Source organism: Coffea arabica, chromosome 8c (genome assembly GCF_036785885.1).
Source record: "Coffea arabica cultivar ET-39 chromosome 8c, Coffea Arabica ET-39 HiFi, whole genome shotgun sequence".
In the NCBI taxonomy this organism is placed as follows: domain Eukaryota; kingdom Viridiplantae; phylum Streptophyta; class Magnoliopsida; order Gentianales; family Rubiaceae; genus Coffea; species Coffea arabica.
Genome location: NC_092325.1, coordinates 4,677,239 through 4,745,386, shown reverse-complemented (window position 1 = coordinate 4,745,386; position 68,148 = coordinate 4,677,239). Strand labels below are relative to the sequence as shown.

At 33.2% G+C, this 68,148-nt stretch overlaps 2 protein-coding genes, 1 long non-coding RNA gene and 1 pseudogene across 3 annotated transcripts; 1 reads left to right on the top strand and 3 right to left on the bottom strand.

The window, feature by feature from the left end:
* The first annotated feature begins 11,774 nt into the window (after positions 1 to 11,774).
* Positions 11,775 to 20,814, top strand: LOC113707090 (DEAD-box ATP-dependent RNA helicase 5-like). Its single transcript, XM_027229252.2, has 13 exons — positions 11,775 to 12,580; positions 12,665 to 12,789; positions 14,075 to 14,182; positions 15,277 to 15,357; positions 16,888 to 16,966; positions 17,474 to 17,559; positions 17,638 to 17,694; positions 17,798 to 17,865; positions 18,370 to 18,438; positions 18,709 to 18,802; positions 19,578 to 19,742; positions 19,849 to 19,941; positions 20,314 to 20,814. The coding sequence occupies exons 1-13, from the start codon at positions 11,908 to 11,910 to the stop codon at positions 20,407 to 20,409; spliced, it is 1,794 nt and encodes a 597-aa protein (XP_027085053.1). The 5' UTR covers positions 11,775 to 11,907; the 3' UTR covers positions 20,410 to 20,814.
* Positions 20,815 to 28,549: 7,735 nt separating this feature from the next.
* On the bottom strand, positions 28,550 to 30,727 carry LOC113707130 (uncharacterized protein At4g15970-like; annotated as a pseudogene).
* Positions 30,728 to 44,357: 13,630 nt separating this feature from the next.
* On the bottom strand, positions 44,358 to 52,560 carry LOC140013336 (uncharacterized protein At4g15970-like). The gene is made up of 3 exons (XM_072062589.1): positions 52,381 to 52,560; positions 49,445 to 49,819; positions 44,358 to 44,840 (listed from the first exon to the last, which is right to left on the bottom strand). Exons 1-3 carry the CDS (start codon positions 52,558 to 52,560, stop codon positions 44,358 to 44,360), a joined length of 1,038 nt encoding a protein of 345 aa, XP_071918690.1.
* A 6,834-nt stretch (positions 52,561 to 59,394) lies between these two features.
* LOC113712996 (uncharacterized) lies at positions 59,395 to 62,372 on the bottom strand. The gene is made up of 2 exons (XR_003453409.2): positions 61,768 to 62,372; positions 59,395 to 60,300 (listed from the first exon to the last, which is right to left on the bottom strand). It is a non-coding gene; the product is annotated as an uncharacterized lncRNA (long non-coding RNA).
* Positions 62,373 to 68,148: the final 5,776 nt, after the last annotated feature.

Below are 68,148 nucleotides of genomic sequence, written 5' to 3'. Positions count from 1 at the left end.
ATCTGTTATTTTGGGAATTGAACAATTTTGAAAAGTTGTTAAACGAGCACAACTCCCATAGGAGGGAGATTTCTCTCTCTAGAACAGAGAGAAGGGGCTCTCATAGTGAGAGAATGGCTACCATTTGTCCTTCACAACTGATTAGGTGAAGAAATTATTATGAGTTTTGACAGATTGAACAACAATAGCCTTCGACGCAATTTCCAAGTTCGTTGGAATCCTTCACATCTAAGTGTGGTCCTTCACATTTATGCTAAGAAGTCTCGCTGGTTGTTAGGTTGAGCATTAAATTATTTCATTTTCCATGTAAGCAACTAGAACAAAAATCTTGTTTCACGTTAAGAGGGTATTGTAGCCATCATAGAAATGATTTGTTCCATTTCTATAGTTTTCCCTTAGTCGACCATCACATTCATCAAATGGAGTTCGTTAGTTCCTAGGGCACAATTAATTCAAGAAACCTCAAAGTTCAATGATTTGATCCAAACACCTACGATTGTTGTCTAGACAAAGCATCCTTCAATCTTCTACTATACTACTACCGTCAATCATAATTTTGGTTTAGAATTTGTTGCTAGGGGCGGGGGTCCCACCCCCGCCCCGTTGACTATTAATTCCCCCCGTCCCCATCCTGTCCCCCGCCCCTCGCTGGCCTTGTCCCGCCCCGTTTCCCCCGCTGGGCACCCTTGGGGTTAAAAAAATTTATTATATAATTTTATTATAATTAAATTTGAGCAAATAATCAAGTACTAAAATATTAACATATCACCAAATTATTATTCATTGTAACTTCACAATTGAAACTCATAAAAATAATTAAACAAAAGTTATTTGCATACAATCTAATATGATAAAACAAATATAACTAAAATAATCAAGTTTTTACTTTTGATACAAATACAATCACTAAATTATTATTGTATTTTTTTAGAAAAAGTATTATTGTGTTAAGTGTAGTTAGGAATTTAATATAAATATATTAATAAATTTAGTATAAATAATTAATAATTTTTATTAATAGACATGTATAATTAGTAGTATAATTAACAATATCATTATATATATAATAATGCACATATATATATCTTTTTTTTCAAACAGGTGGCGGGATCCCCGCCCTTGCCCCAATAGACCCCCGCGAGCACGCGCACCCGATGCCATCCCTATTTGTTGCAAGTGTGTGTAGAAATCCATTTTTAGTTCCACAGCGTCCAACCGGCATTTGTTCATTAGAAATTGCATCAAACATTTTAATTCCTCGCGACCAAAAAGGCATTTCATTGCGCTGCCCTCTTTCCACCTTCATTGTAGCTAAGTCCTGTGCTAATATTTGTATCAGGCTTAAGGAACTAGCCAGCTAGGAACTTTGTTGGGACTGCCTTAGGAATTTATGCTGTGTAATTTACTTTGCCTGGATATAAATCTCATCTTGATTCCAAAAGGAAAAACAAAAGAAAAAGAAATAGGAACTACAAGGTAAAAGCGTTGATCCTTGATTGTTAAACATTTAAGACTTCACAAGTGATGGCCAAGTGTGGCAGATCTTAAGCATAACTCTCATTTGAAAACTATTTCTCAACAAATTTGTTAAGTAAGTTGAGGTTTCATTTTAAAAACAATTGCCATTAAATTGAGAGGTTCAAGATCTAAACATCTCTTCTCAAGTGTGACTCGAGCTGAACAAACCAAGTAGACTGGATTGGAAAAGAGAGCCTAGAAAAGTCGAGTTAGCTTTGTTATGGCAAAATTTAAATAGGTCAACTGAGTTGGAGCATTGTCATGGTCACAATTTATGAAGCCAATTAGTTCAATGCATTAGAACAATGATGCAGGACTAAAATTCATACCATGTTAAAGAACTTTGAGATTCTATCATAAAACTAATAATTGGCATTAAGCGGAGAGACCCAAGATTTTAATTAAATTCTTTGGTCAACCGCGTGGGATTAGTTTGTTTAACCCACAGAAAAATATTCAAGAACAACGAAAGAGAGGCAAAGAGAAATTTTTCTCAACTATTCACACGGCGTGGCTGTGTGGCTTTTATTTTTTCACACCCTAACGGAAGCTTCTGGCTCACCTTTTACAACTGCCGCAGAGGCTATATCTAATACATTCCTTGTGCCTTACCTATTTGCACAATTACTAGTGCTATACCTTAATGGAAGTAATCCCGCTTGAGTCCGTCTATAAAACTAACAATGCCACTAACATTATTAACTAATAGGCTAATGTCATATGGCCAACAAATAAGTCAAACCAATAAACTTGGTTTAATATTCCACATAGCCTCTCTTAAACCAAGCTTCTCTAATGTGGACAAAGACTCCGTCTTCAATGTCTTGGTGAAAATGTCATCCACTTGATCTTCAGTTCTGTAATAATTAACTTCAATCTCCCTCTCTCGAACCAACTCACGTATAATATTTAATGTCAATATGCTTGCTACGCCCATGAAGCACTGGATTCTTGGATAATTCAATTGCTGACTTATCTTCGTAGGATCAACCTGCTTGTGTTGTAGAACACCAAGTATGCGACGTAACCACAAAGCTTGAGTAGCACTGTTAGCTGTTGCAATATATTCCGCCTCCATTGTAGACAATGCAATCACCTGTTGTTTCTTCGAACTCTAGGAAAACATGCCAGAACCAATAAAAAATGCATAACCTGAAGTACTCTTCCTCTCTATTGCATCACTTGCCCAATCACTATCTGTATAGCCAAATAATTCAACTGGATCACTTTTTGAATAAAAAATGCCATCACTATGAGTACCTCCAATATACCTCAAAATCCTCTTGGCTACCTGTTAGTGTGACTGACGTGAATTTTCTATAAACCTGCTAATAAGACCAACAACAAAATTGATATCTGGTCTTGTAGATGTTAAATATCTCAAACTCCCTACCAAACTTTTAAAGTAGGTGGGATTCGCATATCCATCACTGCCTTCCTTGGTTAATCTCAATATTTCTTCAACTGGTGTCACAACTGGCTTTATTGCATCCATCTTGAATTTCTTTAAAATGTCACCTACATATTTCTTTTGAGACATAAAAATCCCATTGTCAGACTGAAAGACTTTATTTCCCAAAAAATATGACATGAATCTCATATTTGTCATCTCAAACTGCTTAATCATAGTCTCCCTAAACTTTGCAACAATCTCCGAATTATTTCCTGTAAAAATTAAATCATCTACGTACAAGCACACAATAAAAATATCATCACGAATAGAAGATTTAATATATAAAGTGTGGTCATATGGACACCTCTGAAAATCACGAGTCAGAAAATAGGAATCAATTCTTGTATACCACACTCTTGGGGCTTATTTCAATCCATATAAAGTTTTCTTCAATCTATGCACTTTATTTTCCTGATCTCTTCTGACAAATCCTGCTAACTGCTCTATATTCGCTTCTTCATTAAGAACTCCATTCAGGAAAGCTGACTTGACATCCATTTGATAAATTCTTCAGTTATTTTGAGCAACTAGAGAAATTATCATACAAACTGTATCAAGTTTGACAATTGGTGCAAACACTTCAAAATAGTCAATCCCGGGTTTCTGCTTATATCCTTTCACCACTAGTCTCGCCTTATATCTATCAATTTTTTCATTGGGTTTAAATTTTGTCTTGTACATCCACTTCACTCCAATGATTTTTTTACCAATTGGAAGAGAAGTAAATTCCCAGGTGGCATTCTTCTCTATTGCATGAATTTCTTCCTCAATTTCTTTCACCCAACGATTATTACAAGCTGCATCCTCATACACAACTGGGTCACAATCTGCAAACAAAGTAAAATTAACAATAGCTTGGTCAGAAGGAATATCATCTGGCGTAATGACATAATTTTGCAGACGAGCTGGCATTTGTCGCTAATGTTGGGGACGCCCAGTTAACCCAATTTGTGGACCCTGAGCAACTGGTGATGGCTGAATATCATAATTATCCTTCTCTTGCTGATAATTTAGAATCACCTCTGCTGACCCAAGATCTCCAGTAGACCAATCTCAAATACTTCTTTCGTCAAAATTCATATCTCTACTTACTATCATCCGATTATACAACTTGTAAGCCCGAGAGACTTCACTATAACCAATAAATACATACTTCTCCCCCGTATCATCAAGTGTTTTTCTTAATTGATCAGGAATATAGGAATAAGCAATACATTCAAAAACTCTGAGATGACCAAGAAATGGTTTTCTACCACTCCAAACTTCTTCAGGAGTTTTTTCAGGAACACTTCTAGTAGAACACCTGTTTAACAGATAAATTGCACAAGAAATTGTCTCTGCCCAAAAAGATTTTGACATATTTTTCACCTTCAATATACACCTCGCCATATCCATAACTATCATATTTTTCCTCTCTGCTACTTCATTTTGTTGGGGAGTGTACCTGGTAGCCAACTGATGCTGTATCCCATTTTTCTCAAGAAAACCATCACACACCAAATATTCCTGACCCTTGTCTGTTCTCAAAATTTTAATCTGACACCCACCTTGCCTCTCAACAAAAGTTTTAAAAATCACAGGTATCAGATTTTTGTTTCAAAAAATATACCTAAGCTTTTCTACTAAAATCATCAATAAAGGTAATAAAATACCTGCAACCACCATTAGAAGGAATCTCCACAGTGCATAAATCTAAATGAATAATTTCTAATGGTCTTCTGGTCCACCATGATTCACCAATCTAAAAAGTATCCCTATGTTGTTTTCCCAAAATGCACATATCACAGACTTTATCAAGATTTCTAATATTAGGCAATACACCAACCATTCTTTTATTTGTAAAAAATTTCAAACTATCAAAATTCAAATGACCAAATCGCATATACCACAACCAATTACTGTCATCTATCACTGTACTCAAACAAGAAAAGTTGGCACTACTCAAATTTAGTGGAAATAAGTGATTTGAAGTCATTGGTACACTGGCAATCATTCCAATATTTTTATCAAAAATTGTACATATACCATTCCTAATACAAATATTTTTTCTCAATCAACTGGTCCATACTCAACAAATTTTGATGCAACCTAGGAACATAGAAAACATCAGAAATAAAATCAGTGGATCCATTTTTCAGGCTAATAGGAATTTTTCCCTTGCCAATCATTAGTAGGTTTGTTGGAACAGTAGATTATTGGGCCAAATATATTTGTTTACATCATCATTACAATTTTCAATACATCTTTTTATCTCATATACATCACATCACAAAAAGTGATACAGTAAAAATATCTCAAATAATTTACAATCCAAACAAACCTGAAGGCCCAAATTTAATTTCACCACAAACAGATTTGTCAAGTTCAACAAATAATTCCTTCTTGCCAGACATATGATTACTACAACCTATATCCAAGTACCATTTATTTTTATCAACTACATCAACAGTATTACAGGCTAATATTAAAGTTTCAGATTTTTTTATTATTATCCTGCACCTGATTGTCAACAACATTAACCTGAAAATTTCTGTCTATATTTTCTCCCATTCTACTTCAAATTGTCTATGACCCAATTTTTCATAATTATAACATTGAACTCTCTGTCCAAAATTATTGTGAAAATTATTCTGATTAAAATTATTTCCTCTGCCAAAATTACCACCTCTATTTCTACCAGGACCACCTCTAAAATTGAAATTATTACCTCTACAGCGTCCAGAATTTGATGTACTTCCTCAGCCTCTATTATTATTGTCACGACCACTTCTGTTATTATAACCATCTCTGCTCCTTTGATTGAATTCGCCATGCTTCTTGACATTATTATTGCCTCTCAAATTTAACTGCACCTGTAATGCCTTCTCTATTGTATCCTTCTCCAGGGTATCCTCCAATTCTTAATTAATTCTTTGTTCATGCAGAATTAATGATCTATGCAAATCTTCAATATTCAAATCCTCCAAAACTTTCGTTTCCTGAATTACAACTACCACATTATCAAATTTCATGGGTAGGGTATTGAGAACTTTCTCAACAAATGCTCTGTTAGGAAGATTATACTAATTGAGTTTCATCTCATTTCTAATATCTGACAAACGAGAGAAATAGGACTCAATAGATTCGGACTTCTCCGTCGTCACAAGTTCAAATTTTCTCTTCAACATCATCCAATTATTTTGTTGGACCCTGTCAATCCCTTTGTATGTTTTCTCCAATATATCCCAAGTCTCCTTTGCCGTATCAGCCGTAGCAAATTTTCCAAAAAATGACATATTAATTGCCTGATGAATTTGTGAAAAAGCCAAGCTGTCTTTTGTCGTATCATCCTCACTAGCATCTTGGGCAAGTGCAGATTCAATATATCGATCTAATTTACATGCCTTGAGATGGATTACTATTTGTTTCTATCAAAAATTAAACTCTGCCTTTGTTTTGAGTTTTTGGACCGAACAAATAATATTGGGGTTAGGGTTTGCCATACTTCAATCTACCGTAGCTCTGGTACCACTCAGATGGATCCTAATTAATAACAAATTATAAACCTACAGAAAAATATTCAAGAACAACGAAAGAGAGGCAAAGAGAAATTTTTCTCAACTATTCACACGGCACGGCTGCGTGGCTTTTCTTTTTTCATACCTTAGCAGAAGCTTTTGACACACCTTTTACAATTGACGTAGAGGCTATATCTAATACACTCCTTGTGCCTTACGCACTTGCACAATGACTAGTGTTATACCTTAATGGAAGTAATCCCGTGTGACTCCGTCTATAAAACTAATAATGCTACCAACATTATTAACTAATAAGCTAATGCCATATGGCCAACAAATAAGTCTAACCAATAAACTTGGGGCCTGTTTGGAAGGTAAGTTTTTTGAGTGTTTGTCTAAAATTTTATTGTAGATTACTGTAGAAGTTGTAAGAAAAATTTTTAAGATGAAAAACTTTCTTCTTTCTTTTTCTTTTTCTCTTTCTCTTTCTTTCTTTCTTTCTTTCCTCTCCCTTTCCCCTCCCCCGGCACCTCTGCCTCTGACCAGAAAAAACCAGCAGCCATGGAAATTTTTTCCCTCTTTTCTCTCCCCCTCTTCTCTCTCTCCCTCTCTCCCTTTCCTCCCCCATCCCCGTCGCCGTCAGCAGCCATGAGAACTTGTAGCAATGGATTTTTTCTTTTGCTTTTTCTCTCCCCACTCTCCTCCCCCCTTCCCGCCACCCTGCCCAAATCTGGTTACCCGACTCATGCCATGGGAAAATTTTCTGGCCCTTTCTCTTCCCCTCCTCCCTCTCCCTCTCCCTCTCCCTCTCTCCCTCTCCTCTCCCCTCCTCCTCGCACTCCGACGCCAGAGGAAGATGATCACAATGGATTTTTATTTTTTTCTGACCCCTTCCCTCACCCCCTTTCCTCCCTTCCCCTCTCCCTCCCCCGACAGCTTCAGTCAACTTTAATGGAATGTTTAAGTGGACAGAGCGTACATGTGCAAATGCAAGAGGGATATTGTGACCAGGGAATTGCGGAATTGGACTTTTGTAAAATTTGCTGGGCTTCTGAGATGTTGTTGGCTCCAGAGAATAGTAAAAGGCAATGGGGCCAGCATCTTGCGGGAGACGGCGAGCAAATGCAATTACAAATAGCTAATAAAAAATATGAGAGCCAGCGGGCAAAAGACTGGATAGTCGATAGGCAATCAAAAGAGACCCATTCCTACAAGCTGCGATCTGCGACCAGAGTCACCAGACCGCAAAGGGCGAGGGGGGGGTGGCGGGGGAGGCAGAGGGGAAGAGGGGAGGGGAGGAGAGGAGGTGAGGGAAAGGGTCAGAAAAATGTTTTTTTTGAGGTGATCGGCGCTGGGAGAGGTGGTGGAGGTGGTGGGTTGGTTAAAATTTTTTTGTGTATTAGATTTTTTGTTCAAAAAATTTTTTAGGTATTAGATTTTTGAGGTGTGTAGGTTAAAAACTTTGATAATTTTTTTTGGATTCCTGTAACAAAAAATTGTTAAAAAACTAGTATTATACAAACTTTCTAAAAACTTGGGGTTTCAAAAAAGCCCTTGGTTTAATATTCTACAGTTACTAAGGTAGTGAAAGAGCTCATTATCTCACAAGACATGTAGAGATTAGTCTCAAAATGTATGGGAGTTTTCATGCTCCAACTTTTCTTCAGCCAAATCTTAGGGCTGATTTATAACTAGTATATCTGAATAAAATTTCATTTTTTCATAAAAAGGGCTTTGACAGAAAGATTCAAGTGTGTGTTCCTTAGCTTAGTGAGGGACAAAGGGCAATATAGTTTTACAAGGTAGATGAATCCCTTGTTGAAAATACAAATGCAATATAGTTTTACAATGTAACTAGCTTATGTATGATGGGGTAACAAACACATAGGATCAGTGTGGTAAGAAAAATTTGCTATAAAGATGGACTTGATAAAAGTTTATGACACTGTTAGATGTGATTTTCTGTCTAAGGTGTTGGAATTTTATAAGGGATAATTTCATAAACCTTCCTTGAGGTTTTTAACAATTTCATTTAGCTTTTTTGAAGTTTTAAAAATTATACATATCTCTTTTGTCATTTAAAATGACAATACTACCCTTAAATATTTTAATGAAATTTCCTTGTTTGGTATGCTTATACTTAGAATGACTTTTAAAATTATTTTTTCATTCTTTTTCCTTCTTATTCATTTTTTTAAAATTTTTTGCCAATAAAACTATAGAATTACCATTATTACCTCTAGTTTCCATTGTAATAAAATGTCGAACTAGTTTTTTGATGAGTTAACTTTATATGCAATCCAAGGTTTTGATGATCTTTGTTTTCTATTTTTTTGGTATTAAAATTAACAATAAATAAAAAAGAAGTGACCCAAAATCACTACTAAATTATGATAATCTCACTACTTAAAAAATTCATAAACTTTAAATGAATTATTTCAATATTTTCTTTTCTATCTTATAAATCTAAATTCATAATAAAATACTATCAAAAGTATCATATCATAGTGATAAAATTATTATTATTATAGTAGTTTATGAAATAGTAGTTATGGAATGAAAAATTTGGCACATTTTTCTTATAATTATACTAGATAGTCTTATAATTGTATAGGGGAAATAAATTAAAACTCATTACATAAGGGCATTTTGGGTATTCACTTAAAAATTTGATCAAGTCAATATTATTCAAAAGTTTTGTTACTAAAACTGTCAAATCAAGGGAAGTATGTGTAACTTTTTAAACTTTAGGGGAGCTTAGTGTAATTATCAGAAATCTTAGGGGAGATTTCTGAAATTATCCCTTTTTAAAAACACTTTCCTCTGAAATTTATCACCTGGTTGTACGACGGGGTTTTACTACTCACATTTCGTTGCATCTCCCCAGCATGGGTTCCTTCATACTAAGGAAGTTTTTCACATATGTTTGAAACTAGACCTATCAATTGGGGCTAAAGAGTCGGACTTTCATATGTTCGAGTTCAATTCATTTGTAATATCTTCGAGTTTCAGACTATGAGTTTTGGATTAATAAATATAAAGTTCATACTCAACTTACATAGTATTCGAGTTGTGAGTCTTATTTGGACTTAACTCAAATTCACTTATTACTCTTTAATTTTCTTAATATAATTACTATAACTATTAAATTGTAAAACTAATTTAATATTTACAAGACTACAACATTAAAACTAAACATGAGCAAGTAATAGTACTTAAAAAGTATATGCACCAAAAATTTTTTAACAATTTTTATATCTAATTTGTTCAAAATACATGAAAAATAGTAATACAATATGCAGTCATAAGCCGATACATCTTCAAAAGTTGGAACTTTTTTATAGTCTTGTGATTTGAATCCAAACATGCTTGATGATTTGTATTTATAGACAAAAAAAATCAACCAATATTATGCTAACACAAAAATTTACTCAACCAATAAAAAAAGTTAGAGATTTAGTTATGCATTACTAATATTATCTTTCAAGAAAACTCGTAGAAGAGTCTTCATATGTATTTTTGTATTTTATAATTTGTATATATTTAGTATTAATAATAATATATTTGGATATATAGTTATACATAATATCAAAATATGAATATTATATATAGGGCCGAACCTATATTGGATTTGAGTCTAATGAGGCCCAAACTCGTCTTATATTTAATTCAGACCTAATTTTTAGATTTAAATTCAAACTGACTCACTAAAATGTAGGGTTCATCAAACTTTTTCTTGGGTCGAACGAGCCAAACTCAGGTTAGTCCGGTCCACATTGACAATCCTATTTGAAACTCTAATACAGGAAACAAGTTTTGATTTTCATACTAAATGCCGAAAATTAGCCTTGTACATGTAATATCTGTTGTTAATCTTATGTTTTTTTTCTTTTAGCTTTGTTCATAATAAATTTAGAGATTTTCATACTAGACAAGTTTTTATATTTAACTATTTAACTTTTATTAAATACATTAAATGTGTATAACTATTTGGCTTAAAAAAATTAGAGTTAATCTTATATATATGGATGGTATATTCAATATCATGTTTAGATGCATGCCATATCTATATGTATATATGTATATATATATATATATATATATATATATAATTTGAATTTCAAATTTAAATTTAAATTTGTTGCTAAATAGTGACCGTGTCTACAATATCAGTGTATAAAAGATTAATTCGAATATATATAATTGTTGTGAGAATGGAAAGCAAAACAAAATTTAAAATATTAACGTGAAGTGAAAAAGGGTGATATGAGACAAAATTTGTCATTGCGATTTAAGACATCAAGACAGACACCAATATAAGCATTTCCTATTACATGATAATTATGGCTAATAACAAACTTATACAAGACTTAAATTTGATAATGTACTACTTGTAAATAGCCAAAATACTAGTTATGTGGCTTCAACTAGTTGAAACATATCTGAGTACAGAATTAGTACTATATATGCCATCGTCAATGTCAAAGAGGGCTTCAAAGATGGGAAACTATATATATGCCATCGTAAATGACCAAATTTCTAGTAGCTAATCTTTTTTGCAATCATTGTATAGTTTCAATCATTTAATGCACGAAACCTTTTTTCCCTATCACATGCATACACGTGGTATTTTTGTTTGGTACAAGTTAATTTTTTTTTTTAAATTCACTGCAAATTTATGCTTTAAGAATAACATTGTCCTGTCTAAAAATCGATAATTCTTGGACATTGGCGTTATCACATTATACTTCAATTGTTTATACACGATTAATGTATAAATTTTTTTATATTAACAAGTTTAGATTATTCCACATAACATAAATTCAAATTTTAAATTTAAGTTATAATCATATGTTATACATCCATAATTGCTAATATAAAAAATTACTATACTACCCATGCATAAAAAGTCATTTCTTAATAAAAGGGTAAATTGTATATGTTTAAATTTTTTAGGGCAAAAGTGCATTTATTTTAAAGAACAAGGGACAAAATGTAATTGCTAGTTGAGCATAATTTGATATTTTCTTGAAGTTAAAGGATAAAAAGATATTATCAACGGAAAGTTCTAAAACTTTATAAGGATTGAGGCACGTAAGGTTGGATTAAAGTAATTTGACTAGATGGTAAAATGGAGCGATCATAAGTCTTAGATTCAAATCCTCTTAATTAGCTATTGGAGTCTTAATCTTTTGTAAAAAAAACTCAAATTAAGGTAACCCAATATTCGGGGACTCAAACGTAATTTAACATATCCGTAATTTGCGAAAAATGAAGGGGTATTTGTCCTATCCTCAAAACCCTAGAAAACTCCCATTTGGTTAGCTTTCCATACTCCGGGGGTTTCTGGGGTTTTGCTTCTGCTTCAGCAATTTTGGGTCAAAAATCAAAATCGCGAAGGAATTGCTGTCATTGGTAAAACCCAAGCCCCCAAAAGCCATGGAAATCCCGGAAAAGGTAGCTCATAAGAAGCAAAAGAATAAGCACAAGAGAAAACATGAACAAGCTGAAGAAGAAGCTGAAGCAGAGGCGGTGATTATTGCGCCAGAGTCAAAAAAAGACAAGAAAAAGAAGAAGAAACTGAGGCAAGATGAGATTTTGAATAATGGGTTGTTCCCAGAATTTGATGAAAAGGCTGAAAACTTTGATGGGTCAGCTGTGGAATCCAAGAAAAAGAAGAAGAAACAGAGACAAGAAGACTTTTTGAATAATGGGTTGTCGCCAAATTTTGATGAAAAGGCTGAAATAGCTAATGGGTCAGTTAAGGAATCCGAGAAAAAGAAGAGAAAGAAGAAGAAAAATGAAGAAGGAGAAGAGGGTGTGAAAGACAGCTTGAGTAATGGGCTTGTGGAGAAAAGTAAAGAGGGCAAGAAGATTGGCGGGGATGAGGGAAATGTGGAGGTGAGTGATAGTAATGATGGTGTGATTGTATCTGGGAAAAATGTCAATGATAAAAATTACAAGGCTTTGAAATCATTTGGGGATTCAGGGCTTCCTGATAATGTGCTGGAATACTGCAGAAAGTTTGATAAGCCGTCTCCAATCCAGTCCCATTCTTGGCCTTTCCTGTTGGATGGACGCGATTTTATTGGCATTGCAGCAACTGGATCAGGTAATTGTTGGATATGTATAGTTGATTTGTATATATAATTTCTTATGATGCTTAGTTTATGTTTTGGTTTATTTGTCTGATCAGGTAAGACGTTGGCATTTGGAATTCCAGCTATTATGCATGTATTAAGCGAGCGAAAAAGTAAGACATCGAAGAAGGTTAATCCACTTTGCCTTGTACTTTCGCCTACAAGAGAGTTAGCTCAACAGGTATGTATTCTTTCATCCTTTTAGTGCTAGAAATTGTCTGCTATGGTCTCAGTGTTTGCCTCACTACCGACATTATGTGTTTGATTTAGTTAATTTTCTAGGATGAGTTTTCTGTTTTCATATATGAAACTATGGCCCAAGTAAGCTTCAAGGCAATTGATTTTGGTTTGATGTGAAATCATTCAAGGGTACGTGTCATACTTCAAATTTTTTGTTGATTAGCTGTTAGATTGGTATCAGAATAAATTGTTTAATAACATCCTTTTTCTAAAGCAAATGTGCTGGTCAGTTTTATCCCTGACCTGAATTCAACCACAGGAGGTATGTCAGTGTGGCACTAAACTGAAAGCTGTTATTGGTAGTAGGATGCTGCTTGATTCCATTACCTGCATCTGCCACCTTTATATCAATTTAGCTGTCATTATGTGGGCATTGGTTTCTGTGCTCATACATAATCACAAATTACAAATTGATTGCATTCCTACAACTATATTAGGCTGCAGAATAATATGTGGGTGTAGAGAGTTGACTGCTTCTGTATAGGTTCCAGATTCTCAGCTTTCAATTGACCGGACCCTAAAAGATGCTACTATAGTTGGACAGAGGATTATTACTAATGTCTTGGTTTTTCTATTTCCAGTTGAAGTTCCAATTTACCTTCTTTTCTCTGAGAATTTCTTATGGCATTAGGGTCAATTGTGAGATGAAGAGTTCACTTGGCAAATAAAAGGTCTTCCACTGTCCTTAGAATTACAGGCTCTAATCATTTCTTGATCTGCTTGCTAATTCTCTGGTAAAGGGAAAAAATTAAGAGGCTCAATGCTTTAGTTGTTTGAAATTCCTGTGGTGAGAAATATTGCACCTTAATGAGTCAACCGTTTGCTGAACTGTAATTTCAATTGGCTGATATAATTGATATACAAGAGATACTAATTTGTCAGTTTTTAAATATTATTTGGATTATGGTGGTATAATAAACTATTCTCAAATGCATATGTTTATATTGCTGTTTTATGTCACAACTGATGCATGGAAGGGGAAAAAAAAAGGTGTGTCTGGTATATCATCGGCCAAGTATCTAGATAAAGGTTAAAGAGGGAAGGGACTTTGGATGGTTGTAGATTAAAAAATATCTCTAAAGGACTGTATAAGCATGCCTTTTGTTTTTTTCTTTTAATTCTTAAATCTGGGTAAGCAATTCATGGTTTTATAACTTTCATCCTTTCCTAAGTTTCCCTAGCATCTCAATACAGCCAATTGCCAAATAAAATACGTTAATGTGCAGATTGCAGATGTACTTTCTGATGCTGGACAGCCTAGTGGAGTGAAGTCTGTTTGTCTATATGGAGGAACTTCAAAAGCACCTCAGATATCTTCTCTAAAGTCGGGCGTGGTATGGATCTTTTCATTTTGATGTTTAAGCACATTCACATGTTAAAAAAAGGATATGTAGAATGCTAAAAGTTTTAACTGCGTGTTGGCACTTGAAAAGTACTGCTAATCTCAACTCTTTTGTATTAGGTTGTTTTGTTGACTCTGGAGGCATAAAATGTGTTATAATAATGGACATCCCTAACTGTATGATTGCTGAAGAGAAGACATGTTTAATTGTTGTTGTGAGAGTGGCTTCTTTATTTTCAGTAACTGAAACATAAACTGAAATAAAGTCAAGGCAGCACCAATACAACTTTCTCTGAGGGGATTTACTTGCCTATATTCTGCGAAGTTCCTACCTTTTTCTTCCCATTTTTTGAGTTAGAAACCTTGTAGTCCTGGGATCTTCATTTGAACTTAGTGTTTCTAGGAGGTAATATGATTAATTAGTAATCTTTCATCCCAATTATGTTTTGCTCCCTTCACTGCAGAAAAACTTCAGACTTTTCATCGAAAGTTTATCTCGTTGTATCAAACTATGAATCTTTTATGTTATTCTTGCTTTTAAAGCAATATTGTATGCGTGGAAGGTGAATAGCAATCATACATCAAAGGTTATAGAGCTGCTTTTCTGAAGAGCTTTACATTTTTGTAATTTTATGTTAGCATAAATGGTCCTAGTTGAGATGTAAGCAGATGATTTTGTTGCAATATTCCTTGAGTTGAATCTATGCATTTTTATGGGGTTGGTATTCTGGACAATTGGATCATGAATTGGAGATAACTTTTGTTACGGAGCAATGTGTGTGATCCTACTGTTAGTAACTAAAATAACCTAAAGAGTTGCAGGCTTAATTTGTGGCAGTATCATGAGGTTAATTTGTGACTGCTAATGACTGGCTGGTAATTTGTGTTTCCAAATTTTTCTCTCATTATGGACTCTTAAACTCATTTTATCTGGTAAACTATCCTATTTCTTGTTTATGCACATGACTTTCTTCTTTTTAAGATTTAGTTTTAATTTCTAAGGATATGCCCAATCTGTCCTCTTAATATATTGTTCTCTTGATCTGGCTGGAGTATGTTAACATTATATCTTCTTTTTTCTGCCAGGATATTGTTATTGGAACACCAGGTCGTTTGAAGGATCTAATCGAAATGGGAGTTTGCCGGCTCAATGAGGTTTCTTTTGTGGTAAGTTAGATATTGCCTTTCCACAAAAGTTGGCAGCCAGTTGGTTATATTTTTTTGTCATTGTATATCTTGTGTTTCAAGTTTACTGATGAAAGAAGCATCAGAATGTCTTTTCATTGTTGGTTGGGGCATCATAATGTCAGGTATCTCCCCTTTGCACTACTGGTGCTACTCATGTAGATGTGCTTTGCTCATTCTGGAGGCAGGCTATTGAGAACAGTCTTTTTAGGAACCTTGATGGTTAGACATATGGTGACAACCCAATTTAAGATGCACAGTGATTTTGACTAGCCTAAGTCCACTTGTTAAGATGGGTTTATGAATTGGGTTTGCTAGGCTGGTCTTTTTATTTTAACAGGAAGACATGACCTTGACTAACGATCTCACTATGAATCAGGATCCTGATGCATATAGATACAAAGGGTATATATACACACACACACACACAGAGATATATATGTGTATATAGATATATACACATATATATATCTATGTGTACACACGCACACATATATGTTTATATATATATAGAGGTTTAAAGTTTGTCAAAAGGATGAGGAGTGGTAGGATAAGATTTACTGGATGAGGCCCTTTCATCGAGATTTCAGACAAATACTGGATAATGTTTTTGGCACTTAGTACAGGCCCTATTTGAAACCTACATCTATGATCGTGCACTAATAGAGAATTCGTGTGAAATAGGTTGGAGGTTCTGGTGCCTGGTGGATTTTGAGTGTTACCTTCGCTTTGTATCCTTGTTGGATTTTTCATTTCTTCCTTCTGTGTTAGGGTGTTGTGGTTTTCTATGATAGTTTCATTTTGCATGCCTTACAGTATATGTCAATGTATGTGGTTGGTCTTCTGATCTCCTGTGGCATGTCATTTTCTTCTTTCATGCTGATTATGATGCTTATGAGTTGAAAGGGCAGCCCATATATCTTTATTTTATGTTTCTTTGCGTTAAGGCACAAAGAAATACTGATCTTGCAAGAAAGTGTTCAGACTTTCCTGAATTAAGCTGTAGTTTGTTGCTAGCTGTTGCAGTTAATGATGGGCATTGCTGAGTAGCGTTTTAATTTGCATGACATAATAATTTCCTTTATTTTCTCATATAGTTCCAACTTTTTCAGGACTTCTCATTCCTCGTGTGTATAGTTTCCATACCTTTCTTTTTTTTTTTTGAGTGGAAGGGGGGGGGGGGGGGGGGGCGGAGCACTAGGAGAAGTATACATTCCTTTTTCTTTTCTTTTCTTTTAAGAACTTCGGTAAGTTGGGTGCTCTTACACGTCACTGTACAAAAGTTGTTCTAGCTGGTTTCTTGGTCTGACCTCCTTGAACGAGATTGCAACTGTTACTCTCAACTCAAGTTATGAATTTGTTTGTGTATATATTTCTTAGCTTTTCATGCTGCATAGGCTAATATGCAAATACTTGTTGATAAATGAATGTGAGATTCATGTGAATTAGACTTTCTTTGTTGCCGTTTAAGTCTAATAAAAATAACTATGTACTCCTACTTTTCGAAATTAGGTGTTAGATGAAGCTGATCGGATGCTTGACTTGGGTTTCGAACCAGAAGTTCGTGCTATATTGAGCCAGACATGCTCTGGTATGAAATTCATTTTCCTACTATCATTGCGCTTTGATTGAATAAAAGTATGAGGTAAAAATCAATTCAATTTCAATTAAGCATGATTGAATGTATGAATAATGATCCATAGCTTTGTTGACGTACCTTGTATGGTTTGAGCTTCTTTGTTTGAGCATTCTTCTTTTGCTCCTTTACTTCTTTGCTAAAGTTATTTCATAATAGTATTGGTTAAGGTTATGCAATAGTATTTTTATTTATCTTTATTTTAACTTGACTTCTACCACTTGCATTCTCTTTATGATATTGGAAGTATGTTATTCTAGTGGTGCCCTTAGATTTTGTATGGTGTCCTGATTCTTGCCCATGTATTTCCTTATCTGTGAAAGATTATGCCTGAACCCCAGGGCAACTTCTCTCCTATTCTTTGAAATTTTCATTTTCACTTTTATGGCCATCAGATGTGAATTTATTAAGTTAATTTCTAACTTAGTCTGTACTGGTATTTGAATCATGGCAATCTTGCAGCTCGTCAAATGCTAATGTTTAGTGCAACATGGCCTCTGCCAGTTCACAAGTTAGCTCAAGAATTCATGGATCCAAATCCTGTTAAGGTATGAAAATTTGATTGGAGTTCTTTGTCGTTATTGTGCACTCCACTCTTGTAATATGAATCGTGAACCTTGTTCCAGGTAGTTGTTGGGTCTGAAGATTTGGCTGCCAACCATGATGTCATGCAAATTGTAGAGGTATAGATTAGTCCTTGCTTAAAGACTTGGATTGACATTATAACAGCAATGTTGAGTGAAAATTGAAATGCTTAGATGTTGTCAATGCGTTCACTTTTTGAAGGTCTTGGATGATAGAGCACGTGATGAACGTTTGACAAATTTGTTGGAGAAATACCATAAATCTAGAAGGTATATATTTTCCAGTTGTATACTAAGTGCAGTTTTTCTTCTTAACACTAACTTCAAATATACTCATAAATCTTTTGTCCTCTTCGACGTGTAAAATCCACCAACAGAAGCTCTTGGTAAATATGTTGCAGAAACCTTTTGGTAATCTAGCATCATGAATTCATGATCAGATTGATTTTGTCATTCTGGACAGAATATGTTGGCTTTTGACCTTGAGTTTGACAAATTGCTAGTTTGACCAACCTTTACCTCATTTTGTGCTCTCTGTTGTTTGAAGCATTTCTGTGTTCAATTACAGTCTTGATCCTTGGGAATGACTTTTCTTTGGTTGGGGGTGTTGATGGTTGTTATGCATCATTCTGTTTATGCATTTGTATAATGGCTTCTAAAGCTTTCTATTTTATCAAGTGTTTAAAGAATGGAGTAGAGCTTCATCTTTTCCTTTTTCTCATTTATATGTTCAATGATATTTTTGATGTCTCTTTTCATTTCTCGTGTCACCAGGAACAGAGTGCTAGTTTTTGTTCTGTACAAGAAAGAAGCATCTCGAGTTGAGAATATGCTACAGAGAAGGTAGAATTTAATTCTTTCCTCTTGTTGAATACTTATTGAAGTTGGAAAGGAATTGTTCTTTTAGCAAAAGTGGTAGCTGCAATTACTAGTTTCTAATCTTGTGTTGAATATATCACAAGAGAATGATAACTATGCTTATAACATTGGATCAGCCTACATAGCATGTATAGTTTGATGTACTTTCCCCTTTACAGTCTTTACCAGTGTCTGAGATTTTTGTTTTGGTTCTAATAATTTTGTTTAACATGCATTTCTTTTTGCTTGTTCCAGGGGATGGAAAGTTGTTTCTATAAGTGGTGATAAAGCACAAAATGCCCGTAATCAGGCCCTCTCCCTGTTTAAGGAGGGAAGCTCTCCTCTAATGGTATGAAATAATTGTGGAATTTGTATTGTGCACCTCTCTTTAGCCTCCTGTTTTCTAACGTTTTTTTCGCGATACTTACTGAGTGTATGTGTTTCTTGGGATGCTTTTACTACATTTGCTTCTGATATATGAAGACCATGTTGTTCTAGGTCAAGTTTCTTCACCTCGTACCTGCTTTTAGCTTTTAGTGCTGTTTTGACATGGTTTACGAGTACACCTCTTTTCTTTGTTTCTCCTCATCTGTCACCTTATAGTCTATCTTTCACATCTTAATATTTGTATAACATATAACATGCTGCTGTACTGCACACGTGCTCTTCTCACATTCAGCTTTAGTAAAAGAGGAAGGGTGCACAAGAGTCACATCTCTGTTTGACACTCCCACCCTACTCCCCTGTCGAAAGCGGAAAATAAAGTTCCTGTAGATGAATGCATGGAGAGAAGATGGCTAATTTTGTTTAGATAGGAGAATGGTTGAGTCGAAATAAGGACCGGTGGTGGAGATTTAAATATGCCACCTGACTTGTAAAGATTGAGAGGGAAAACAAGCAATATTGTGGTACTATTTTCTTATTTTTAATGTCAGAACATGGTGAACTTATCAAAATAGATTTAAAAAAAAAAAAAAGAAGAAACTGGTAGCTCACAATGCCTTTGTGCTGACTGTGTCGTTGTGGTGCTGCTGATGATATTTGTTTTTTCCCTTCCGAGATATACTGGGTATTGCTGTTTGGAAGCTTGTTCTCATAGTTTTCTGGTAATGCTTTTTTTGCAGATAGCCACCGATGTGGCTGCTCGAGGATTAGACATTCCTGACGTTGAGGTTGTAATCAACTACAGCTTTCCGCTAACAACAGAGGATTATGTACACAGAATTGGAAGGACTGGACGAGCTGGTAAGAAGGGTGTGGCTCACACATTCTTCACAAAAGAGAATAAGGTAATTTTATAAACTGTGACAACCAATTTTTACCCTTATTTCACACTTTCATTTGTCTACTAAGGTACTGTTAGATTTCTACTTACGGCACTTGAATTTGCTGTAGGGACTTGCAGGGGAGTTGATAAACGTCCTCAGGGAAGCTGGGCAGGTTGTTCCTGCTGCCCTCTTGAACTTTGGGACACATGTCAAAAAGAAGGTGAGCTTTGTCTTTATACTATGAGTTGTCACTTGTGTCGTGACGGTTGCAAAAGAGTCCGTGTGGGCTTGAAAACAAATAAATGGTTCATCGGGTCTGAAAAGAATATCCATAATCTGGAAAAAGGGGAAAAAGAAACTTCATTCAAGTATCTTCCAGCTTTGACATCATTCCAGGGTAGTAGTAAACTGGTAAAGAATGAATGCATATGTCTTGATTGGAAGGCATTCTTGTTTAGATGAGCAGCATTCAAACATGCATGAAGCACAGCATGTATGGATTCCTAGAATCAGAAGGTTGAGAGTTAGGTCTATGCAATTTTATGCAAGGTTGCATTCTCACTTTTCAGACACTAAACATTACTCTTTTCAGGAATCCAAGCTGTATGGTGCACATTTTAGAGAGATTGATGTAAATGCTCCGAAAGCTACGAAAGTCAAATTTGGCGACTCTGATGATGAGAGTTGAAGATGAAACGAGATGATGTCTGCCTGCAGTGGACAGCAGTGATTGTTGGCATCTTCAGGCTTCAGCTGGTGTGCAGAGGCAAATACAAATCACAGGCAGAGTAGCAAGCAAAAGTATCTCAATTTTGACTATTCATATAGGACACACTTTATTATTATTTTTTAACTCATTGTAAGTGTTAACACCACATCGGGGTAGGAATTTTTTGTCTTTGGGGAAAAGAAACTGAACAGCTGCTTTCTAGAATCAGGTGGGAAAGAGTGTTTTTTTTTAAATCAATGTAGTGTCAAACAAGCTGTTGAAGAGGAGTATGCACTTGAGGGGAATTTTTGAGGCTAGTTATCTTCAATTGAACATGAACAAAACTTTTGTATCTTTACATTAAAGTAAGATTGCTATTTTTAAGAGTTATGGTTAAAATGATGCCTGTGGATTAGGGTTAAAAACAAAAAAGCTCCCTGTGGTATCTCTAATACACAGAAAAGCCCTCTGTGATTTCAAAATGTTTTGAATTAAATTGTAAACTAACAGAATTCGTTAAACCTAACGAAAATGACGGTTTCAGCCATTAAACTTATCGGATTCCGTTAAATTTTTCATTAAGTTTATCAAATTTCGTTAAGTTTAACGAATTTTGTTAATTTATAATTTAGTTCAGAACATGAGGTGTCGTTTTGTATGTTTTGAAATCACGGGGGACTTTTCTTTATATTACATATACCACAGGAGACTTTTTTATTTTTAATCCTAAATTAAATCATAAACATTGGTCTTACGGTATTGTTAAGATTGCTGCTGTCTCATAGATAGAGGTTGCAATTGGTTCCTTGTCACAGGAATTGTTAAAATTTTGAACTGGAAGGGCAGCCACTGGCGAAAGGATTTAGTTGTTGCTCAATGTTAATTACGTAAATATTTCGAATAATTTTAGGAAGGTACTTAAAGGTTTAGTTATGCGCAATTGAATTTGTAGGGATACTTGACCATATTGTACGTTGAAACTAGCGGTGTTAAGATGTCTTTTAATGGGATGGCTATCGTTTCAATGATAGGTTCAAAAACCTTTTTAGCTATACCTTCAATGTAATACTTGATTTTCAGCCTTAAATAAGAGCATGTTTAGTGATGTTTTATCTCTAACAATTTTTGACATGTTTGTTAAAAAAGACTTCAGGATTTATTGTTTGTTAAAAATTGTCAATAAAACTTTCCCATCAGAGGAGAATAAATAAAACCAAGGGCAAATCTAATGTATCCAACAAACCAAAACCTACCAAAATTAAAAAGCATACATAAATTTTGATAACATAACAAAGATAACTTTTATGAAACAATTGCAGCACTCATGTAAAACTAAGATGAGCATCCTAGATTACGGTGAAAATTTACCACAAAAAAAAAATATTAATGGCTTTAAAATTAAAGTACAAATTGCAGCAAACAAAAACATGAAACAAAGAAAGTAACAACAATTACATCTTTGATAATGAATGAATTTGTGATTGTTCACAACGAGATTGAATAATTTTGATGATGAATATACGACGATATGAGTGAGATGAGCCAACTTAACTTTGTTTTGTAAATTGGATGTGACGTGTAAGAAAAGAATGCATCATGGTATCTATTTTCTTCCTTTATAATTAGACATGACACAATTTGAAAAGCATCTTTTAGTTTTTGAGAATGCATATACTAATCAAGGGTAAAAAATAGAAATCTAAATAATGCCATGGAGAGAAATATATTTAATGCCCATGGTAGTTAAAGTTGAAGTGTACAATTAAACGACCAGCTATACAAACATCACTTTCCATTCAAATTATTGGTCAGGGTAGAGGATAAATGCTATGAATTAGGCTTCAATTAATTATATGCTTTTACATATTTTGTTTAGTATAACACACTTTTCTTAGTAAACTTTATTTAATATGGCTTGATATGTAAAAGTTTTTTATTAATCTTTTATACATTGATAGTGGACACACTCTTATCATTATTAAATGCATGACACATAACCTAAATTTGAAATTCAAAATCCAAAATTTGCATATATGTCATATATCTAACCACAATAGTGTATACACTCTCAATTTCTATCTCTTGCAACCATTATCACCCTCCTTTTGTGCTGTGTCTCCGGGGCCAAAGGTCGGCCTATCAAACCCCATGCCGCAGGAAGACATTTGCCATTTTTATAGAATTCTACTGCAGCTGTAACTCTATCAGGATCATTTCTTATAAAGTTAAGCTCAATCCTTTCAAGATAGAGTACATCCTTGTAGCTTTTCTATAGATAGCAACTGAGGGGAACACATGTCCAACAAAAATGTCAGGATTTTTCTTTTCTTTCTCTTCATTAAATTTAGGAAGCTAAATTTCTTCTTCCTCATTAGAAGAATTTGCCACAACTTCTAAAACTTTATTGTCACTAATATAATGATCTTCTAAAACTTTTTTTTTCTTTCGTAGCAGCCATACAACTCCTATATTCATCACTAATCAACTCAGCATATGCAGCATACTCTCCTAGATTAATAGTAGAAAAATTAACATAATCTTCATCCTCACATGTATCTCCACATCCATCACTAAAAGTGTCACCATCTAAGAAATACTCGAGGTTAGAGCCATAATCAGTAGATTTTTCACTCTCAGCAATATATGTGCTATCAGAGTCACTACTAGAATGCCCATCATCAACATCATCATTTTGAAGATTATCAATTTCTAGATTATCAATTTCAATATTATGTACTTCAACATTACCACAATCACTGCCATTGGGTCGTCATTAGCATCTAGCCACATACCAAGAGTAAAAGGAGCCATGGCTATATCGCCAACAAATATAACAATTCGAGACTAATCCCTATACATACCAAACATTTCAAGCACTATGTTATTACTATCAATGAGCCTAAGTGTGTCATTTGGGAGTTTATAATATAGCTACATGTTAATGGAAAGTTTAAACCTTTTCAGAACATCCCCAATCACTGACATTAATGTATAGTCTACATCAACTTTGCTAATATAATCAACAAAAAAAATATCCCACTATCCCCCAAAAAAATATCATTAGTTATAATATTATTCATATCTCCAACAATGATCCATCTATCCCCTCAAATTTGTTTCCTCTTACTCAAAATATCCCACTGTTTCTTTCTAACACTGATATTTGTGCTCTGGTCATTTCGTCGCAATTCTCTTGGGTTCCCTATTCAACAGTAGTTTCTATTTGTTTGTATGAAGCTATAAGTTCAAAGTAAAAATTTAGCATGTATTTGATTTCTTCTTTTGGTCTGCCTAGTCTTCTATGTGATTGAGTTCTATGACCTGTTCAGTTGCACTTGTTCCCTTCTTTCTCATAATTGGATCGCTGAAAACCAATGATTATTTGTTCTGTTCAAGAAAAATCAAAATCAGATAACTTTTACATGCTTATCAAATTGGATATAAGAACCAAAGTAATTAATTTCATGACCTTTGTTTTGGTTGAATGAAGCTTTCTATTCCGATTTTCACTGTTTTTTTGTTTTCAATTGTTGGTTGAGGTATCTTTTTCAATATGATAGCAAGACTTTTGAAAGAAAGCATCGCTGATGGAATTTTGGTTATGATGATCCAACATTTTTTCAATATTGTCTTAATGATATTCTCTTTTGTATTTTTCAAAAGTTTATGGTTTCATCTAATTGTTAGTCAAGAAAGTTGGGCTTCTGATAGAGGGTTTATGATAGTTATACTAAATTAAAAGTCCTCCAAATTACTGTCATTAGTTAGTATGCTAGCATCTTGTAGTTAATATGCTTGTCAAGATTGTCTCTCTGATTATCAAATTGTTGTGGATATTAATTTCTAATTCATGTGCTCTTAGCAACTTTTAAGTGAGCAAAGTGTTCGAGTAAAAGTGAGATTCAATGTATTCTTCTTTGATCACCTTTTCTTGCACGATATTAGAAAAAAAAAAATATTTGCACCATATTAGATTTTTGTAATTTTTAGGATGTCTTGCTTCATGAGCTGCATCCTTAATGACTTGTATACTACTTCATGAGTTGCATCTATAACGACTTGTATTTAATTTGTATTTTGAATTTTGATTTTATTTTTATCTTGAACTTTTGACAGTGCCTCATGCTTTGGAGGGACTATCCTGGTGTAGAGGCTTGTTTTTATTGGGTGGCTTTGATTTTTCAGGCCATCCAATATTTTATTGAGCACCCTCAAACTTTAGGGTATTTAGGATTCTCATTTCTTTATGTGGGGCCACTGGGGTGTTCTTATTGTTTAGGATTTGGTTTGGGCATCCCCTTTGCAGGGTGGCATTGGCATTTGAGTACCAGCAGCTCTTGTCATACCACTCGCAGTCATTTTCGGAGCTAGTTTTGGAGGTGCTGATGGAGATGACGAGTAGATGCTGATGGAGATGATGACAAGACTAACAGGAAGCACTAGCGATTTTATTTTAGTAAAGAACTAGATGGTAGACATGATAGAGATGAGGACAAAACTGGCAAGAATTAAATGTGTATTTTTAGATAGAGTTATGGACGTTTTTAGATGGAGTTATGATGATTAATTAGAGATGTGGCAAAATAGTAGCTTAGTTGGAATGAGCTACTAATATAACTAGATTGGTGGAACATTGTGAATATTTTTGCTTGAGGTACTGAGACAATGAATACACGCAAGTACATCTCCAAAAAAGTCGTTCAAGAATAAACATTTGTTTTTTTGATAAAATACAACTTTTTGGCCAAATTTTACAAGTTATTAACCAAAAATGTAAACCAAAAGCAACTTTATATAGAAGTAAAGGAAAACTTTTTATATTACTTGAATATCTGCCCAATATTTATATTTGAAACGTTATTTTAGACTCTTTCATTCTATGTTCATACCTTATATGGTTTTATACCTTCATTCTGAATAATACTGATAAGTGACTAATTTACGTAATAATTGTATGATATTTTATATTATTTTTAGTCACTTTGGTTATATTATTGGAAGAATATGAATTATTTTGGCTATAATTGATGAAAAATGCTTTTAAGTGATTAAATGAGGTTTTTATCACTTTTTACTTGGATTTTGTGTATTTTGACAGTTTTAACATATTTTCGTATTTCCGCTATAACTTGAGCTACAATGATCGGATTGAGATGATTCTTGAATCAATTTGAAGATAAGAGATAGATCTACAACTTTGGTGAAGACATCTAAATCCAGTTTGAAGGTTTTCAAAGTCAAAAAGCTGAATTACAGTAGCAAATTCCTACCGGTCGAAGCTGAAACAGGGCAATGAGCAGACAAGGGTATTTCGGTCATTTCTCAGCCTACACAGATCCAAATGAGGTGGTTCTTGATGCATTGGAAAGATAACTCAAAGGGCTACAAGTTTCATGTTTTGATCAAGAGCTAAATCAGCTTTTATCATCAAGAAAAGTTCAGTGGAAGTTGATGCAAAATCAGAGCAGAGCTGGAAATTGAACCAGAAGTGATCAAATGGTCACTGTAGCAATCCGGCCGGAATTTGGCCGGATTTGTGGCCGGATTGTGGTCAGAAAAGGCTGCTTTGTATGCGTAAAACTCAATTTCACCTCCACCAACTCACATGTGATGCTAGACATGTGAGAAACATTCCCAGCTGTAAAAGGGAGGTGTAAACCTCAAGTTTTGACCAATCTTTCATCTTTATATAGCCAAATTCATTGCAAGATTGAAAAAAGAAGATAGACATATGGGAGAACTTGGAAAGTGCAGAAATGTAGCTCCTTCATCTTCTAAGTGTTAGTTTAGCTTAGTGTAGAGTAGTATAGATCATCCATTCTTGTATCTTGACTACATTAGGATGAAGATGGAGATGAAGAAGGAGTTGAAGCTCAAGTGACATTGGTTATCTCTTCTCCAACTCTTTATCTTTTGTATCTGATTCTTAAGTTTAGTTAACATACAAGTTCTGGATTTTGTGTTCAATATGTGTCTCTAAAGTTTATGTCTTGGGTTTGGTTGAACTTTCTATAATTGTTAGTATTTATTATTTGGTTATTTGATTGCTATGATTTGAGCAAGTTATTTAGCACTTTGGCTTTTTAAATCATGATTAATCTGGTACCATTGATTGTGATTATCTAAGGTGTTGTTTCTGCAATGAAAATTGAGATTCAACACTAGTTCAAGAAGTGCTAAACATAGGGAGTACACTCACGAAAGTATAGGTGCACCTATGTGGTTTTTAGTGATTCATTTCATGTAATTTCATTGAAGAAATGAACTTGTAGCTAATTTCATAGCCATGAAAATAGGTATGGATTAGTTATGAGTATAGTTGATTCACTATGAAAGTAGGTTTCACATGTCTAAAGAAATTACACCATAACTAGCCTAGATGTAGCACTCAATGATCCAAATATAGCACTTGCATAAGTAGTTAGGGATACCATAACCTAAGGAGCTTTTATTTGTTATTTTGTATAATTTCAGTAGGTTAAATTTGTTATAATTCATTGATAGTCTAAATAATAGAGAAGTTTTAGTAATACCGGTAATTGTTCACTCTTCCCTGTGGGATCGACCTGATATATACCCTAAACTACTAGTTGACCTGTATACTTGCAGTGAACGGGTGTAATTCTGTTTTTTTTTTTAACTTGTACGTATGTAAAATACCCGTCAACAAAATTTGATAATGCATTAATGCATCAAAATCTATTACTATATCTAATATAATACTGTTTCTTCCCTTTTTGTGATTCCTAATATACCTTTCACCTATCTTCCCTTCATCTAAAGTCCTATCATATCACCAATTCTGCAGTATACGGTTATTCCAAAGGAAAGGTCATATCTTATCACCAATTCCTCCTTTTAAGTTATCCTATCACCAATTACTATAGTTATTGCCTCCTTCTCATCTATCTCAGCCGCTTGGCTTCAGCTCCTTCTGTCAATCCTTGGTCTTCCACTCTAAATTTCCTCCAAGAGACTCACACATGTTATGGCAAAGAAAAGAGACAAACCAGTATTTGTCTCATCCTTTTTTGTCTCTTATAAATGCAATTAGACCTGCAATTTATAAAGAACTCATGTGTGCATATATTTAGTGATTATATCTTCACTTATGCAATTTTCTGCATAATGGAAAATTTGATCCTAAGTTTTTGGAGTTTGGCAATAATTGTGCATTTGACTTACTCTAAAATTTTAGAGTTTGATGACGATGATGATGACGAGGAGGAGATAGAGAAGGAAGCAGGGAACATAAATCAAAGGGTTAAAAACAAAATAGCCCCCTATGGTATACCTAATGTACATAAAAGCCCCATGTGGTTTCAAAACATACAAAACAACATCTCATGTTTTGAACTAAATTGTAAATTAACAGAATTCAATAAATTTAACGAAAATGACGGTTTCAGCCGTTAAACTTATCGGATTTTGTTAAGTTTGCCGTTAAGTTTACCGGATTCCGTTAAATTTTCTATTAAGTTTACCGAATTCCGTTAAGTTTAACGAATTCTGTTAATTTACAATTTAGTTCAAAACATGAGGTGTCGTTTTGTATGTTTTGAAATCACGGGGAGCTTTTCTGTATATTACATATACCACAGGGGAATTTTTTGTTTTTAACCCATTAGTAAATCTTAAGTTGTATCACTCATGTAGTCTGTATTTGTAGTTTCTATGCAATTTCTTCTAAAGTTGTGCTGCTCATATAGCATTAGTAAATCCTTAAATCTTTGTCACAAAAGTAGAACTATATATTGTTTATTGTTTGGCAAATACAACACTAATAGTCCACCTTAATTAATTAATTATTTATTTTTTTTAAGAGAAGGTGGTATCCCAAATTTGCCAAAATAATCCACCTCCTAACTTGCAGAGCCCTGCCCAAGGATACAAGGGCAATACCACAGTAGGGTTCGAACTAGTGACCTACAGAATACTTTCGCATGTGGTTACCAGTCGAGTTTCTTGTGGGGGGCAGTCCATGTTAATTAGTTGGTGATTCATTTCTTGCAATAATATTATCAATTGGAATTTAAGGAGATAAAAATAAAGGATATGTGAAAATACATTAATTTTTTTTGGAATTACAAATCAATGTTTTAGCACAACCAAATGGAGTTTATCCCCAACAAGATATTGGCACTGTCCAAGGCTGGGGTTTTGTATGATTCCCTGGCTTTGCCATGTATTTTCTCCAGGCATCAATCATCACTTTCAAGGCATGGATTTTACCATCTAATTTAGTACAACAATTTGCATGCATTGTGCAAACTACATTAAGGTCCTTACTTGGCTCACATATTCCTCCAAAATAAGCTGTGTCCAGAAATCTGATTTTCAACCCAATCTTACTGATGAAAGGATCAAATTTGATCTTATTAAGCACATCCTGATCATGGATCGATGGATATGCTTCTCTGGATTTGCACCAAAACTTATAAAATTGGATTGTCATGTTATTTGATCCAACATAGATGAAGCCGCTATTTGGTGAGTTGTTCAAGTCAGTGGAGTTAAACCCAAATTGATCGCATGCAATTTGGAAGTCTGCATCTGAATAAAATCTTCGAAATGGATCTCGAAACCACACTATATCAGCATCCTGGAGTTTGCAACAGAAAGAAGAAAGAAATTTAGACATTAATGTGTCAAATTTAATTTTTGCATGGCTTTTGAAAAGCTATAATATATTTAAAAATTAATCTTACGTACGCTGATATTACATACATTATCACGGTTGAATATATAATACATACACTTATAGTTAAATTTGGGTGTACACCGGCAATGTACGTCTAAATGTACTTTGAAGATTAATAAAGCATCAACTCACTTGGTAGTTGACATGTAAATACTATTTTGGTTTCACATTTATTAATCATTAGAGAAACATGCATAAACATTTTCATTAATGATTCTAAAGTTTACACCTTTATATTATTTCTTTAGCATTTACCTTTTAGTTTTCCAAATTCCAATACAAAAAAAAAAGGAAAATGATGCTTTACTAATATAACTAAAAATATTAATTACGACAAATTAAATTATAGTTGTACTGGTTATTCGAACGTGTAAGGGAAAAAAACCATCCAACCTTAAGTTTTGTCTAATGATAATTTCCTCCCCGAAGTTTGGTTAAAAAAAGGGACACTCATGGAGCGGAAAATTATTGGATAGATCCAATGGGGCTCCATTTCAAAGTAAATCATTCATAACCTTCATTTTATTTGTAATCTTAATTAATATATTTTATTAATAAATGCAATTTTGGTCCCCCAATGTTTAGTCTGTGTATTAAATTGATCCATAAAATTTTGACCAAAATAATTGCCTGTCCCCAAAGTTTCTTATGTAAAATCTCCCATATTTGTTTATCTTAATCCCTTACCATTTTCAAAATAAGGATTTTGTACAACAAACCAATATCAAATTGAAGGGAAATAAGGTAATTAACATGTTGCAAAGTCATCAACCTTGGACAAATTTACTTTAATTTATTTTAAACTATGTATACCATAAACCATAACTAATAAAGTGTGACACAAACAAGTATCAATGATAATTATTCTTCTATTGATATCCCATCCGATCCGTTTGGATTAACCTATTTTTCAAAAACAAGTTTCTCCAATACAATGTTACAGTCATACACAAATAAAAACATCTCAAAAAATATTTCATCCATACAATATATCAAATATTTAAAAAAATATTCATAGTAAAAGTTTTTCATATACACTATTATAGTAAAATATTTTAAAAACACCTTCAAAAACGGTTAATCCAAATGGAGAAATATATCTGATATTATTTACGCCTAATTACTGCACCATTTCCAAATTTCACAGCTCACAAAAGATTTCTACTTGGTGAACTCATTTAATTCAATAAAAGCAAAGTTAAATCTAAGATATTACCGTGAAAATGATGCTGTATCCCATCTCAAGAACAGTGCGTTGAAACTCAAGCTTTCTCCATAGAATCTTTAGATAATCTTCGCTCATAAAATTTGCCTTACCAGAAAAATCAACCCCTCTGTGGTTAGTGCAATACAATGCTGATGTAACTCCAAGCAACGAGAATATGCTTTTTGGTCCATGGCTCCAACAACTGAATGATTCAACAGAGCTTGTGTGTGATTCCCACTTCTGAAACCCTCAAGAAAGAGATCAAAGATTGAATTTGGTGCTGTCCATGCTGCATTTACTGTAGTTATTATAATTGTTTTGGTCACCGTTGCTGCTTTGCTCAGAATATTTTGCAACTTGGTTTCAGCATTTTCTTGATTAACTTTCATAAAAGAGAGAAAAAGAGTATATAAAGACAATTATTACAGGATGCAAATTAATGCCTACTCAATTCCTGGGAAAGGAAATCAAACTATAGTGCTTTAGGAAATTCGATAAAGTATTGGTCTAACTAGTAGTCAATGTTTAAACCCCAGCAATTAGAGGTATGGGGTTCATATGTTACTAATTGTGATTTTATTTTGACTACATGTTGGTGATAAGTGACTAATTTACGTAATAATTGTATGACATTTTATATTATTTTTAGTCACTTTGATTATATTATTGGAAGAAAATGAATCATTTTGGCTATAATTGATGAAAAATGCTTTTAAGTGATTAAATGAGGTTTTTATCACTTTTTACTTGGATTTTGTGCATTTTGATAGTTTTGACATATTTTCGTATTTCGGCTATAACTTGAGCTACAATGATCGGATTGAAATGATTCTTAAACTAATTTGAAGATAAGAAATAGATCTACAACTTTGGTGAAGACATTTGAATCCAGTTTGAAGGTTTTTCATGTCAAAAGGCCAAATTACAGTAGCTAATTTCTATTGGTCGAAGCTGAAACAGAGCAGTGAGCAGTCAAGGGTATTTCAGTCATTTCTCAATCTACACAGATCCAAATGAGGTGATTCTTGTGTATTGGAAAGCTAGCTCAAAGGGCTACAAGTTTTATGTTTTGGTCAAGAGCTAAATCAGCTTTTATCATCGAGAAAAGTTCAGTTGAAGTTGACACAAAATCGGAGCAGAGCTGAAAATTGAACAAAAGTGCACCAAAATGTCACTGTAGCAATCCGGCCGGATTTCTGGCCAGATTGTGGTCAGAAAAGGCTGCTCTTTACGCAGAAAACTTATTTTCACCTCCAACAAGTCACATGCAATGCCAGACATGTGAGAACTACTTTGCAGTTGTAAAATGGCGGTGTAGGCCTCATTTTCTTGACTTTTTTCATCTTTATATAGCCAAAACTTGCAAGATTGAGGAGAATAGAGAGACATACGGGAGAAGCTTGGAGTCTGCAGAAATGTAGTTCTTCCATTTTTCGTGTAGATTAGTTTAGCTAGTTATTTCATCCTTCTTGTTTATTAGTTAGATGAAGAAGATGTTGGAGGATGAAGAAGGCAAGGAGATGAACTCATGTTACAAGGGTTACATTCCTTTTCAACTTTTTATCTTTTGTACTTGATTCCAAGTTTAGTTAATATGCAAGCTCTGGATTTTGTGTTTAATATGTATCTTTAAAGTTTATGCCTTGGGTTTGGTTGAACTTTCTATGATTGTTAGTATTTATTATTTGGTTATTTGATTGCTATGATTTGAGCAAGTTATTTAGCACTTTGCATTGGCTCTTTAAATCATGATTAATCTGGTACCATTAACTGTGATTATCTAAGGTGTTGTTTCTGCAATGAAAATTGAGATTTAACACTGGTTCAAGAAGTGCTAAACATAGGGAGTACACTCACGAGAGTAGAGGTGCACCTATGTGGTTTTGTGATTAAATTTCATGTAATTTCATTGAAGAAATAAACTTGTAAATAATTTCATAATCATGAGAATATGTATAGATTAGTTATGAGTATAGTTGATTCACTACGAAAGTAGGTTTCACATGTTTAAAGAAATTACACCATAACTAACTTAGATAGTAGTACTTAATGATCCAAAAATGGCAATTGCATGAGTAGTTAGGGATACCATAACTTAAGGAGCTTTCATTTGTTATTTTGCATAACTTCAGTAGGTTTCATTTCTTATAATACATTGATAGTCTAAATAATAGAGAAACTTTAGTAGTGTCGGTAATTGCAATCTTTCTTGTGGGATCGACTCTTAATACCCTATACTCACTCACGATTCATATACTTGTGATAAATCACGTGTGGGGTATTTAGGAATTTATAAATGTAAAACTTGATTAGGATGAACTTAATGTTATATGTATACCCTACGCCTGTCAAGTTTTTGGTGCCATTGCCGGGGAAGATTTGGCAATATTGGTGTGAAGAGCGACTTTATTAGTTATAGTGTGAATGTTATTTTCTATAATTTTAGTGTTTTATGTGTGTATATATTTTATCACCTATTCTTCTTACTAATTTTACTCTTAAGTTGTCTAAAAAGCAATTTTAGGTAATGAGGAGGGTAGGTCAATTTCGAGGACAATGCTTGAGAAATGGAAGATTGACAATGGATGGTTACCAAGTGCAAAACTCCTTCAACAGAGGTAACCAAGAATTTACTGAATGTATGTCTTTTGAAGATGGTTTAAGGTGCTTAAAAACTAAATTTGATATTATGATGCTACAAGTTCAAATGGACACAATTATGCATGAAATTGAGCAAGGGAGGAATGTTAATGTTTTTAATTCTTATCATGTGATTTGTGGCTTGTGTGGAGGTTATCATGCTACTAATACATGTATGCAAGTACAAAATGTGGATTATCATGATGTTAGAGCATTACAATCCTTGTTTTGATCGATATAGTGCTAATTGGAGCAATTCTCCTGCTTATGGTTGGGATAATCAATGTACATATAGTGATTATCCATATTTTTATGATTACCAACCTGAAAGTGTCCAATATGAATCAAAACCATCCTGGGAGTTGGCAATAGAGAAGTTAGCTAATGCACCTCTATCTTGGGAATTAGAAAGTGAACTATTAGTTAATGATTCTAATGCATCTTGGGAGCTAGCTATAGAAAATTTTTCTAAACAATTTGATTCAACAATAGAAAAGCTAGCAAATGCAACTTCCGACCATTTTGATAGGATTGAGGAAAGAATAGATGAATTAGTTTCTCACTTTGGTAGAATACATGAGCAATTAAATGCATTGTGTGAAGTTATTTCCTCTAATAATTTGCAAAAAGATCCTAGCATGAATGGTTGGAATGTTGTATGTGAAAATGGGTTGCATTTTGATCAAAATGATGATTCTAACTTGTGTTTCAATGAGGAAATGTCCATTTCACATAATAATATCTTTGGAGCTAACTTTGAATCTCAAGAGGTGAGCTTTAATGACTCATTTTTCACCCCTCTTGAGGAGTGTATAAAAAGTACAGACTTTAAAGGTATTCCTGCCCATGATACTCTCATGGCATTTCCTTTGGTAAATTTTCAAGTGGTGCATATTCAAAGTAATATCTTTAAAACACTTGGGATAGGTAAGTCACTTTCATTTCTCACATTATTACATCATGTGACTTTTGCTATAAAGTCACCATTTAATGATCCACCAAGGCCTAAAATGGTGGATTATTCATTAACTAAACCTCCTTGATAATGAGGTGATATAGTCAAGCTAATGACTATAAAGAAGCGCTAGTTGGAAGGCAACCCAATGATTTCTTATTTTAAGCAAGTTTTAGTTGTTTAACCAGTGTTTTTGTGTGTTTTGTAGGTGGTAATGGTAAGGGTTCATGCAAATGATTTCAATGACAAAAGCGTCTATATTGAGGCAAAAAGAAAGTTTTCATGTTCAATTGCTGCATTTCATGCATTTAAAGTGTTTCATGTTAAAATTATAATCATGCATAATCATGTTAAACTTGGATTTTATTCAAAGAATATGAAAGCAAGTGGATACTAGTGGAATGCGGAAGATTGGCCAAGTAAATTTGGAGGAAAAATAGCAAAAAACAGCTTTTTCTGCAGCAAATTCGGCCATAAATCCGGCCAAATATTGGCTGGATTGAAGGCCGGATAGTCAGGGGAGAAAGAAAAATTTTTTCGGGCTCACTGGCCAGAATCCAGTCAAAAACTGGCCGAATAGTAAAAAAAAAATACTGTAGCAATCCGGCCAAGAATCCGGTCGGAAATCCTGCCAGAAATTGGCTGGATATGCAACAACCAAAAAAAAAAAAAAAAAAAAAAACTGCCCGGAATACCTCCAGCAATCCCTCCAATTTCTGGCCGAATTATAAACAGTAACCAGCGTAAGATGAAACCGTTTCACAGATTCCTCGCAATTTTTCTCTCTTCTTGTTCAACCCAACTCACACGCTAACACCTCAAACACACACCACTCACTAAAACACCACTTTTCACCATTTAATCTTCAAATAACCTTCACCAACTCACTTTTTCCGATCCTCTAGAGTGAATTTCATAGTTCATATTCTTTTTTAAAAACAACTCTAAAGTGGTTTCAAGCTTACCATTAGTTAGGGTTCTACCTTCTTGAAATCACTCAATTGAGGTCAAATTGGAGTAAGTTCTTGGGGGTTTTCACATCATTTTCATCACTTAACATCACCAAACCAATTTGAGGTAACAATTCTTCACCTAACTTTGTTCTTTGAATTTTGCCATGATTGAATATTTTCTATTTTTAGGCAATTTTTATATGTGAAGTTAGGTGTATTTATTTGAGCTTATTGATACTATTGGTGATTGTTAGTGATAAATAAATTTTGTGATTTGCATTTATTATATTTATTTGGTGAATTCTTGCTAGTTTTATGCTTAATTTGGCTTGGTGACAAAGTTGCATATTAAGTGGCTAATGTAGCATTTTAATTAGTTTAGTGGGAGTTTTTGATATTCATGTGAGTAATTTAGATTACCTAATGAATGAAAGGTGCTTGGTTGAATGATTTCTTGAATTCTTAGATAATTCTAAAAGAAGAGGTGAATTGAAGATGACCTTAATTGACGTAATTCATAAATGCATTTATAATTCTTGTAGTTCAATGGTTTTTAGTAAATTCATGAATTCTCACGAAGGTCATTTATATTTTGGTTTGGTGTGTTTACCTCCATTTTGAGATTACTTTTGTAATTAAGGGGATTTGATCATTGATGACAAAATATATAAATAGAACTTACTTTGTTCGTGATGGTGGATTTATTGTGTGAAATTAGCTTCCCTTTGCTTTGGATACTAATAGATATATTTGATTAGCAAAGATTAGCTCATTTCATGTTTTTATCCCTTGAACATTGTATGGTTTCACATGCTTGATCATTTTTCATTTTTCCTTGAATTGCATGTTTTCTTCTTGTTGGTTGCAACCTTTTATTCTTAAGAAATTGTTTTATTTTGATTTTGTCTTTTTCAGGGTGCATTAATTGAACTCTCCATTCTTTTTCAAACAAAGTTGGAAATTTATCACTTGGCCATGGATTTGGATTGCGCAAGTTTAATTGAGCAGTATTTTCTTTTACTCTTTATTTATTTTCCTTTTCTCACATTGAGGACAATGTGAAGTTTAAGTGTGGGGGATGAAAATACTGGACTTACATTTATTTGCCACGTGATGATATTTTGTGAATCTAAATGCTTAGAAATATTGGAATTGTGTTTGAATTATTTGCCATGTGGATAATTTGCTTGAAATTGGATTTGTTGGCAGGGAGTTTTCGTCCATTTATAAGGAGAAACTTTGTAAAAATTTTCTAAAATCTTTTTCAATATTTCATTATGGTCCAAAAGTTCTTCAAATTTTTGCATTTTCATTCAAAAAGGGCTAATTTGTTCCAACTTTAAATGTTTTTCTATTGTTGAAACTGTATGTGTATTTTGGAAGGTTTAGTCCTCATTTAACTTAGAAATGATTATTATGCAATTAGGATTTTTTGCATTTTAGAAAGTATATTTGGTAAAGTGAAGAAAATTATGCTTATAATTTTACATGTTTAATGAGATTTCTTCTCTTTATTTAATTTTGCAAGTAAGTGATTGATATAGTCAATAAAAGCTATACTCCTCCTTTGATTTAGTTTTTTATGAGAAAAAATCTATTTATTTTTTGATAAAAAAAGAGAGAAATAAAAAGAAAAAAAAGAAAAAAAAAGAAGAAAAGAAAGTAAATAAAAATTGTTCTACTCCAATGATTCTCGTACCAAGTAACCGGGGGTTAGCATCTATAAATGTCAACTTTCGCGTAAAAAGATATTTAAATTAAGAGTATGCATAGCAACTTGAATAAGTGAAATATTGAGTAACCGGGGATCTCACATAAAAGTGTCGATTTTCGCGTCAAAAGGCATTTTCACTATTTAAGTAAAATTAGTGTGAATAAATCTCTCTTACTTGTAAAATAATAATAATAAAAAAAGGATGATTATAGGAGGAGGAATGCTATAAATTGACTATGTGATTTGCTTATTTGTGAAATTAGGTTAGGGTGAGAGATTAAGTTTTACTCGTTAAATTAGGGTATAATTATCTTTCCTTTACTTGATATAGTGAGTATTTAGTGTAATTTGAACAATTATATAATGATTATTTTCCAAGTCTTGAGGAATTAAATTTGACAAAGATGCATATATTGTTTCAGCTCTTGAATCATTGTAGTTGATTATGTATAGTTGATTATGTGTGGATTGCTTGAGGACAAGCAATGATTTAAGTGTGGGGGAGTTTGATAAGTGACTAATTTACGTAATAATTGTACGACATTTTATATTATTTTTAGTCACTTTGGTTATATTATCGGAAGAAAATGAATCATTTTGGCTATAATTGGTGAAAAATGCTTTTAAGTGATTAAATGAGGTTTTTATCACTTTTTACTTGGATTTTGTGCATTTTGATAGTTTTGACATATTTTCGTATTTGAGTTACAATGATCGGATTGAAATGATTCTTAAACTAATTTGAAGATAAGAAATAGATCTACAATTTTGGTGAAGACATTTGAATCCAGTTTGAAGGTTTTTCATGTCAAAAAGCCAAATTACAGTAGCTAATTTCTATTGGTCAAAGCTGAAACAGAACAGTAAGCAGTCAAGGGTATTTCAGTCATTTCTCAGTCTACACAGATCCAAATGAGGTGATTCTTGATGCATTGGAAAGCTAGCTCAAAGGGTTACAAGTTTTATGTTTTGGTCAAGAACTAAATCAGCTTTTATCATTGAGAAAAGTTCAGTTGAAATTGACACAAAATCGGAGTAGAGCTGGAAATTGAACAAAGTGCACCAAAATGTTACTGTAGCAATCCGGCCGGAAGTTGGCCGGATTTCTGGCCGGATTTCTAGCCAAATTGTGGTCAGAGAAGGCTGCTCTTTACGCGGAAAACTTATTTTCACCTCAACAAGTCACATGCAATACCAAACATGTGAGAACTACTTTGCAGCTGTAAAAGAGTGGTGTAGGCCTCATTTTCTTGACTTCTTTCATCTTTATATAGCCAAAACTTGCAAGATTGTGGTCAGATGCAATACTAAACATGTGAGAACTACTTTGCAGCTGTAAAAGAGTGGTGTAGGCCTCATTTTCTTGACTTTTTTCATCTTTATATAGCCAAAACTTGCAAGATTGAGGAGAATAGAGAGACATACGGGAGAAGCTTGGAGTCTGCAGAAATGTAGTTCTTCCATTTTTCTTAGTATAGATTAGTTTAGCTAGTTATTTCATCCTTCTTGTTTATTAGCTAGATGAAGAAGATGTTGGAGGATGAAGAAGGCACGGAGATGAACTCATGTGACAAGAGTTACATTCCTTTCCAACTCTTTATCTTTTGTACTTGATTCCAAGTTTAGTTAATATGCAAGTTCTGGATTTTGTGTTTAATATGTATCTTTAAAGTTTATGCCTTGGGTTTGGTTGAACTTTCTATGATTGTTAGTATTTATTATTTGGTTATTTGATTGCTATGATTTGAGCAAGTTATTTAGCACTTTGGCTCTTTAAATCATGATTAATCTGGTACCATTAATAGTGATTATTTAAGGTGTTGTTTTTACAATGAAAATTGAGATTTAACACTGGTTCAAGAAGTGCTAAATATAGGGAGTATACTCACGAGAGTAAAGGGGCACCTATGTAGTTTTGTGATTAATTTGATGTAATTTCATTGAAAAAATGAACATGTAGTTAATTTCATAACCATGAGAATAGGTATGGATTAGTTATGAGTATAGTTGATTCACTACGAAAATAGGTTTCACATGTTTAAGAAAATTACACCATAACTAGCCTAGATAGTAGTACTCAATGATCCAAAAATGGCAATTGCATGAGTAGTTAGGGATACCATAACTTAAGGAGGTTTCATTTGTTATTTTGCATAACTTCAGGAGGTTTCATTTCTTATAATACATTGAAAGTCTAAATAATAGAGAAGCTTTAATAGTGCAGGTAATTGCAATCTTTCTTGTGGGATCGACCCTTAGTATCCTATATTCGCTCACGATTCGTGTACTTACGATAAATCGCGTGTGGGGTATTTAGGAGTTTATAAATGTAAAACTTGATTAGGATGAGCTTAATGTTATATGTATACGGTATACCCTACACCCATCAGTTGGTTTTCATTCCAGTACTACTTGTGGATCATTAATTGTGAGTTTTCAATCTCACGAATTTTAGGTTAAGTAATTGTAATCATATCACTAAAAAAAGATAGCAAAAGAAAATGATAAGAGATACTAGTTTCTAGGTCGTGGTGTTTTCTTTTTATGGAGAAAGGGGTGAAAATAGAGAAAAAGAGACCAAAGTAGTTATGTACAAAAAATTAATAAATTTCAAAATTGTTTAAAATGTATTTTGTAGTACTGGACACACCAAATTTAGTCAAAAGGAAAGAAAAATAGTGTTGATAACTGGGGATTTAGTCAAAGAAACTACTTTAGGCAAAATAGGGATTGTAGACATGATATTTTGATCTGAAACGAACATTCGTATCTCATTTACATTTGTAGTTCATGAGATTCTTTAGATTAAATGAAAGATATCTTTTAAGATTATTTATTTATTATTATTATTATTATTTTGCAGATCAGATGGCAGTGCATGTAAAAAAACCACATTGTTATATTTCTATGCAAACCAAAGTTTTATAAACAGAAGTGTAAAATGATAAATATCCAGCTATTTGAAGTCCTATACCTCTCTTGTTTACACACACACACACTATTCCAAAGTTTGGTTTCCAGTCTGCATCACTTAAATTGCCGCCACAATCCTTGAATCAAACAGAAACTCCACGTCTCAAAATAACAAAAGTCAATACCGTTTTAACTTCGTCACAAGATTTGAGCATACTTGAGGAAAGTTAAAAAAAAAAAAAAATGGCATGTAAAAGTACTACATGGAAGGAACAAGTAAACATTTTTGGAGTACAAGTACTTTTTCTTTTATTTTCCCAAAGATAATTTTTTTAATTTATTTGACCAGCACAAGTATTGATCTGACTTCTCAAATCTCTAGAACATATTATGCAATATTTTGATTGTTCACTTTTGAACTAGCAATAGAACACCCAACTGTGGCTTCGAGATTGAAACTAGGAAATATCATAAGAGTGCTCTCCATTGATATTCGAGTTGCGTCGGCGGGACGAAGCCTCCCTCCTATCAAGATTTTTTTTTCTTTTTTTTTTGTTTTCCCTATAAAAAGGCAAAAACAAAAAAGAAAATTGAAATATAAGTGTTCTTTTTTTCTTCTTCTTCCTTTTTTTTTTAGTGTTTTGTGTGCTGTATCATTCTACTATTTTAAAAAAGAAAAAGGAGTGACCAAGAGATACATTGCATCAAAACCAATGCGAGTCAAACCTAGAATATTGTTTTGCAAATATACTAGCTGACCTTACTCTCCTAAAGAGAAAAGAAAGTCATCAGTAGGGCTGCAAACGAGTCGAGCCGAGTCGAGTTTTGAGCTAATCGAGCCGAGTCTCGACTAAATTTTACCAAGTTCGAGCTCGAGCTCGAGCTCGACGAGTTGGCAATTTTCGAGCTCGAGCTCGACTCAAATCAAGTCGAGCCGAGCTCGAGCTCGAAAAAAATAAAAAAAAATTATTTTATTTTTTTAAAAAATAAATAAAATAATATTTTTTTCTGAATAAATAATAAAATATTAAGGATAAATCCGTAATTTCACTATAAAAATAAAAAATAAAAAATAAATATATATAATATACGTAATTTTATTATTAAATAAAAATAAAAATAAAATATATATATATATATATATACTCAAGTTCGCGAGCTGGCTCGCGAGCTAACGAGCTTAATATTCTGAGCTCGAGTTCGACTCGAGCTGGCTCGAGCTCGACTCGAGCTCGATTAATGTCGAGTTCGACTCGATCTTGACTCGAGCGACTCCCGAGCGGCTTGATTCGTTTGCAGTCCTAGTCATCAGCATTTGTGTGTGTGTGTGTTGGGGGGATGGAGGAGGAGAATTTGTTTTCAAAAAATTCTAAATTTCATTTTGCAGGTTAATATACGCAAATTCAAGTAGTTATATGTGTGTGTGCACACACATACATGCATACATAAATGTGTGCATATGTGCATGAATGTATATATGTATGTACGTGTATTCCATACAGTAAGGGCATATGTTAAAATTGCACATAGGAGGTGGTTTCCTCATAAAAATTAACTTTAAAGTCAATCTCTATTCGCTGAATTATGTATATTTTCTACAAGAAAAAAATTATACCTTTTCAAAATATTCATCTTTAAAAAGTGGCATGGAAACCACATTGTATCCTGCGTCCGGTATATGATAAAGCTTAATGAATCAAAGTTATTAGGGAAGGTGGTTTTTCTAATTAGAAAAACACTTTTTTTTTCTTTTAAGTAATGATTGCGAAATTCTTTGATACATGACCAAATTTAAGCAATTTAACTTTAACGAGCATGTTATGCATTCATCAGGTTGGTGCAAAAATATTTTCAGGAAAAGGCCTCAGGCACAATGAAATGCAGCAAACCAACACATTGTGGTGTAGCTAAAATCCAAATAAACTTACCAAAGATGATAGGTTTCTTGGTACTGAATCAGCTGGGGAAGATGGGTTTTTAGGCACAGAATCAGCTGAAGAAGATATATTATTATATCCTTGCCTCGGGTCAAGTTCATGTTCAAAGGATGGGGAAGGCAAATCTCTAGTCTACGAATGCGCAATACTTTGTGACGGGCATAAAAAAAAAAAAAAAAAATTAAAGTGAGCTTTCTCTTCATACAATTTTTTTTTTCATCAATAGAGGAAGGGTGGGACTTAAGAAGTAGGGAGGTAAAAAAAAAAAATTGAATCCAGAACCTTTAATTCTTGAGATTTCAATTTTACCTACTAGACTAAGCCCTTGTCGGCTTCTCTTTATATGAGCTGTGACTTGTTTCATGAGACATAATAGAGTTCGTGTACCTTAAAAACAAAATTCATGAGGTCTGAACAGAAATCCATGATTTAAAGGGGAAAAAAGAAACTTCAATAAGCGATCCACTTTTGGCTTCATTGTAGTAGGACTTAACAAAAAATATTCACATTTTGATTGGAAGACTTTCTGGCTTAGATAGGCAGTATTCAAACATGAACCGAGCACGGTCTTGTATGGATCACTAGAACGGAGGATAAATTTTATGCCTAAGCAATTTATGTAGACACACATCAACATGCTCTTTCAGGAATCGAAGGTCTATGGTGCACGTGTTAGAGAAATGATAGGGTGCAAAATTACTATTCAATTTATGATTATTTTCTCCTTGATTTTACCCAAATATTGTATTAATTGATAGATTCTACTTATATTTGGTTAATGGTGTCAAGTGTAGGAAAGTAAGCAAAATGTTATTAAAAGGGGCAATTTTTCAGCATGTTAAGAATTAATTTGGTAGTGACACAATCGGACTTGCTTTCAAGTCTAGAAGACTCGAGAATTTTCTGCGCACTGGGATTTTCAAGTTGAAGTCGAACTCCGGACAACTTTTAGTTGAAAATTTGGAAAACTTCAATTATATTTATTAGTAGTAGTATTGGATTAGGAAACATGAGATATTATCTCTTGTAGTTTCTTTCGGTTAATTTAGGAAATATGTTTTATTAGTAGCGGTAGACATAAAGTAGAAAATGGGAATTGGGACTGCCGCTTGGTTAGTACTTCGGCCAGCGGCAAAATTGGGATAGTGACTCTTTGCATTGAGCAAAAAAGGCCGCTTGGCTTTCTTTTCTTTTATTTTCTTGGTTAACTCCCTTCGTCGAACGCCCATGCGAATTACTTCAGTGAATTTGCGTGGGTTATCATCAATGGAGAGTAATTAATTTTTTTTAGTTAAGGAGTAACAAAGAATTTGATTCATTTATATCTATAAAATCTAATTATTTTTATTAATTTCTTCTATTTGTTAGTATTTGTATGTTTCTGATTTAATTTCTCATGGTTGTTGTATTGTTTGAGTATCAGGGCCCGATATTTAATTCAACCTAACAAACTACTGTCAGTTAAGATAGTTAAATCCGTAATTGTTTAATTATCTTAAGTTAGTGGCGACTAGCATGATTTGTTTCATGTTAAAGAGACATAAGATCTAGTTTAAATAAACCTTGAAAGTGTGTTTATTGATTAGAACAGGACTTTTCTAGTATCTAATACAATCAAGATGTTAAATTCTATAGACGTACCTAGGGTTATTACTTGGTTTTGGGAAGTAGTTAACATGCGTACTTTAATTATTGAGATAGTAAGGAAAAACTGGTTGTTTATCACGTATATGTCAACTATAACCTGTTTATCAACAAATAAATGAAATAATTCTTGCATCAATGAATAGTTGTATGAACCACTTTTGGAGTTATATCCTTAGCAAGAACTCGTTTATCCTTGATTTAAATTTAATTTGCCTTGGTTTAAGTATTTTTTTATTTGCATTTATTATTTATTTTTAATTTCAATTTTCTAAACTCCTCCAATTAATTTTCACTTGGAAAGAAACAAATTTCCCCCTAAACTTTGTGGAGACGATCCTACTTACCATTATACTCATTTATATCTTGTTGTAAGTAGAATTTTATTATTGTACATGCTCGACACCTATCAAAAAATTGATGCAATTGCTCCATAAGCTACGAAAATAAAATTTGGTGACTCTGATGATGAGAGTTGAGGATGAGACGATATAATGTTGTCGCAGGGCGACGAACAATATTGAGTGATGGTTGGATCACTCAAATTTCAATTTAACATCTGATATGCAGAAGCAAATACAAATCACTGGCAAAGTTGCAAGCAAAGGAGTCTCAATTTTGATGTTGATATAGGAATCTCTCTCTCTCTCTCTCTCTCTCTCTCTCTCTCTCTCTCTCTCTCTCTCTCGTGTTATTATTAACTGGCATCTGCTTTGTAAGTTTGAACATTTCCTTAGGACAATACTTTTAAACTAGACACATCCTTGATTTGAATTTTGTGCTTTTCGGAATCAGTTGAAATGGAGCTTTTCTTGTGCTAAATATAAATTTAATGTAAGATGGATAAACTATGTGACAATTACATTGACTTAAATTTGAAGGATATATTTTGTAAAAAATAAAGTTTTTGGTTTCCACAAAGACTTGATAACAATAAATAAATGTTTCTTAACCAAATAAATAAACAAAAGTTTGAAATTTAGGGCAAGAGTGTCTGGCTATGATTGCCAAAAGTCCATAAAAAGAACAGGCAATATGCAAATGAATATTGAAAGAAATAGTCAGTTAAAAAACATGCAGCATCACTATTGATTCTAAAAACACTAAAATTATAAGACAAGTACGTGGTATCAGCATTAAAATGCAATAAGCTCGGAGAACAATCTAAAAAGCTTATGAGAATTTTGAAGCAATTATTTTGTGCGCAAAAGGTGAATTCAGAAACATATATCACAAATATTTGGCACAAAAAGGTGGATGAGTTTATTTAGAACAATATCTTCCACTTGTCCAAGGATGTGGTTCTGTACGATTCCCTGGATTTGTCGTGTATTTTTTCCAGTCATCAATCATCATTTGAAGGTCATGAGCTTTCGTTTCTAGACTTGTACAACAATTTGCATGCATTGTGCAAACTACGTTAAGATCCTTACTCGGCTCGCATATTCCTCCAAAATAGGCTGTGTCCAGAAATCTGATTTTCAACCCAATCTTGCTGATGAAAGGATCAAATTTGATCATATTAAGCGCATCCTGATCATGATTCGACGGATATGCTTCTCTGGATTTGCACCAAAAATTGTAAAATTGGATTGTCATGTTATTTGATCTAACATAGATGAAACCACTATTTGGTGAGTTGTTCAAGTCAGTAGAGTTGAACCCAAAATGATCGCATGCAATTTGGAAATCTGCATCTGAATAAAATCGCTGAAATGGATCTCGAAACCACAGTATATCTGCATCCTGAGTTTGAAACAGAAAGAAGAAAGAAATTTAGACATTAATATATGAATTTTTTTAGGGGCATGTTTTTTGGAGACGAATAATACATCTATATATCCTTTGAAGATTTAAACATCGAATCACGTGTAAATACTATTTTTAGTTTCACATTTATCAATCATTAGAGAAACATGCACAAACAATTTATTCATGATTGTAAAGTTTACGCCTTTATCTTGTTTCTTTAGCAGTTACCTTTTTGTTTTCCACATTCCACCAAAAAACGTTAGAGTGCTGTTTTAATGCACTACAAATTATAGTTGAAGTAGTTATTCTAACGTGTAGGAAAAATAAAATACCACCCAAGTTTTTTCAAATGATAATTTCCTCCTTGAGGTTTGGTTAAAAGAACAGACAATTATGGAGCGGAAAATATTTGTGTAGATCCAATCTGAGAGTTCATTTCAAAGTAATTCATTCATAACCTTCATCTTATTTTAATCTTATTTTTTATTGTATAATCGCAATAGTCACCGAACAAACTTCGGATATTTTATTAGAAAAAATACAGTTTTGATCCCCAATATTTGGTCTATATGTGAAATTGATCATAATATTTTGATCAAAATAATTATGACCCCCAAAGTCTCTTATTGTAGACAAATTTAGGACAACAAATGGAAAATCACCATAACTAACAATTAAAATCAAATTTACGTTAGTCAAAAGTTTTGACTTTTCATTTTTGGTCTCTAACGTTTCGATTTTCGATCAATGTGGCTACTTATTTTTCAAATAGTTATAACTAGGATTTAAGATAAAAATAAAAAGTGAATTGAGTTATATATATGATAAATATATTTCCAAACTCCTATAAGAACCCTAAAAGCACTTTGTATCCCTACAAAACTATGTTTAGACTAAATAAAATATCCTTTTTAAATTAGTTGTAATTGAATAAAAATACACAAATAATATATAATCTAAAACTAGTGGAAGAAGAGGATAATTCCAATTTCGATATATAACTATATTGTGGTACTTTTACACAAATTCTTGCATGACTTGTGGAAGTGGGTTTTAAATAGTTGTGGTTATGAATTGTGTTTACAATTACTAGTAAATGCAAGTACTGATATGAAGTGCTTTTAGGGAGTTTGGAAAAGATTTTCTTTTATTTTTTCAAGTCTTTAATCTTATCAAAATCTAAAAATAAAGGTTTAAAGTATTTATGTGAATGTTTGCAAACTATTATTTTGGTGTATATTGCATTGATAGTTTTATTGAACAATTCAAGTTTAAACTATCTTCATTTGAAACTTAATTCATAACTTATTGAAATGCAATATGCACATCTAAGATGATCAACTTAACTTACTTATTACATATTTCTCATATTTAAATGGGATATTTAATTTTGTGTTTAATTATCAATATAAGAAAAAAGATCATAAAGCTCATTATTAATGAATTATTCATACTGCAATAATAAGTACATAATTATGCCATATTTGAGGTCAACTGTGCACAAGAGGAAACTATTGGCATGAATAAATAAGATATATAGAATAAAAAATTAGTTAGCTTTTCACCTTTTTATTATTATAACTCTAAGAACATATCTAACGCAATCTCAATCTAATTTGCATCATTTCATCTTAAAACCATCAATTTCACTATTAGATACTTAAAAAAGGATAATGATTGAAACTCTAAAAGTTGAGGACAAAAAATGCAAAGTCAAAATTGTTAACTAACTTCAATTTGATTTTGACCCCTAGACACTGTTGAATTTTTATTAATTGCCCTAAATTTACTTAAATTTCAAAACTTTATAGGCCACATTTATTCTGATTGAAATAATATGGACCACTTTGCACTTTGATACACAAGTCAATCTTTAGGTTTAGAATTGCATTTCTTCCTTAAAAAAATGGATATCTTCAATTTGGTGGACAGTGTGGATTTCCTTAGAAAATGATTACTTTTCTTTTTTCTCTTTTAGGACATGTTTAAAAGAGACACAAAATATATCTCACAATGTTACACTACATTATCGTCTTGATAATGGATGGTTGTGTACATATAGGATGAACGGGTTTGAATTTAATATCTTTTTCTTTTTTTGTTGGTACCACAACAAATAAAGGGTTAGTATTTATTTATTTTACCATTTTCAAATTAAGGGTTTTTGAACAACGAACCAATATCCAATTGAAGGGCAATCATGTAATTTGAATGCTGCAAGTGATGAAGCTTGGACAAATTTTATTTTCCTTTTTTGAGTTTGGTACACCATCAACTATAACTAATTAAGTGGGACATTGACAAGTATAAACGATGATTATTATTCTATTGATAAAATTCCCCGGTAGCAAATGTCTGTGGATGATTGCCACAGCTGCATTACATAATTGAGATTATTCACATCTGATTACTACACCATTTCTAAATGTCAAGAAACTTATTATTTGGTGAAATCATTTATCGTTTGCCTAACGGCTACAAGTACCAAATGGGCATTTGTTAAGAGGGGTCTCAAATGTTAGTTTTTTTTTTGTAAAATTATAATTAATTTGAAAAAGTGTTAAAATGTAAAGGGTGGAATAATTGCAATTGTATATATTCATGTGTTAACTGTAATTTAGGTGTACTACGAGTATTAATGGCTACAAGTACCAAATGGGCATTTGTTAAGAGGGGTCTCCAATGTTTTTTTTTTTTTGGTCAAATTATAGTTAATTTGAAAAAGTGTCTAAATGTAAAGGGTGTGAAGGAAATTAAACCAAGCTATTTTAGTATTTAGTTTCCTAATTCCTTTTGGTATCTTATTTGTTTAGTTTCCATATTAGATGAGGAAATCTCAAGTCAATTCCAAATAAGTTTTGGTTTACAATTATATTTATTTTAGGAAGTTTTAGAACCCATAAATACTACTAGTCTAGTAGATTATTAGGTGAAGAGAAGGGTTGAGTTGAGTCTAGAGATTAGACTTGAGAGAAAATCTTATAGTTGAGATATGTGAGTTGTCGTGAGCGAAAAGTTACGATTTAATATTTGTTTTGAGTTAAATAAATTATTCAGTGTTTGTTCTCCTTCTCTTCCCACATATTTTTTATATGTGTTAGGATTGCTTCTGCTGTATGCACGGTGATTTTTTGTGCCAACAATTGGTATTAGAGCCCTAGGCTTTGATCTTGGGGCTTGTTCACAAAATTGGGGCTTGGAGCTTGTTTGTGAAATTAAAATATGGATCCGCATTATTTACCATGCTGTGGTGTATTTATCTTTGATGGTAAAAATGATTTTGAGATTTGGAGGTTGATGATGAAGAATTTTTTCAAAAATATTAGAGTTTTGAATATTATCCAAAAGGGGTTCATGGAACCTATAGAAGGCACAGAATTATCAAGGGATGCAGTTGAACAATTACAGAGGAATAGACAGTTGAACAATAAGGCATTATACTATCTCCATACCCAAGTCCAGTTACATGTAGCCAAAAAATTCATACATGTAAAGACAGCGAAGCAGACTTGGAAATTTTTAACAAATTCCTATGGTCATGGTGAAGAAGAAATTTGTGACGAGGAAGAAGAAAAAGAAGTTTTTGATGAGGCAAAGAAAGAAGAAATTGTAGCAATTGTGGATATACATGAAAATGAAGAAATTGTGATTGAAGAAGAAATTTCACAAGTGCTTGAGAAAAAAAGTGAAATCATTGATCAAATTAAAGATGTGATTGAAGATCATGATGCTAGAGAAATTGTTGACTTTATTGAGGTTGATGAATCTTTTGAAGAGAAAAATCAAGTGATGAGATTGGTTGAAATCAATTGTGAGGTGGACAAATTAATTGAAGGTTGTGATACTGCAAAAGTTGATGCAGTTGCTAGTGCTGAAAAACTAAAGGAAAAATGTGGTGATGTTGAAAACTTTATTGGTAAAAATTATGATTTTCTGATCTTTGGAGACTTTATTGGTGATATGGATGAATTGAATTGTGGAGTATCTAATAAAGAATTGGTGGATATACTTGAATTTTTTTACAACAGCGATCAAGAGAAGAAATTGTTTGAGAAGTCCAAGTTTCATCCACCATCGCGCGTAAAGATGAAATTAGAGATCAATTACAAGTTGGAATTCCATATCATCTATACAGCAACTGAATTTTTCATAGAAATTCAAACTAGGGATGGCATTGGAGATAACAACATCAAGAGTTTGGTTTAAGGGAAACAATGAAGGAAATTAAACCAAGCTATTTTAGTATTTAGTTTCCTAATTCCTTTTGGTATCTTATTTGTTTAGTTTTCATATTAGATGAGGAAATCTCAAGTCAATTTCCAAATAAGTTTTGGTTTACAATTATATTTATTTTAGGAAGTTTTAGAACCCATAAATACTACTAGTCTAGTAGGTTATTAGGTGAAAAGAAGTGAAGTGGAGAGTTGAAATAATTCCGCTGTATGCACGGGGATTTTTTGTGCCAATAGGGTGAAATAATTGCGATTGTGTATATTCATGTGTTAACTGTAATTTAGGTGTATTACCAAGTATTAATGGGCACCAGAAAATTCAAGTCATTTAATCCAATAAAATCAAGGATAAATTTAAGATATTACCGTGAAAATGAAGCTGTATCCCATCTCAAGAATCGTCCGTTGAAACTCAAGCTTTCTCCACACTATCTTTAGATAATCTTCGCTCATAAAATCTGCCTTTCCCGAAAAATCAACCCCCTCCGTGGTTAGTGCAATACAATGCGGGTGTAACTCCAAGCAACGAGAATATGCTTTTTGGTCCATAGCTCCAACAACTAAATGATTCAACAGAGCTTGTGTTTGATTCCCACTTCTGAAACCCTCAAGAAAGAGATCAAAGATTGAATTTGGTGCTGTCCATGCTGCATTTACTGTAGTTATTATAACCGTTCTGGTCACCATGGCTGCTTTGTTCAGAATATTTTCCAACTTGGTTTCTTCATTTTCTTGATTAACCTTCATAATACAGAGCAAAAGAATATAAAAAGACAATTATTGCAGGATGTAGATTAATGCCCACTCAATTCCAGGGAGAGGAAATGAAACTATAGCGCGTTAGGAAATTCGATAAAGTATTGGTCTAGCTAGTAATCAATGTTTAAACCTCAACAAATAGAGATTTTGGGTTCGTATATAACTAATTGTGATTTTATTTTGACTGCATATTAGTCTTCATTCTGGCACACGAATTTTAGGTTAAGTAATGATTTGCATATATTAATTCCAGATTGAATTAAGTGTAATCATACCACTACAAAAAAGATAGAATAGAAAGATGTTAAGAGATACGACTGTCTAGGTGGTTGTGTTTCTTTTTATGGAGAAAGGGATGAAAATAGAGAAAATGAGATCAAAGTAATTATGGGCAAAAAAATTAATTAATTTCAAAATTGAAGCCCTAAAACATATTTAATAGTGCTGGACAAACCAAATTTAGTCCAAAGAAAGAAAAATAGTGTTGATAACAAGAAATTCAGTCAAAGAAACTCATTTAATCTGGTCAAATTTTGGAATGTATAATGATAATTTTGAACTGAAACGAATACTCGTATGTGATTTAGGACTAAAGTAAGTAGATTTGTAGTCTATGATATTCTTTAGATCAAATGAAAAAAATCTATTAAGAATCTTTATTATTAGGGCAAATTACATTTTACCCCTGTGGTTTAGATTTTTTTACATAGCCCCCTATAGTTTCAAAAGCTATACATAACCCTCTCATGGTTTGGATTAAAGTGTCAAAGTGACAGAAATAGTCATTCGTAACGGAACTTCTAAAAATATCGAAATTGCCCTTATAAATACATGACACACTAACCCGCTTATGGTTTAATATTTTACCATATTACCCCCTTATGGTTTTCAAAATATACACAAAACCCCCCTTGGTTAATAAATAATTTTCAACTTTACATAAGGGTAATTTTTGATATTTTAGGTGACTCCATTACAAATGATCATTCCCGTCACTTTGACACTTTTATCCAAACCATGAGAGGGTTATATATAGTTTTTGAAATCATAGGAGAATTATGTAAAAAATGCTAAACCACAGGGAGTAAAGTGGAATTTGCCCTTATTATTATTATTTTGATTGCAGATCAGATGGCAGTGCATGTAAAAAGGCCACTTTGTTCTTATACACGCCAAAGTTTTACAAACAGAAGTGTAAAATGATGAATACCCTGCTATTTGAAGTCCTACACCTCTCTTGATATACATATATATCCTCGTTCACAGTTTGCTAAAATCTCAAAGTCAAACAGAAACTCTATGTCTGAAAATAACAAAAGACGACAACATTTTAATAAAATTTCGTTACAAGATTTGAGCCTACTTACTCGAGAAAAAAAAATTTTGGGCATGCATACTTGAAGAAAACTAGGAAAAAAAAGTGGCATGTAAAAGTGCTATATGGAAGGAACAAGTTGGGGATAGGAATGGGTTGGATGACACAGGCGCAAAGAGGGTAAGTGAGAGGTTCGAATTCGAGATAACCCGTTTTCTTTTATTTTTCACAAGATAACCTTTTTTATGGGTAAAATATAATTTACTCATCTGTAATTTAGCGATTTTTCATATAACATCCCCTTAATTTTAAAAGTTATAGATAATCCCCTCATATTTTGGATTAAAGTTTCAAAGTGACAAAAATGATCTTCTGTGACGAAACTCAAGGAAATGTCGAAAATATCCGTGTTTAAAAACTAAAATAGCTAAAGTGACTAAAATATAAAAACTTAATATATATGCATGACACTTTAACCCTTTATGATTTTATATTTTACTACATAACCCCCTCATGATTTAGTGTTTTACCACATAATCCCCTTATGGTTTTCAAAATATATGTATAACCCCCTGAGGTTAATTAAAAATTTGGATTAATCACATTTTATCCCTTTAAAGAATACCTCATTTTTCAGTTTCCCCCTAACCTGTACTTTTGCTCACTTAATCCCTTTTAGGACAAAATTGCCCTTGCATTATTTTGACTTTTCATTTACCTTGTTTTCCTTTCTTTTATTTCTTTTTCTCTTTTTTCTTTATTTAATTCTTCCTCTTTCCCACAAAAATCTTCACCTTAATGATTAAAATTAAAAAAGAGGAATTGCAGAGATCTATCTTCTCCTTAAATGATAAAAAAAAATATTCAATTTACTTTCCTAAAATACAATTTTTTTAGTCTTTCAATTCCGTGACTTTGATACTTTAGTCCAAAACTATGTGGGAGGTTATTTATCACTTTTGAAACTACGGGGATTATATGAAAAATCGTTAAATCACAGGGAGGTAAATTGTATTTTACCCTTGTCTATTTATTTATTTGACCAGCACAAGTATGGATATGAATTTGATATGCGACCAAATTTAAGCAATTTGACTTTAGGAACATGTTATGCATTCAGCATGTTGATAAAAATATTTTTAGGAAAAAGGCTCTAGGCACAATGAAATGCAGCAAACCAACACATTGAGGTGAAGGCGAAATTCTGCTATAATCCAAATAAACTTACCAAAGATGGTTGGTTTCTTGGTACTGAGCCAGCTGGAGAAGACGGGTTTTCAGGGACAGAATCAGTCGAAGAAGGTATATTATATCCTTGCCTCGGGCCTTGTTTATGTTTAAAGGATGGGAAAGACAAATCTCCTTCTGTATTAGATTCGTCATGATGGGATGATGGAGAGGGAATCATAATGTTTGCTTTTCTGAAACTGAAAGCTTGAGGTGGAGAAGAATGTTTAGAGTCTTGATCAGGCGTGGCCACCAAGATTTGATAATTGTTATACGGATAATGATAAAGAAGAAGGCAAGATATGTTAACAAAAATGACTACAAGTACCATCCAAGTGATACTTTTACGAGATAGGTTATCTTCCATGAGGCGGTGGGGGTGGATAAGGTGGTGGTGGCGCGGAAGTGACGGACCCAAATCAATAATCAAGCATAAATCCGCAGGAAAAATTTACAAGAGATCGATTAAGAGGCAGAGGAACAATTTCTTTTATTACTCAAAGGACTGCGCCTACACAACTTTTCTCACAAGTAAACGTGCAGAGAGGCTATATCTATTCTAAAGAAACCCGAGGCTACTGACTTCTCTAGCCCTCATGCGGCTACCACTCTATTACTACTACTGCTATTACTAACCAGTTAAACAAAACTAACCAATTACATGATGACATGTGCTCACTAACTTAACAAATTAATTCACCTAGCTTCATTTAATTTTCTACATTGTCTCCCTTGAATCAAATTCCTCGAATTTGAACATGCCAACACCTTCTTCAACTTCATAAATATCTCAGCCTTCAATGCCCTGGTAAAAATGTCTACCACTTGCTATTCAGTCATGAAATAATCTATCTCAATCTCTTTCTTACGAACCAACTCACACATGAAGTGATATTTGATATCTATGGGCTTGCTACACCCATGGGGAAATGGATTCTTGGATAACTTAATAGTTGATTTACTATTACAAAAAATCTTCGTAGGACCAACCTGCTTGTGTTGTAGAACACCAAGCATGCAACGCAACTACAAAACCTGAATAGCACTATTAGCTACTGTAATATACTCTGTCTCTGCTGTAGACAAAGTAATCACACGTTGCTTCTTAGAACTCTTGGAAAACACTCGAGAACTAACAAAAGTGCATATCTCAAAGTTCTCTTTGTCTCAACTGTATCACCTACCAAATCACGGTTTGTAGTCAAAAAGTTCAATTGGATCATTTCCTGAATAAAAAAAATATATATCATCACTGCAAGTACTACCAATATACAACAAAATATTGTTAATCGCCTGTAAATGTGACTAACGTGGATTTTTCATGAATATGCTATCAAACCAACAACAAAATTGATATTTGGACTCGTAGTTGTCAAATACCTCAAACTCCTTACCAAAATTTTAAAGTATGTAGGATTCTATCCATTAGTACCCTTCTCATCAACTTTAATTTTTTTTCAACAAAAGTCAAAATTGGTTTAGTTGTATCCATCTTGAACTTCTTTAAGACATCACCTGCATATTTCTTTTGAAAAGCAAAAATCCCATAATTAGATTGACAAACTTCAATTCTCAGGAAATATGACGAGCCCCATGTTTATCACCTCAAACTATTTAATCATGATCTCCTTAAACTCTGTAATCATGTTCAGATTATTTTCTATCAAAATCAAATCATCTATATACATACAAGCACACAATAAGAATATCATCAAGAGTAGAATATTTAATATTTAAAGTATGCTCATATGGATATCTCTGAAAACCACCAGTAAAAAAATACTGACCTCTTCTGACAAATCTTGCAAATTGCTCCACACACATTTTCATTGAGTATTCCATTTAGGAGAGCTGATTTGACATTCATTTAATAAATTTTTCGGTTATTTTGGGCAGTAAGAGAAATTAATATACAGACCGTGTAAAGCTTGACAACAGGTGCAAATACATGAAAATAGTCAATTTTAAGTTTTTGCTTGTATCCTTTCACCATAGTCTTGCCTTATACCTATCCACTTCTTCATCGGGTTTAAATTTCTTTTTATACACCCATTTTACTCCAATTGCTTTTTTACTAATTGGAAGAGAAGTAAACTCCCAGGTATCATTCTTCTCAATTATATGAATTTCTTCATCTATTACTTTCACCCATCAATCATCATGGTTGCCCTCTCATACACTAGTGGGTCACAATCTACAAACAAAGCAAAATTAATTATATCTTTGTTAGAAGGAGCATCATCTGAAATAATCACATAATCCTGCAAATAAGTTGACATCTATCATTGATGTTGTGGATATCCAATTAACTCAATTTGTGGACCTTGAGCAATTGGTGATGGTTAAACATCATGATTAGCCTCATCTTCCTGATAATTTAAAGTCAATTCTGTTGTCTTAGGATCCCTAGTAGACTAGTTCCAAACACCTCTTTCATAAAAAATTACATCTCTATGCATTATCACTTTCTCTATCACAAGATTGTACAATTTATAAACTCAAAAAACTTCACTGTAGCCAATAAATACGCACTTCTCTCCCTTATTATCAAGTTTCTTTCTCAACTGATTTGGAACATGAGAGTAGGGAATACAATAAAATACTCTGAGATGGCCAACAAACGGTCTTCTACCACTTCAAACTTCTTTAGGGTTTTATCGAGAAACTTTGAGTGGGACACATGTTCAACAAATGCATAACACAAGCCACAGCCACCACCCAAAAGGACTTTAGCATATTTTTCAACTACAATACACACCTCACCATATCCATAACTAGTTTATTCTTTCTTTCCACTACTCCATTTTATTTTGGAGTGTACCTGACAATCAATTGATGTTGTATCCAATTTTTCTCAAAAAAAATCATCACATACCAAATATTCCTGACCCCTATTTATTCTCAAAATTTTAATTTGGCACGACTATGCTTCTCAACAAAATTCTTAAAAATTTTAAAAGTATCACAAGTATCAAATTTTTGTTTCAAAAAATACACTCAAATTTTTCTACTAAAATCGTCAATAAAAGTAATAAAATGCTTGCAGCCATCATTGGAAGGCACCTCGACAATGCACTGATTTGAATGAATAATTTTCAATGGTCTTCTGACTATCCAGAATTTGCCTGTCTGAAAAGAATCCCTGTGTTATTTTCCCAAAACACACATATCATAAACTTTGTCAGGATTTTTGATATTAGGCAACTTACCAACTATTCTTTTACTCGTCAAAAATCTCAAATTGTCAAAATTTAAATTACCAAATTGCATATGCTACAGCCAATTATTATCATCTATCACGGTTCTCAAGTAGAAAAAATTTTCAATATTCAAATTTAGTGAAAATAAGGAATTTGGAGTCATTGACATATTCACAATCAACCAAATATTTTTGTTAAAAATAGTACAAGTACCATTCCTAATACGAATTTCATATTTCTTTTTTCATAATTGACCCTTGTTAAAGAAATTATGATGCAGTCCAAACATAGAAAATATCAGAAATAAAATCAGTAGACCCATTTTTCAGACTAATGGCGATTTTTCCCTTACCAAACACTAGTAAAATAATGTTATTCTCAAACTTAATCTCACCATGAATAGATTCATCAAACTCAGCAAATAATTCTTTCTTGCCCGACATATGGTTATTGCAACCCGTATCCAAACACCATTTATTTTTATCGACCACATCAACAACATTATAAGTTAATAATAAAGTTTTGAACTTTTAATTATTATCCTGAACCTGATCGTAAGCAACATTAGTTTGAAAATTCTTGTTTACATTTTCTTCGGATCTATCATTCAAATTGTCTACGGCCAAAGTTTTCACGATTATAACATTGAATCCTTTCGCAACAATTATTCAGATTAAAATTATTTTTCTGCCCAAATTACCACATCTGCCTCTATTAGAATCATCTCAAAAAATTAAAATTATTATATGTACCATATTCAGGATTTGATGTACCTGCCTCCATTGTTATTAAAGCCACGACCACATCTATGATTATAGCTACCTCTATTGTTACAGCTTGGATTCTTCTGACTAGATTTACATTGCTCCCTTGCTTCATTATTGCCTCTCAAATTCAATTGCGACTGTAACGCCTTCTTTATTGTATCCTTCTCCAGGACATCATCTAACTTCCCATTAATTTTTTATTCATGTAGAATTTATGACCCTGCAAATTTTTAAAACTCAAATTCTCCAAATTTTTTGTCTTCTGGATCACAGCTATCACATAATCAAACTTCATAGTTAGGGTTTTGAGAACTTTCTCAATAAATATTCTGACAGGGAGTTCATACTGATTACGTGCCATCTTGTTTTTAATATATGTGATAGGTTGCAATTTTATCATTTATTTTATTATTAATTTTTCCTATTACCTGACCCGATGTGGATTAATTGTTAGATTCTACTCACTTTTCGTAATTTGTATTTATTTCAGGGAGTAGAACGGAAATACCATAATAAGTGTCAATTTGACAGTCATCAGGAAAGAATTCAAGTAGCAGGCATCCGGGGGTATTTTTGAAATATCAAAACGTGACCCTTTTTGGTAATTTACGGAAGACAGCATAAAAGAAGAAAAGGAACGAAGGGCTGGAGTCTTCTTCTTCCTCTCGGGAGAGAACCGCCGCACAGCACAGAGAGACTAATTAGATACGAAATGGAAATGGCAATTGATGAGCACTAGCTGGATGTTTTAGCCTTTGACTTTTCTTAGTTGTTTAGTTCTTTCTTAGTACTTACCTTTTCATTCCGTGGATGCGAGGAACATTAGGAAAACATTAAATCATCTCCTGTTCCTTTGCTTTTCTTTATCCCTTTGACCAAATTTAATTTGCCCATCTTTCACCTGATGGCCGCGGCTCTTTTGCCAATTTTGTGTCGGCTTTGTTCAGTAAGAATGAACTAATTTCTCTTGTCTAGTCAAGGGACAACGGATGCTTTGGGTCACCTAAAACTGTGAAATCGATTTAATTTTATCTTTTCCTTTATTTACTGGTATTCGCATATTTCTTGGTTGCAGTACTTATGATTATTTAATTAATTGATTGTCTTGAATCCGGATAATTAGTTAATTTAGTAATCTATTGTCAATTAGGACATTAAGTCCGTAATTGTTTAATTGCCTTGATATAGTAACAACTGGCATGATTGGATTTGTGCCAGGAGAATACGCGGGCTAATCTAAAATAACCCTGGTAGTACGTTATTTGGTTAGAATAGGGCTCCTCTAATACGTAAGGCAACTAGGAAATTAAATCTTACGGGTGTACCTAAGATTATTTCTCAATTAGAGCAATGGTTAACGGGCGTACCTTAATTACCGACACAGTAAGGAGGGGTTGATTGTCATCGCTTGTTTGGCAGTTATAATCTATTTATTAGCAAATAATTGGAATTGACTTTGCATCGATGATCAATTAGGTAAACCATTGCTGAAGTTATTCTTTGGCTAGATTATTAGTTATCATTCATTTGATTTTCGTAAATTGTTATTTAATTTTTAGTAGTTTCTTAGATTTTATTTGAATTTCTTTGTTTGTCGTCTTCTGCACAAAAATACTCCCCTGGTTATTGTGAATTTGAAAAGAAGCAATTACACCTAATCCCTGTGGATTCGACCCTACTTACCACTATTTACAGAAATTACTTTTAATTTGAGCAGGTTTTATTATTGCACAGGCCGACAACCTGTCAATATGAAAAACGTGAAAAATAAGATTGAATAGATTCCGACTTTTCCATCATCGCAAGTTCATTTACTCTTCAACATCATCAAATTATTTTCCTGGGCCTTGTCGATTCCATTGTATGTCTTCTTCAGTATATCCCAAACCTATTTTGTCATATGATCAGTCGAAGTAATTTTTTGAAAAGTTGACATACCAACTATTTGATGAATCTGCGAAAATGCCACACAATCCTTCATCTTTTCACCTTCACTAGCATCCTAAGCAAGTGTTGTTCCCATATATCGATGTAACTCATATGCCTTTAGGTAAGTTATTATTTGTTTCTGTAAAAAATTGAACTCTGCCTTTATTTTGAATTTTTGAGTTTTTGAATAGAACAAACAATATTTGAGTTGGGGTTAGGGTTTGTAATACTTCTACTACAACTCTAGTATCACTCTGACGGATCCAAATTAATAATCAAACATAAATCCATAGGAAAAATGTGCAGGAGATCGATTAAGAGGTGTAGGAAAGTAATCCACAGGATAAATAATACAAACGAATCACACACTCAAGAAATAGGTTAGCAGTGGAATGTTTATAAACAATCGGAACGGCTCAAGAAAGAACGAAACGAAGCAAGGCAAAAGTTTCGGGAGGCAAACTCTCTAATTCTTTAATTTCCAATTCCTGATGCGCACACACACCAATTAGTACTACTAGCAGTAGTATTTATAGACTAGCTAGTTTCCTAAATAGCTAGACACAAGTTCTGAGTTGGTAAAGAAAACTAAGGGTACGTTTGGTTCTATAGAATTAGAATTGAATTAGAATCAAAATTCTATAGAATTGGAATTCTATGAATTGGAATTCCAAGTCATTTCAATTCTTTCGTTTGGAAAATGCATAGAATTGATACGGAATTTATTTGGAATTCCAAATTCTTTGTTTGCATGAGAGAAGAATTCATTAGGAATTAGAATTGTTTTCAAGAAAATTGCTTACATAAAATTTTTCTTTTTTTTTCTATATAATAATTTCTTTTTTTCTTACATTTAGCTAATTTTTACTAAAGATTTAAAAGAAAAAATCAATTTGTGCCTTTAATAATTTATTTTTTCTCACTCTCATATCAATTTCTTTGGTGAGCATTTCCTTTAGCATGTTTTGATCCATTATCCCTTTTTGTGAAGAAATATTTCCCCATCTCAGCCGTGGTATTTTCAACTGTGTTTTGATATATATTTAATAAAGCAAAATTCTTTCTTATTTCTAATACTTATGCAAAATTCAAAAAAGATTTCATCCATCATAATAGCTATGCACAACTAAAACTCAAACTCCTCCATTAAGTACCAATGGCATGATAAAACTATGAGAGAGGAAAAGTTTGAAGCAATTTTTCACTCATGTGACAATAACTACAAAATCAAGAAGCAATATTTCATGAAAGAAAAAGATAAGAAAACAATCAGTTACAAATAAATCCTTCATATGTAACAAAAACTCTTGATCAAATGCTTCAACTGTATAAACCCAGTTTTGGGATGTTTCATTCCACTAGTATTGAAAGGTGACACGCTGCCACTTTGTCCTGGACTCTCTTCTCTAACAGCAATCTTCAGAGATAAGCAAAACATAAGCCCATGGTCAAAAATTTTCAGAAAGTTTTCACCTCAAACGAATTTCCTCCTTTACAGAATCTTTGGCATCATCCGTAGTAGTAACTGCGACAGGCAGCTTGGATCTCATAGTATTCAGAACAAGGACACGCTCAGCAGCCACCTGCAAACTACTACGGATGCAGATACGTTTGACCCAAAACTTCAAGAACAGTTTTGAACAAAAACCTGCATCACTTGTTACCAACAAACCATAAATATCTCATCTTGTGCAATTCATTGATTTTTAAAGAGAAAATTATCAGTAGAAAGGTGTGCAGCCAAACGTACACAAATCCACATGCATAAACAGATATTATGCATGCATAAACCCATATGTAAATCCAGTGAAATAATCTGATATTAATCACATGGTTCATGGTTGTACAAGTGAAGTTGCTCCAGTCCCTACAAGAGAGCTTCTTCGACCTTTTGCAAAGAATGCTCAAGATCATATATTCTCACAACTTGCTGCCATATTTAAGGGTCTAGTTGTCTATCGACACCAAACAAACATCAAGCCATATACAACATGTTTTGCACCTTTAAGTCGCAAACTGAAAGACCTGAAAGCAAGATTCAAATGATAAAAGCAAATTACCTCACAATCCACCTAAAGAAAGTATAGGTCATGATCAGTCCAGCAAAAATGTAAAAGTCAACAATCACATGTTTACAAGCAGAATGGACATTCTTAGCCAGCAAAAGAAGAAATAACTTTGTGGGATAATCACATGTTTAGACAAATTGAATATGGAATGCAAATGAAGACAAGACTCATACTTCTCGGGCATTCTTTTCTGTATCCAACAAATGATTTGCTAGCTTCTTTATTACTATTATTTTTAGGCTAAATTGATCTACTAGCTTAATAACTGATAAAAGAAATAAACTGGTCATCATAATTCAGAACTTAGCAAAAGAAAAATAAAACTTATAAATCCAGAAAATAAACATCAACAATCTGTAAAATGAAGAAAGTGAACATTCCAAGCCAAAATCAAGAATGGAAGGTAAATTTGTCCCCTACAGTAGTAAAATTGTGCACATATTCTTCATTTAAAGTTACATTTTCACATTACTGAATGGCAACACATTGGTGATAAGAAAGTTAAGCAGTCTTAAGTATGAAGAAACAGTGGCTATTGACTGGCATGCTACTTACACAACTACAACTAGTAGTCATCAGAAGACAATGTTCCTAAAAAATGCAAGTGTAATTCCATTGTACCAATCAAAGCGTAATAACAAAAACAAGACCAGCAGACATGGCAGAACATAATATCTCACTCGACCATCATAAATAATAGGAGCTAAGCAAGCTTAGCAATTTAGTAGTTCCATTCAGTTGAAAATCTGTCCAATTCCACCAAGTTTTCTTGATCTTTTCTGTTATTAGTTTGTTTTTTCCACTCCTGCAATATACAAATATTATTCATTTTCATACTAAAAATACAAAAAGTTTCCCTAACAAGTAAATTCCTCAATTTTTCCGATCCGCAATGATCAACAAGCAAAGAATATAGAAAAATAAAAAAACCCCCTTTCCCATTTTTCATGCTAATTTCAAAAACACATGGAGATGAACCCGCATCAGCATCTAATAAAATATTTCACAACTACTTCACCAGCAATTGGTAACAAACATTAAAGAAAATTATATAAGAAAATGCATACTTGAAATAGCCAGAAAGTTGTAGCTATTATTACCAGAAAATGCATCTCAAAACCTTCAAAACCTTTTCAAAGGATGATATATACAAATTCGACCTTTCATCTTCATCACCACAAACATTTTTAATTATTCCTAATAAAAAGAGAACCATCTAAAAACTAGGGACCACACTAACTAATTAAAATGAAATAAAAAAGAACAGGGCAACAGAGTACTACTTTTTTTTCTATCCTCGTCCCAACGTTGAATTAGAAGCAAAAAAATAGTAGTAAATTTATAACATTAATGGCAAACATTATCAGAGGAACAACCCAAAATAATCAATCTTTGATTGGCAGAAATTTAAATGTGAATATACCATCATAAATCCTGAATTTGTCGAGAATTGAGAATTGAAGGAGTGGAAGGAGAGTGAGGATGAGAGGATGCGATCGCGATGGTGACAGCAATGGAAGTAATGGCAAAGGTAAAGGTGGGAGGCACAATTCAAGATAGGTAGGAAACGAAAGAAAGGAGACCAAAATATAACTCAATCTGTAAATTTCACCCACTCGATGCTGCAGAGGAGAGAAGGAGTAGGAAAGGCCTGGAGGGGTTCCGGGAGAGGTGTTAGGAAAAGGAGGAGGCAGCGTCGGCAAAGAACGCTAGAGCAGATTAGGGTAGGTATGGCGATCCGCTCATGAAGAGAGAGAAAGAAGCCAGCTTTGTTTTCTTTTAATCCAGCTTTATAGTTGACCCGTTTTGGAGTTTTTATCCATTTAAAGTCCGCGCGTTGATCCGAATGGGAGTCTGGCCGTAGAATTGGAATTGGAATTCTTTGGTCTAGTCAAAGAATTGGAACCGTGGAATTCGATCAATATAGAATTGCAATTCAATTCTAATTCTATCGGAAAGGTAGTACCCAAACACAAGATTTAGAATTGGGGCTCCAATTCCAATTCTAAATCCCAATTCCATGGAAAACCAAACATACCCTAAATATAATTCGGATTTAAACTACTAATTACCAACTAAAGACAAAGGCTATTACCAAACAATTAGGAAACTACTAATAAACATAAAACTGTGATTTATCTCCTACAAGAGGCAAAGGAATAATTTCTTCTATTACTCGAAGGACTGCAGCTACACAACTTTTCTCACAAGAAAGCATGCAACCAAAGGGGCTATATCTATTCTCAAGAAACCCGCGGCTACTGACTTCTCTAGTCCTCTTGCGGCTACAATTCTATTACTACTACTACTATTACTAACCAGTTAAACAAAGCTAACCACTTACATAATGACATGTGGTCCACTAACTTGATATTAATTCACCTAGGATGGTTAAATTTTCTATAGGAAGTGGTAGTCACCTGGAGATTCCGGTGACTTCTCGCGATCATCTCCTTTGCCAGTGTGCCCACCTTCAAAATCCATATCAACTGCTATTGGGAGGGTAAATTTCAAACACTATTATCCACCTCCTGAATTAAGGAGATTTAAAATTTTTTTACACACAACTAAATATCGGAATTATGTCTTACCATGTGTCATAAAGACACTGAATAAAAAGCCCCTTTTATTATTATTAGCATTGTTATTTTCTGCATGTGTTGCGTGATCACATATTTTTAGGTTCAGTTTTCACTTGTTGGACTTTGAGATTAACATCTTTAATTAATTTTTTTCATCTTATTTATTTTAATCATCTTTTCTTTAGCCATTATTTTATGGGTAAATTACTTATTACCCCCTATAATTTTACATAATGCCAAATGACCCCCTAAATTTTTAAAATAACCACATAACCCCCTATAGTTTTATGTAAAGTGAAAAATAGATGGAATGCATAGTTAGTTAGGCATTTATACCAAACGCGCTCTGAAAGTGCATGTGATAAAAATTTAATCTCCATGTAATCCTCTTATAATTTATATAAGGGTTAATACCACTTTGTCCCCCCAAACTTTGGACGATTACCCACTTCAATCCCTAAACTTCAAAATGGGACACTTAAGTCCCTAAACTTATAAATACCTCCCACTTAAGGAAAATTGTTAACAAATCCTGAATGCCATTGGTGATCGAAGTGTCCCATTTTATAAGGGTTTAGGGATTTAAATGTCCCATTTTATAAGTTTAGGGACTTAAGTGTGAGGTATTTATAAGTTTAGGGACTTAAGTGTCCCATTTTGAAGTTTAGAGACTGAAGTGGGTAATCGTCCAAAGTTTGGGGGGACAAAGTGGAATTAACCCTTATATAAATATCCATTTTGCCCTCCGTGTGATTTTTGCATTTGTCCATCTAATTCTCCTATACTTTTATATAAGATAGTTAAACCGTCAATTGATTTAGCATTTAAATAAGGGTACTATTGATATTTTAATTAACGATGGTCCATAGATAATTTTTCGTCAAATTTCTACTTTATATAAAACCATAAGTGGCTGCAGTAGATATTTTAAAGAGCTAGGGTGGTCATGTAGCAATAGACAAAACTACATGGGGATTATATGTAATTTACCCTTATTTTATTTGATTGAAGTTCCTCCCGACAGGCTATGCAGAAGTGTGCTATAAAATTAGGCAAGTGACTAAAAAATGTGGAATAATAGGGACTTACATACCAAAAATTCTTGCTCAACCCTTGCTATGTAATTTGTCTCTTTTTTTTTTTTTTTTTTTTTGCGATATGTAGTTTGTATATCTATACTTGTCGTCGGTAATAAGCACTGTAAGAAGCACAATTAAATACAATTGAAGCGTGAAAATGAATTAATTAGCCCAAGAAGGAAACTACTTCAATCTTCAAATGACCCTTTACTTTGTATTGAGTTTTCTATACAGTGTAACCAATTGACGTTGCCAAAGTTCAAAGAATAAGTCAATGTACAATTTCCAGTACCAAAATCAGCACATGGATTCAGGAATATGTAACAAAAGATATATACCTATATCCAAATGCTGTTATTTACTGAGCCAAAACGTTAATAATTCCTTTTAAATGCTACACACACACACAGAGTCAAGGCACACAAGAAATTCGTATAATGGAATTAGAAAATATCTCGTCTTACTCCTAAATCAAGAGTTTATGGTTACATGTACTGCCCCTAAATTAAGAGCAATATGCTACCAAGTATTTGTACGTCACTGGTAATAAAAACACAAACACAGACACATTTCCAAGGTTAGAATCGAATACGTACTCTAATAATGGTTTTGTGTATTGAATCATTTTAACATACAACACATTTACTTATTGCACATTGTCCTTGAAAGTTCAAAATGTCTTCCAAGAATTTTTAATTTGAATGTAATCACAAGACTGGATCCAAATATTTATATGTGCAAATTTGTGTACTTGCAATATCTTTTTGGTAAACTTCTGATGTCTAGACTTTAGAGTGAATTAGTTGACCATATATACTTACTCTTCACGTTTGGCTTCTGCTTTCTACCCTGCTTACGAAAGTTCTACTGCACCATTTTGTATGGAAACAAAAAAAATAGCAAGCATTTTAATTTGGGGTGTGTTTGGATATAGTAAATTATTTGGGTTAATTTTTTTGAAAAAAATATTATAGTACTTTTTTGATATGATGTATGTGAAATAAAAAAAATGATTAGAAAATACGTTCATGATGCAAGTAAATAAATTTGGCAAATAACTAAATTGCAATAATCTTTATAGTTTTCTCACCAAATTTCAGTATCATCACCTATGCTATATCCATTATCATTGCACGCGTGGGTTGCTTACCAGCTTACCTTGTCACCATAAAAATCATCTATTTGCAGCAATCTGTAGTGGTCGATAAGACGCTTTCTGCTCCGTAAGTAGTACACAGCAAGGGGAATTTGCATCACAGTGTAGACCATTCTCAATATCCAAACATAAAACATATACCTGCAAATAGAGGTGACAAAATGGGCAGGATGGGCGGAATTTGCTTGGGTTTGAAATGAAACCGAGTCATATGGGTTTGAGCCCAACCTTACTCATATGTGTTTTGGAATTAATTTGAGCGGGATCATTTTGGGATGGGTTTAGATTGATCCCACCCAATACCCAAATCTATTTTCTACATATTTTTTTTCCTTTAATTCATTTTTTATATAATTTTAATATTTTTTATTTATTAAATTTCTTTTAGTTTTGTTAAATAAATATGCAAGTGCTTTATACTCAGGATTCCACACCAAATATTGGATTAACAAATAAAGGAAAAAATAGATATACAGCCATATTCGAACATATATCAAGATGGCCAAGGTACTTAGGGTGTTGAATATTTATCATCATCATTGTCCAAGGATGACAGGTCTAAACTGACTGAAATGCTGGAAATTCTTGTGGAAAATGACTAGGAAGACTACTAGATTATATTCGCTGGTATGACTAAAAAAATTGTTAAAGATAATTTTTGAATCTAAGACTCCGTTTGGATTGACTATTTTTTCAAAATATAAGTTTTTCAAATACAATGTTACAATAATATACAATAACTCAAAAAACATCCCATCTATATTAGTATATCAAATATTTCAAAAAAAATTTATAGTTAAATTTTTCATATACACTGCTACAATAAAATATTTCAAAAATACCCCTCAAAAACAACTAATCCAAACGGAACCCTTACTATTTGAGTCCAATGGGTACTCAAATATTTCCCATCAATTAATGGATACAATTAAGATTTGTCCCATTTTAAACCCAATATCAAATTCCAATACCCATCCCACCCAAAATCCCCATGGGCATGGGTAACCCATTGGTATTTGGAACAAATTGTCACCTCTACCTGCAAAACAAATATTCATTATTCGTTCATAATCGACAGAGAAAAAAAATCAAAAAAATCCAACTCATTTTGCCCTAAAGAACTGTTATGAGTGGGAGTGACTTCTGGCACTTTCTAGAAGACATTATTGACAACCCGACTGGGATCGGGGCTGCTATAATTGTTAGTTCCTATTATAATTTTATGACATAATTAATATAGACACCAACATAATAAATATAAACATTAAGATAATAACCTGCAAAATTATAGTAATACATACATTTTGACGGTCTTAGAAAATTGTGTCTTAGAATCAAATTCATCCATCTGGTTATAAAAATCAAATCAATTAAGATCATTCATTAATCGGTCTCTGCAATCAAAATTGTGATTTCAAAGAATGAACACCCCCACCAGGATATAGCCGAGCTGACATGACTTGATCTAATTTTCAAGGCCTCAACTTTGAAATTGAGAAAAAAATTATATAAAAAATATGAGTCTAATGATCCAGAGATTGAGCCAAGCTAAACATGGTCCAATCTGGACGACATATATAAACCGCAATCAGCAATTGCCTTGAGGCCCTTAATTTGATAAATTGCCCTTAATTTGATAAATTGTTGAGAGTACTACTAATTGCATGCCTGTAAGAATAAAAAAGGCAGGAGTAAGTGAGTTTGAATCCAGTGTTTAAGGTAACTTTGTTAATTTGCAGGATCACAATTGTTACTATGAGAGAAGCGAAGGTTTCTACACTAGCCGCTAGACCAATTATTGGCACTTCTGAAGAACGAGGCTCCTCGTACCCATCATATCGAAATTGAGACATTTTTTGAGTTTTTTCCCCCAAAGTTTGTGCAAGTGCCCATTCTTTTATATATGTGCACCTTCAGATATCACCTAGTAGTACTAGGTAATATCCATTAGTTTTTGTGACTAAGTCCAGCAACATGGCTTTGATGATATTGCCGTGTATCTGGAAAGGCTTGTAGCATTTCTTTCTTGAATGTGTTTGAATGACGAAGTCCAATTATTAAGATGGTGAATTGTTCGTAAGGAGAGTGATAAATTAACTGTATCGTTGAAGTTTATAAAGCATCTTAGATGGCACAACAAATGTCATATCTCCAGGTATTTGATTAGAATAAGATCTCTAGCTGTGTCGTTCCAATTGTGTTAGGTGTCCCCAAGGAGACGATTAGAATAAGATCTCAAACCTCAAAGGGGTGGAAAATGAAATCAGCTTCCAATCAAAACTCCAATTTGCCAAAGATATTTTAGAGAAAAGTGAGCCACATGTAGACAGTAGTTTTTTTTTTTTTTTTTTCCATAAAATTTTATTATTTTATAAAAATTTCGGCAGAGTTTCCCCTTATAAAAGGACGAAACTCCCTGCCATCAAACCACAATTTGACAATAAATATACAAAATAGCGAAGGAATAAGCACTTAAAATCTGATACTAAGATTAAATCTTCCGTTGTCCATATTAGGATGTCTTCCAGTGAATCTGAATGTTGATCCTTGAAGCTCAGCGGTTAATCTTGTCACTTTCACCTGCATTGGTCTTTGTTGCTTCTTATTCCCATTCATGCCAGACACCGTGTACGAAACGTAGGAAGTCCTAATCGATCTAATCTAATAGCCCCCCTGACCAATTGTGGTAAATCTGAAAATGTATTAAACACATGACCTGCGCAAGCATCAGCACCAAAATTTGCCAGATGATCTGCCGGTGTGTTTGCTTCTCTGTAGCAGTGTGTGATGGATTGGAAAGATTGCTTGAATATCATCAACTCATCCAGATCTCTCTGTAGACGCCAAGGACACGCACTAGTCCCTTGAACAATCTGAACCAGGGTGAGAGAATCTGCCTCTAAGTGTAACTCCAAGTACCCTCGAATCACACAATGTCTAACTCCCCATAACAACGCTCGAAGTTCTGCTTGCATGCTAGTTATCAT

Excerpts from the sequence above, each read along its gene's own strand:
- LOC113707090 (XM_027229252.2), top strand. The coding sequence starts at position 11,908 with ATGGAAATCCCGGAAAAGGTAGCTCATAAGAAGCAAAAGAATAAGCAC. Across the intron at positions 17,866-18,369 it reads AAATACCATAAATCTAGAAG|GAACAGAGTGCTAGTTTTTG; the intron begins GTATATATTTTC and ends TCGTGTCACCAG. Across the intron at positions 19,743-19,848 it reads TCTTCACAAAAGAGAATAAG|GGACTTGCAGGGGAGTTGAT; the intron begins GTAATTTTATAA and ends AATTTGCTGTAG.
- LOC140013336 (XM_072062589.1), bottom strand. The coding sequence starts at position 52,560 with ATGATTCCCTCTCCATCATCCCATCATGACGAATCTAATACAGAAGGA. Across the intron at positions 49,820-52,380 it reads CAAGAAACCAACCATCTTTG|GTTAATCAAGAAAATGAAGA; the intron begins GTAAGTTTATTT and ends TGTATTATGAAG. Across the intron at positions 44,841-49,444 it reads GATACAGCTTCATTTTCACG|GATGCAGATATACTGTGGTT; the intron begins GTAATATCTTAA and ends TTTCAAACTCAG.